Source organism: Oryctolagus cuniculus, chromosome 9, assembly GCF_051225735.1.
Source record: "Oryctolagus cuniculus isolate XC-2025 breed Fujian yellow rabbit chromosome 9, ASM5122573v1, whole genome shotgun sequence".
Classification (NCBI taxonomy): Eukaryota; Metazoa; Chordata; class Mammalia; order Lagomorpha; family Leporidae; genus Oryctolagus; species Oryctolagus cuniculus.
Genome location: NC_142875.1, coordinates 72278682 through 72350770, shown reverse-complemented (window position 1 = coordinate 72350770; position 72089 = coordinate 72278682). Strand labels below are relative to the sequence as shown.

General features: G+C 42.0%; 1 protein-coding gene across 6 annotated transcripts; it reads right to left on the bottom strand.

Moving 5' to 3' along the window:
* Window positions 1-40792: 40792 nt before the first annotated feature.
* Window positions 40793-66210, bottom strand: LOC149124618 (uncharacterized). Of its 6 annotated transcripts, none has more exons than XM_089304213.1 (4): window positions 65614-66210; window positions 54975-55124; window positions 53792-53925; window positions 40793-42453 (listed from the first exon to the last, which is right to left on the bottom strand). In XM_089304213.1, exon 4 carries the CDS (start codon window positions 42271-42273, stop codon window positions 41740-41742), a length of 534 nt encoding a protein of 177 aa, XP_089160339.1. In that variant the 5' UTR covers window positions 42274-42453; window positions 53792-53925; window positions 54975-55124; window positions 65614-66210; the 3' UTR covers window positions 40793-41739. The 6 variants fall into 6 exon arrangements, with proteins under 6 accessions (XP_089160339.1, XP_089160342.1, XP_089160340.1 ...); XM_089304216.1 differs by lacking the exon at window positions 65614-66210 and adding an exon at window positions 55779-56374; XM_089304214.1 differs by lacking the exon at window positions 65614-66210 and adding an exon at window positions 55467-55630.
* Window positions 66211-72089: the final 5879 nt, after the last annotated feature.

The following is a 72089-nucleotide window of genomic DNA, read 5'->3' as shown; positions in this document are numbered from 1 at the left end:
TGTGGAAGTGTGTCTGGCATGGATTATGGGTATCTTGAGGCTTTGGGACATTCCTAGGGTCTGTTAGTTTTATTTTTCTGTGCTTAGGGCTCCTCTTCTCTGTGCTCAATTTTACCTTCTCCTTAGTGCAAACAGGATTCCTCCTCAATTCCTTTTTGTTATAGAATGAATATTGTCCCCCGAATTTGATTGTTTCTATCCTTAGCCTGGTAACTCACAATGTGAGCTGATGTGCTAATAGGCTCACTCCTTTTTGTCCAAAGTAAAAAAGTTTTATATGGTGGAAATTAAGTTCTTAGGCCTATAAAGTAAATATTCATGCCTCAAGACTTTTTGAAAATTTTATTAACTGTAACAATTTCATTATCTATGGGTTTAATGATATTAAAACACATGTACACAGCATACACTGACCAAATCAGGGTAATTAGCATTTTCATCTCATTATTCTTTCATTATGTTTGGAGATGCTGAGGTTCTCTCTTCCAGTTCTTTGTGAACTATGTAATAGGCTATCGTCACCCCACTGTGCTGTGGAACTCTAGGACTTTCTCCTTCTAACTTTCTTTCGATACCCATTGTGCAGCCACTCTCTGTAACTACCTCCTAGACCTCTTCAAGTTCTAAGTACCTATACCTCTTGTCCCATCTGATTTCCTGCTTTAACAGCCTCCCTCTCACCATCTCCTTGATTAAACCCATCATGGTTGCCTTTCCTGCTCCATAGATAGGGTTGACTCACTGCAGGCTAGAAGCAAGAGTTCCACCCAGTGTGATGGTGGGTTTGGGCTGAGTGGATTAGCCTCACGTGGTGGCAGTGCCCTGGAGCATGAGGGATTAATCCTGGGAAGATTAGCTCCTTTCTTTGCACTGAGGCCTCCTGTGCTCCCTGCCTACATCTACCAAGTGCTTGCTTCCAAAATGGGTTCTCTTCTCCCTTGTGTCACTGTGCATCTCACACACAGGTATTCTGATAGTTGCCTGGGTTCTGAATTGTGATAGGCTCAGGTTTCTGGTTTCTGAGGTACACAAACATATCATGAGTACATATTTTCTGACCTGGCTCACTTTTTTACATCTAGGTAGAAAACACAAACAGGTTACACGCAGACACTGACAGGCTGTAAATTAACTGTGTGTTGTCATAACGACTCCAAAATGGTTTCCCATGCAGATAACAGAAAACAAACTCACCTATTATTGACATTCTGGTTAGGGACAACCAAAATGTCTGTCAACGGATTATCATCCCTGTGAAAACAAACGGAAAAAAAAAAAAAACCATCAGACAATTTGGATGAAATGATGCTCTTTCCAGACAGGAGTTTCAGGGAACAAAGAATAAGTCATACATGCGAAAGCCTAGAGACACATGATGGGAACTAAAGCCACAGTTTAGGATCATGGCAGCGAGACCTGTAAGCCTGCCTCAAAATACGCTTGTGTGTGTATGTGAGGGGGCGTGTGTCCTTGTGAATGTAATTATTTACTAGAAATAGAAGGAAGCAAGGGGAAGCACCAATGTGATGGTTAAGATTCCTTCCCCACATTCTGTTCTCTGTCTCGTTCTGGTCAATGTCAGAGAACTTTGGGAAGTGAGAGGGAAATGACAGTGTAGGGATGGGGAAATCCATCTGGATAAAAGTGGACGTAAGGTTACAAATAAAGGGGTGGGGAAAATGCTGGAACAATGACAGTTGAATGGCAAAAATTAGTCCCTGGTGGCCATTTGGTTAGCCTGAAGCCAGTAATGTAGGTCAGCATCTACCTAAACTATAAGATTGTATAAACTGAAGAGAGAGCATGAGATCAGAATGATTATTTTTCTTTGTACTTTGTTTCTAGTATACCTTATTTTTTAGAGAAAATTTATTTGTGGAAAAATTAAAGTACTGAAAGTTTCCATATACTGATTATACTCATTCTGTCTCAGACAGTTTCTTCTATTCCTAACACCTTATATTCTTGTGGTACACTTGCTAATATACCAAATAAAACCCATAGTTGAGGTCCATTCATTGTATTGCACAGTTCTATGTGTTTTGCTAAATGCATGGTGTCATGGTCCATCATTACAGCATAAATTTCCCTGCCCTAAAACTTCCCTGTCTCCTACCTATTCATTCCTCTACTCATCCACCAGTGCCTGACAACTACTGCTCATTTTTCCTGTCTCTATACCTTTCTAGAATGTCATATAGCTAGAATCATATAGTAAGTAGCCTTGTCATATTGGCTTCTTTAACTTAACCATATGCATTCAAGGTTTCAGCAAGCTTTGTCATGGCTACATGGTTCAAATATTTTTAGTGCTGACAAATATGCCATTTTATGTACATGCTGGTTTGTTTATACACTCCTCTATCGAAGGATATGTTGGTTGCTTCCAATTCTTAATAATTATGAATAAAGCTGCTAGAAATATCTGTATGTCAGTTTCCATGTGGACATAACTTTCAAGCCAATTGAGTAAATACTTAAGGGTGCATTTTCTGGGTTGTATAGTGAGACTATGTTTGGCTTTGCAAGAAACTGTCAAACTGTTTTGGAAGGTGGCTGCATTATCTTGCATTCCCACCAGCAATGAATGAGGGTTCCCACTGCTCCACATCCTTGCCAGTATTTGGTATTTTCAGTATATTGGTATATTTCAGTATTTTGGCATATTTCAGGGATTTTAGCCCTTCTAATAGACATTTTTTTAGTATCTTATCGTGTTAATATGCAATTCTCTACCACTGTATGACTGTGAGCATGTTTTGATATGCTTAAGGACTGTCTGTATATCTTCAGGGTGAGGTGTCTGGTCAAAGGATTGTTATGTTTTCCCACAAAAATCATTCCTTTATCATTACTTAATGGCCCTTGTTACAAATGACAATTTCCTTACTTTGAACTCTGCCTTTTCTGAAATTAATACAGCCATTCTTGCTTTTTCAAAATTAGTGTTAGCACGAAATGGCTTCCTCTATTCTCTCATTTTTATTCCACTTGTGTCTTTATATGTAAAGTAGGTTTCTTGCAAACACTATTTGGTTGGATATTATTTGTGATCGTTTCTATCTGACCCTATCCTTTAGTAATGTTGTATTAGGTTAGTTACATTTAAAGTGACTTTAATACAGTGATATTAATCGGTGACTTTTTCATACTTCTCTGAGTTCACTGTATAAAAGTCCTTTAACCCCTTTACCCACATGGGAGACCTAGAAGAAGCTCCTGGCTCCTAGCTTCAGCCTTGCCCAACCCTGGTCCTTGGGCCCATTTGGGGAGATGGCCAGGGGATGGAAGCACTCTCTATTTCTCTTCTCTGTAAAATAAACAAAGAAATCAGCCGGCACCGTGGCTCACTAGGCTAATCCTCCGCCTGTGGCGCCGGCACCCAGGTTCTAGTCCCGGTTGGCATGCCGGTTCTGTACCGGTTGCTCCTCTTCCAGTCCAGCTCTCAGGAAGGCAGTGTAGGATGGCCCAAGTCCTTGGGCCCTGCACCCACATGGGAGACCAGGAACTTTGGGGGACATCGCTGTGGTGTAGCGGGTAAACCCCAGTCTGCAGTGCCAGGCCTCTCACATGGGTGCTGGTCGTGGCTTAGCTGCTGCACTTCTGATCCAGCTTTCTGCTGGTGCACCTAAGAGGGCAGCAGAGGACTCCTGCACCCACATGGGAAACCTAGAGGGAGCTCCTGGCTCTTTAGTTCATACTGGCCCAGTTCCAGCCATTGCAGCCATTTGGGAAGTGGACCAGCATTTGCAAGGCCTCTCTTTCTCTGTCTCTGTCTCTCTAACTCTGCCTGTCAAAAAATAAAGAAATCTTTAAAGCAAATACAGATTTTGTAATACTTTATAATATTCTCTTTTGGTTTTTGAGCATTATGAAATCATGACAATAATTGAGAAAATAATACTTCTCGAGTGAGCATTTTAATACCATAACTTAATTTGTATTAATTCAATTATCTGACACTTCAAAGGTATCTATAAATAGACTTTAGATATAGTTTTTGGTCTGCCTGGTGATAATGTAATTGTTTGGAGATCCATATTAGCATCATTTTCATATTTCTGGGTTTTCACCCTTTTCTGCATTGAAAATTTAGGGTATGCAGATATGGCTGAAGAGCCCATGAGATTATATTAGGCATGGAAAGCCAAGACACTCTCAACAAAAAGAAAAAAGAAGAGCTAAATGAAAGATCTCTGCTAGTGAGATGCCAGTGGAAAGAACAGGGCCATCAAAGAAGGAGGTGCCTTTCTCTGAAGGGAGGAGAGAACTTCCACTTTGACTATGACCCTGTGGGAATAAGATCAAAGTCAGCAAACTCAAAAGGCTTCCATAGCCTTGGCAACTCATGACTAGAGCCTAGGGAGATTATTGATGCCATAAACGAGTGTCAACAACAGGAGTCACTGAGTATTTACTTCTCATGTGGGATCTGTCCTTAGTGTGTTGTCCAATGTGAAGTAATGCTATAACTAGTACTGACACAGTATTTTACACTTTATGTTTCTGTGTGGGTGCAAACTGATGAAATCTTTACTTAATATATACTAAATCGATCTTCTGTATATAGTGATAATTTAAAATGAATCTTGATGTGAATGGAATGGGAGAGGGAGCAGGAGATGGGAGGGGTGTGAGTGGGAGGGAAATTATGGGGGGGGAAGCCATTGTAATCCATAAACTGTACTTTGGAAATTTATATTTACTAAATAATAAAAAAAGAAATAAAAAAAGAAAATTTTTCTTCAGATTAACTTTCAGACATCACATGTGCCTCACAAATTTCAAAAATGAAATTAATGGTTCTTAAATTTCACAAGAAAAAAAAATTTCACAAGAAATTCCTTTGGCAAAACCTGTCTCAAATGAACACATCAGCATCTACTCTTCTGATTATCCTTCAGACATATTCAGTTTGATTAAGCCAGCATCTCTGAAAGGTTTCTAATGGAACAGTAGTCTGAAATTATTAATACAAAATAAAAGCACTTATATTTCAGGTGCTATTGAAATACTTTACATATAATAATTCCTTAATTCTCATAATAATCTTATGAAGTTTACAGGATTATCCCAATTTGATAGATGAAAGCAATTAGCCTCAGAGAGGGTGACTAACTTGCCTAGTATCACCAAGTAGAAAGTAGCAGACATGAGATTGAAAGTCTCTTATCCTTAATACTTACCTGACTTTTCAAATGTTTATTCAAGTTTGGGAAATTGATTGCACACATTTTGCTTGTTTTTAAGGATTTATTTATTTCAAAGGCAGAGTTATGGAGAGAGAGGCAGAGAGAGAAAGAGAGAGAGAGAGAGAAAATCTTACCTGTGCTGGTTCACTCCTCAAATGGCTCCAACAGCCAGACTTGGGCCAGGCTGAAGCCAGGAGTCAGGAGCTTCATTCCTGGGCCCAAGTACTTGGACCATCTTCTGCTCCTTTTCCAGGCACATTAGCAAAAATGTTGGATCAGAAGAGGGGCAGCTGGGACATCCCATATGGAATGCTAGTGCTGCAGTTGGTGGGCTTACACCACTGTGCAGCAGCGCCACCCCAGCATATTTCTTTTATAAATACCATGGATCTCTAAAAGCTGACCAGAATATGCTGCAGTTCCTGACTTATTTGAACACAAACCTCATACTGCCAAAAGTATAAGAAACACATTACAGAAAGAGTATGTTAAATGCTATTTAATTGTCCCTTTAGCAAACCAATTTTGTACTCAGCAATAGATCAAAACTCTAAGAACAGACAGATATAATTATTATATTATTCCTCAAATATTTAGAAAGAAGACTATAGTCTAGATGTTCCAATAATTTTTGCCTGGGCTGAGGGTCCTTGAATGTAGTCGTTCAAGTATTATGCTGGTCTTCTGATATCCTTGAAGCATATCTGATAGGTATCTGCTATCTCTCAACAGGAAGATCAACAGGAATGTGTTGGGGATATAGCAATAAATCACCTTAAGGGAAAATGTTCAGACTGCCAAAAGGGGGAATATGAGTTTTTTGATGCAGGTAGCCTCATTGAATGATTATCAGGTTTTCCTGATGGGTTCTACTGAGGAAGAGAGCTGGTCAATATTCAAATTACTCCTCAGATCCAGCTGACAGACTAGGACAGCTAATCATATTTCTTGGGGCACCAATCTATCTGGGAATGAGACATCCATACAATAAATGGGATATAGTTCCAATATTCAGGAGGCAAAAACTCTTAAACCAATGGCTGCAGATAGGACCACCTAGCGGACAAGTCTCTGGTATACACTTACAGATATCATTCAGATTCTTAAATTGTGCTTATCCAAGGGGGAACTATCTGTATAATCATTTATCTGATTCACAGATTTTAATTTTCATACAGTTTTAGCATTTTCATGCTAAGTTGTAAGCCCCAGTGTCACTAATAAAAACACATTTGTAGCCTTTATTTTGGTAATTAACAACAATTCAGGTGTTTATCAAGACAAAACAACTGAAGCCCTTGTGGTGGCCTCTATGTGGAATGGTTTCCTGAGTTGGACCTAGCTTATCATTCCAGAACACATCATCCTCTGGTAGGGCAACCAGATTTCCCATAGGAAAAGCATAAAGTGATGGGCACATGCATATTATCACACCATCCAAACTAGTGTTTTTAAGGACATTTCAGGCATAGATTAACAAGATCTTTATTCTGTGAGCTTGACAAATTTCATCTCTATACAGTTTATATTTAGCCAGAATGAATGCACAGATTGCCTATCAGATTAACTAAAGTTGAAAGTTATGTTTAAAATTCAGTACATTAGAATAATATCACTTACATATCAGTATTTTTCTTTTTAGAGAACCAGCGATACTGACGATTCTTTTTGAATCTCTTCATATCGCCATGCGGTTAAATTCGATCCATAATCTAAGAAAAGTAAAAGCACTTGTGAATTTTATATTCCATGTGTTTAGACACCTATCATATCCTTCAAAGGAGAAAGACAAAGACTCACATAGAACTTATTAGGTATGGATCAGCATTTCTAAGGTCCTGAATCTGTAAATGAAGGAAATCTACAGTATCATGTAATTTGATAACTTATGTGGAACATACATTCTTTATTTGCCCTTGGTAAAAAGTAGAAGAAAACATTCCAAAAGTAGAAGAAAACATTTTTTGAAGATTCAACGATATTTACATTTACCTGCAGTACATTTTTTAAAAGCTTCTTTGCTGTTAAAATATTATTTATTATTTGGATTACAGAATTATAGAGACAGAGATACAGAGTGAGAGAGAGCAAAATCATCTATCTGATGCTTCACTCCCCAAATGTCCACAATGGCTGGAGCTCTGCTAATCTGAAGCCAGGAGCCAAGAACGTCTTCTGGATCACCCACATGGATTCAGGAGCCCAAGCACTTGGGCCATCCTTGGCAGCTTTGTTGAGCCATTAGGGGAGCTGGATTGGAAGTGGAGCAGCTGGGACTCGAACTGCACCCAAATGGGATGTTGGCACTGCAGGCATTAGCTTTACCTACTATGCCAGAGCAGCAGCCTTACCCACTACACCACAGCACTGGCCCCAGAATAGACATTTAAGATCATCCAATTGCTACCCAGAACCAGAAAATGAAACAGAATCTGTTTCAACTCAATAGCTGTATCATCATAGTGACTTATGATATTTCCATCCTGAAACATTCTGTAGAATAAATCAAAGAAACGTGAGAAAAAGAGATGTGTCCCTCAACATTACACCCAGTAGCTTTGTGTCATGTAAGAAAATTGGAAGTCACAGGAAAATAAGACATTGCCAATCACATTGCCAGGGAAAAACAACATGATGACTACATTTAGGCAGTCAGAACTGTACCATAAGTCCCTAAACTCTTGGCAAAGAGAGAAAAATAATTTAATATAAAAATAATTATTTTTAAAAATAAATCGTCCAATTTTGGGCATAAATGTTGATTTTGAGTTTTGGACCCATGCCACAGCCATCTGTAAATTTCATACATTTGAAAGGATACCAACTCATTGGCAGAAGGGGTAGAAATTCCCAAGCTCCCAGTCTACCATCTAGTGCTCCAGAGATGTGCTAGAGGCACATCTTTAGATGTGAACCAGGGTGACCCAAGGCAAAGTGGGATTTCTAGGAATATTTTTTCTCTTACTATTCCTCAGAAGAGGCTAGAAACAACAGGATACAGTAGCTCTCAGTATTGTGCACTCCTGTAGTTTTCTCTAAAAGGGAGGTAACTTTTTTAAGATCTTGATTCAAGTTTCCTCTCCTACTATCCTTCAGAATAATGGTTTTCCCTTTTTTCATAGTTTCTTGTGTGTGTGTGTGTGTGTGCATTTATACATATATACATATATATATATATATATTCCTTTTCTTATTTTTAATTGCCCCAAATCAGAATTTGTTAAGTCAAATCTTCACTCAATTCCTTGCCAGCAACAAGGTCACTGCTACTTAACCAATATTGACTTAGTTGTTCACTGGTCCCAGAGGGTAAGGGAGATTTGGGAGGTCCCCCAGAGGGGAGAGGAATGTTTATCAGTGCTCTTCTCACCATTGGGCTCAAGGCTATCTTCCCATCTATGAGCCCTAAAGACTCTCAGCCCATCCCCACTCCCTTCCCTCCTTTTTCTCCAGCTATACACCTCCATTCTTTTCATGAGAATGAGAGGGCAGGGGATAGGATAGGGGGACCTTGCTCTGAGACCCTTACCACCATGTCCTACGCCTTTGGCTGCGAACATGCCAATGAAAGAATAAGAGTTCCATGTCCATGGCAACCACAGATTCTGGTGGTCTTGAGATCATTGTGAGGAAAGAATGGAATGAATTTGGTCCCAGACTGCAAAGATTTTTTTTAAAGACACATGCTGTTTGTTTGAAAGATGGGTGACAGAGTACACCAACATCAAATACTCCAGAAGAATAATCTCAAAGCAGAGATTGTTTTATCTGTTATTTTTTCTTTTGTGTATAATGGAGGGGCTTCTTACACACACAGATATTTCAAAAACTAGCTTTATTTTCTTTGTGGGTTGGAAGACTCAATACTGTTAGGATGTCAGTTCTCCGACAAAATGGAGTACAAATTCAATGCAATCTCAACCAAAAATTTCAGTCAGCTTTAAGAAAATTTTGGTAGAAATTGGGAGTTGTTTCTAAAATTCATGTGGAAATATAAAGGAATTCCAAAATCCAAACAACTTTGATACAAGAACAAAGTTGAAGGGCAAACATGAGTTGATGTCAAGACTTTTTAGGACAGACATAAGTAAAAATAAATCAATAAAACAATCAAAAGAATAACAAAGAATCAAGAATCAAAGTATATACCCACACAAATAGACAACAAAGATAGAAAGGGAAATCAGCCACGCAGGATAGTATTTTCAAAAAATGGTGGTTGATTGATTGAAAAATTAACCTCAGTATGTAAGTCTCATCATATCAAAAACCAGAGAAATAAATGCAAAACTCAAAATCAATAAAATTTCAGGAGAATACTCTATGTCCTGTATTAAAGTTTTCTAGATACAACACCAAAAACATGATCCACAAAATAAAAACTGACCAATTGGTCTTCATCAAAATTTAAAACTTCTCTCCAAAAGACAGTTAAGAGAATGAGAAGGGATTACACAGTCTGGGAGAAAATCATTCCAAAGCATATATTTTAAAGAGACATCCAAGAGATACCAAGGTGGCAGAATGGAAAGATAACTGCTATAGTCAAAGGGAAGACAGTTAAAAAACATGGAGAGAGTGCAATCTCAGGGAGCAGTTAGGAAGAAAACTGCAGTGGAAACTCCACAGGAGTTAGAAGGACACTGTAGATCTAAGTGGAGGGTGTGGACATGCAGCATGAACACAGACACAACACAGGCCCCCAGCAGCCAAGAGCCTCAGCAACACCTTTGGAGGGGAATGAGGTGAGAATAAACTACGGCAGCCTAAGCCACCAGCCATAAAGCTGTGTGTAGACATGAGTCTGGCTTGGAGCCCTGTGGGGGACAGTGTACCTGCCAACTTAAAGGAAAACAAAGGAGGCTGTTTCTCTCTCCTCCTGACCACCAAACCATGGTGTCCTGTAATTAGCTGAGAGGGTGGGTGTCATTTGATCATAGGTAACAGCTGCATCAGCTTGTGTCTGTACACCCAGCAACCACCCAAGAGGAGATGCCTGTGTCTAGCTGGGAGAATTGACAGGTGACTGGACACCCATGACTGTGGGAGCCTTGTGTGCAAGGACTGTGAAAAAAACTGTGTCAGTGTGGGAGGGTGCAGGGTGTGGCTGGGTCTCTGGGGAGTTGCAGTGGGCAGGTCCACACACTCCAGGCTCATTGATTGCTTTGGGAAGGCCATTACTGAGGGATCTGTGCTTACATTAAAGACTGCATGGATCCTTTTTCTGTTTCATGTGGCAGCATGGATGAATATTGCACCCATTGGGGATAGCACCTGCATTTTTACCTTGGAGGAGAGGAGGTGAGCATGAAACTATGCCAACAGAGCTCATCAAACTCTCAACACTAATAAAAAAAAAAGATTGACATTTGCCACATTCATCTTGGGTGTCACTCTGGACATTCCCCTCACTCTGGAGCACTGAATGGAGCTTTCTGGCAACACCCAGCACAGACCTCTGAAAGAGCAGACACTACACTGTGCCACAGAGGCATAGTCCAAAGATAAAAGCCACCAAGAGAAACAAGCACCAGCAACAAATATCTCCACAAATGCTTAAAATAAACAAAGAAAATCTAGAATCAAATAGGGAAGACTACATGACACCCCCAAAGGAACACAATACTTCAATACTAGAATGTGAAGATGGAAAGTCTGATGAAATGCCAGTAACCAGTTTCATAAAACTGATTGTAGGATTATTTAGAAGTAATGAGGGGCAAATTCATGAATTCAAGCAATCTATATGTGACATGAATTAAAATGTTTCCCATGAAATTGAAATATTAAAGAGAAATCAAAATAAAATATTACAAATTACAAATGAAGAATTCAATAGATCAAATAAAAAATGGGGTAGGAAGCTTTAACAACAGACTCAGTGAGGCAGAAGAAAGAATATCTGAGTTAGAAGATAAGTCTCTGGAAATTTTACAGTCAGATCAAAAATAAAGAAATTAGAAAACTTAAAAACAATGTTGAAGATTCATGGGATACTCAAAGGACCCAACATACGGGTCTTTTCCTACTCCTCTTTCTTCAAATGGAAATCTCTCCTTCTTCAGCCCACTCTAGCAGAGACCCACAAATGGGAAACCTGAGTTTCCTAAGGGATTGTTTGCCCCCAACTAAAAATGACAAAAATACTTACTGGAAGAGCCATGCCTTTCATGACTTCTGCTTCTGTTACCCAATTTAACCTAAGAAAGACAAAAAGTTCTCGACAGATACTATAGTGTTCTCAAGGACAGTAAATTTCACAAAAATCAACTGTTTTCTTTCATTGTATTATGTTTCTGCGTGTGTGGTGTTGATAGAAATATCTAGGTGTGTATGAGAGCAATTAAAAAGGTTCATGAAAATGGATTTGAACAATAAGTTTATATTGATGCAAACATTCTGAAATACCGGCATACATAACTCATATTTCCATTCACTCTTCCTTTTAAAAAAGATTTAATTGGAAGGTGGAGTGACAGAGCGTGGAAGAGAGTGAGTGAGAATGAGAATGAGAGAAAGAGATAGCTACCCTTTACTGGGTCACTCCCTAAATGTGGGGAGCAACTGGGAGCAACTCGGACTAGACTAAGTTACTGGAATTAAGACTTATTCTATGCATCTGCTTTCCCACAATATGGCGCTGAGAAGGGAAACAGCTTCTACACAGCTGCCTCCAGTTCAACCAATAAACTGTGGGACCTGCTCCTGATTGGAGGAGAGCAGCGTACTCGGTGTGTGGGTAGCAGAGTTGGGATTGGTGGAAGAGGACTATAAAGGAGGAGAGAGACGGCATGCACAGGGAACATCTAAGGGGAACATCTAGCTGAAGGAACACCTGTGCAGCCCCCCGAGAAAGCCGGCCGGCGGTGTGCCGCTCCCCTGCGGAAGTGGGGAATGCGGCCAGGGGGAACTGCCCTTCCACGGAGGTGGAAGGGATAGTAGCCAACCCGGGAAGAACCAGCAGCAAACCCGGGGAGGGCCGAGCAGACGAAAGAACAGCGCAGGGTCCTGTGTTACTCCTCCACGAACAGGGGGAGCGACACCTAAATGGCCTCAAAGACTAGGGCTGGATCAGGCCAATGTCAGGAGACAGAAACTCCATCTCATTTTTGCATGTGAGTGACCAGGCTCAACTTTGGGCCATCAGCCGTGTCCTTCATAGATGTATTAACATGAAGTTGGATTGGAAGGGGAGCATCCAGAACTCTTTTAGCTGGGATGAGTTAAAAGACAGAGACAGACTCAATGGATTAAAAAAGAGAACCCATCAATGGATTAAAAAAGAAAACTCATCTATTTGCTGCCTACACTGTCAAAGAGGCACACAGACTGAAAGTGAAAGGAGGGAAAATGATATTCCATGTGCTTTTTGATGATTATTCATGCACACACCCATACATATGCACACATAACACATAAACACACACAAATAAATATATGTAATCTGACAAAAATGCAACCCTAAAAGACTAGGGATTAAAGTATTCGTTCACTCTGGATATACTTCTGTTTTAAGAGTCCTGAGATAGTCATTATTGTCACATGGAGCATCATTTTTAAATTTTTAAAAATACCTACCACATTCAAATTAATGATATGCACACGTGTATTTATATATCAATCAGTTCACAAGTAGTAGTTTAATTTTAAGGATTGTATATAGTTACCTGTGTCTTTCAGGGGGTTCATGTATACATATACACATATTGCATTTGTTTTTCATTCATTTATCATTGCTGGATTCCATATAACTAATGATGTTGATTCATTTGGGTGTGAGCTAAGGGAATATAAAGATATATAGTCAGAAATCACACAAGATTTTATCTTATTATTTTATACTTTAAGCTCTCAAAATTACAAAACAAAGAATATTAAAAACTGCAAGAGAAAAGTATCAAGTTAACTTTAAGAGCAATCCTATTAGAATTGTAACAGATTTTTCAACAGAAACAATACAAGCCAGGAGAGAATAGAATGATATATTCCAAGTTCTGGAAACAAAAAGTCTAGCAGAATGCTTTAACCAGCTTAGCTATATTTCATAAGTGAAGAGAAATATAATTCTAAGACACACAAAAATTGAAGAAATTTGCCTCTATCAGATCAGCTTTATAAACAATGCTTAAAGAAGTCCTATAAATAGAACCAAAGAAAGATAACTATCATGATGGAAATACATGAAATTATTGAATTTCTGACATTGACTTGCTTGCTGAAAGTGGCAGAAGATGCTGGTTTATTCCTCAAATGGACACGATAGCCAGGGTGAGTACAGGCCGAAACTAGGAGCCAGGAAGTCCATTCTGGTCTCCCACATGGGTGGGAGGGGCCCAAGTCCTTGAGACATCTTCCCACTGCTAGCTTTAATACTGAGCTGGATTGGAAGCACAGCATCAGGGAATTGAATGGTCACTCTGAGACAGGATGACATTACAAGTGGCAAGTAAACCTCTGCTCCACAACACTGGTTCCCTTCCTCAAACTTTTTGAAATGTCTTTATTCATTGATTTGGACCTTACATTTCACTGATGGGTCTTCATAGATTCCTGATGTCAATTCAGTCAAGTAAGATCAAAAGGATTAAAGAATAGTACATAGGCATAAATCATATGTGAATATGACTTACTTTTTCAGTCAAGTGATCACATGTATCCTAAAGCTTGATTTTTTCTTTTTACAGGCAGAATTAGACAGTGAGAGAGAGAAACAGAGAGAAAGGTCTTCCTTTTCCCTTGGTTCACCTCCCCCCCAAATGGCCGCTATGGCCAGCATGCTGCACCGATCTGAAGCCAGGAGCCAGGTGCCTCCTCCTGGTCTCCCATGCGGGTGCAGGGCCCAAGGGCCTGGGCCATCCTCCACTGCACTCCCGGGCCACAGCAGAGAGCTGGACTGGAAGAGGGGCAACTGGGACAGAATCCGGCGCCCCAACCGGGACTAGAACCTGGGGTGCCGGTGCCGCAGGAGGAGGATTAGCCTAGTGAGCTGTGGCGCTGGCCTAAACTTGATGTTTTAATATGCATCTGCATGTTACTACTTTGAGTCTGGTGTTTTAAAATTAGGAATGAGTTTATATGGTGGTAATGATTACCTTAGGCTGGTAAAAATAGTACTATGTCCAGTTTTATGTTGTTATCATCTTAACACCGATATGTGAAAGGCTTTTGTGGTAGAATTTATTTCAAATTCAACTTCACTTTCTGATTACACATTGCTCTTACTAAATCAAATGCCATTACTTCTTAGGTACACCTATCACCTCCTTACTTTCATTCCAAATGACTGTTTTTCCTGCCCCTCAGAAACATTCAAGTAAATTTATGTGTGAGTGGCTCCATCTTGTGTGTTGGAGAGTTTGGTGTCAGGGATAAAGCTCATATGCTGGCAGAGACCTGAAGGATGAGGAACACACCCTGGTTCCATTAGCTCCATTCTCTGCTGCAGGCTCCACTTCTTCCTATCCACTGGCACCTCCTGGCTTCCAATAAGGCTCTTTCCTTTCATCCATCAGTACAGTAAAGTCTAACACACAGGCATTCTGAAAATTTCCTTAGAGCTTTTCTAGGGGTTACTAGATTTGAATACTAGCAGGAGGAAGAAGTATTCCTCTTATGACATGTTCTTCTTTTACCCAAATTCATGCAAAAACAGGAAAATGACCTACATATGCTTCTGTGAAAATATATGAAAAGAGTCTCCAACACTCCCTTCTGCCATGCTCCTCTCAGGAATTTTGCCAAATCTCAATCATCATGATTTTCTGTGTATATTTGTGTGAGTATTCACATTTGTATGTGTACATGTAATTAGCATATATATCTATATCTATCTGACAAAGTGTATTCATCCATATATCTTTTTTAAAATATAATTTTACTTATTTGAAAGAGTTTCAGAGAGAGAGGTAGAGACAGAGAAAGAGGTCTTCCACCTGCTGGTTCACTCCCCAAATGGCTGCAACAGCCAGAGCTGATCCAAAGTCAGGAGTCCAGAGCCTCCTCCGGGTCTCCCATGTGGGTGCAGGAGCCCAGGGACTTATTTCACCCATCACTGTCTTTTCTGTCTATGAGATAGGGTAGAACAGCTGCAGGCCTGTGCAGAGGCATCTGCCAAAATAATATTGGGTCTGTGGCACCAGCCTCATATGGTGGCAGAGCTTGGAAGGAGAGGCACACATCCAGGTTCCAGTTGATCTTATCATTTCTGGGAGGGCTCTGCTGCTCCCTTTATACTACTTCCTGTTCTTGGCTACAAATAAAAATCTTTTCTTTACTAGAGGAGTCAAGTGGAGACTAGTATATGGGACACCTGACAATTTTCTAAGGGATTGACTGCAACAAAGGGGAATAAGCGAACTGACTGGAAGAGGCATGCCTTCCATGACCAGTCTCTCTTATGTACAACTTGAACCCAGAAAAAAGAAAGTTTGCTACAGACCACACCATCAGAATATTTAGAAAGTGGCAAAGGCATATTGCATTGCAAGGATATTGCCAAGAACAAATTTTACAAATGTCAACAGCTTTCATTCTGTGATGTGTTGGTGGGTGTTGACAGAAATATCTAGGTGCATGTATAAGTATATATATAAATATACATTTACATGGTCACATACTTATCTTCTCAAGTTATTTGTGCTCATACTTGGTAACACCTTGACCATACATAACTGACTCCAATTTATTTGGGTGTGGGCTCAGATATAAAAGTACATAGTCAGAAAGGTATAATTTTAACTTTTTTCTATCAAATAGCTACAGTTGCTCCAGATAAAAACTATTTGGTGTTTATCTGTGTGTATGAGAGTCCTTTAGAAAATTTATAGAAGTGAAATGCAAAGGTAAGTTTTTTAGTGCAAAATAATTTTTAAATCAATGCATCATAATTTTCTTCAAGCATTTACCTTAAACTTTGAAGATGCCTTTTATACATGGATTTTAATAACTTTAAATACATGTCCATAACTTTTGAAAGTTCTTTGGTATATCACTGCTTGAATGTGATGTGTTATTTATTACTAGAAATGATTACAACATGTCGTGGTGAGGATCTCTTTTGGTCATGTTTACTAGGGGTTCTATGAGCTTCCTGTACTAGGATGTCTCTGTCCTTCTCCAAACCCTGGAAGTTCTCTGCAAGCATCTCACTAAAAAGGCCTTCTAATCCTTTCTCTCTCTCCATGCCTTCAAGAACTCCTAGAACCCGAATGTTGGTTTTTTTAATAGTATCCTGTAGATTCCCAACAATATTTTTTTAGATTTATAATTTCCTCTTCTTTTCTTTGGTTTGACTGTAAACTTTCCTGTGCTCTGTCTTCTAAGTCCAATATTCTCTCTTCTGTTTCACTGACTCTGTTTTTAAGGCTCTCTAATGTGTTTGTCATTTGATCTATTGACTTCTTCATTTCATTTTGATTTCTCTTCACTATCACACTTTCCTGTTCTACTAGTTTCTGCGTTTCATTTTGATTCCTCCTTAAGATTTCATTTTCTCAAAGGAGATTTTCTATCCTGTCCAGTAAGGAATTCCATAGCTCAAGCATTTGTTTTTGAAAACTTCTAATTGTTCTTATCATAAATTTTTTGAAATCTGTATCCCTCTCATCATCTTCATAATCTTGGCCTGGGGTGTCTTGTTCATTTGGCGGTGTCATAATGTCTTCCTTGTTCTTGTTTCCTCAGTTTTTGCATTTGTTGCTTGGCATTGTGGAGATATTCTTTGGATTCTTCTTCCCTCGCTGTGGTGTTTTTTCTTGTTAAACTATGACTGTATTAAGTGGACTGTCTGCTTTTAATGGAGCCTTAGAGGCTTGAGATGGGTGTGGCCTGAGAGTTCTGTTTGGTTCCTCAGGGTTAAGGGTGTGCCAAAGGTGACACTCACAGGTTAGGTATGATAAATCTCTCTTTCTTTTTTTGATTCAAAAGGGAAGTAATTCCACACAGCTGAGCAGAACTAGAGGTAGTTAGCAGGCAAATGATATACCCACAGGAGCCAGAGATTGGAAGCTCTTTCCCAAGGACCACACAGGGAATCTGTACTGCCCTCAGTGTGGGCTCAAATTCTCCTGCAGTCTCCCACTGGGTTGCCAAGGTTACCAAATTGTAGCATCTCTGGAGAGTACTCATGTGAATTCCGTGAGTTCTCTCCCCCACCATCTCTTTTTTCACAGTCTCAGTTCAGTAGCACCACACATTCACTAGGTCCTAATCTCCTGCTATTTCACCGCCCCCAGAGTCAGGTTTTTCTGCTTGGCTGAGGGTGGGTGCAGACCTGAGGTCACCCCTCTTATGACGTATGTCCAAGATGGCACCTGCTCTTTGTTTTGCTCACCTTTGAGAGGTGAGCAGAGAGAGAGAAACTCGTGTCCGTATCAGTCACTTTTTTTTTCCCTCTCTCTACTAGATAACCTGGTGAACTTTTCCCCATGGGGTCATTCCCTCTAGTCTCCTCTTTCTGCTTGCCCACCAGTGTCTCGGGCTATTGAGGTTCAGCTCACCTCACATTCCAGTGCTTGTGCGTTGATTCTGCTGCTGGTGTCCCAAACTGTGGACTCCCACGCTCTCCACGCAGGTCCACTGTGAATCACTAGTTCCAGAAGGGTTTCCTCTGCTGTTTCTTCCCCTACTCTTCCTTGAACCTGCAGTATCTCCACTTTTATTAAACTGTCTCTGAAGGGAGCACACTGATAGTCCTGGAAGAATTTATTTTCAAATTCAACTTTAGTTAATAGGTGCATGTCACTCTCATTCCACATAAATTCCTGATTCTCATGTCCCTCCATTTACTCACTACTTTCATTCATCATTGCCTTTTCTGTCCATGAGATATGGTAGAACAGCTGTGGGCCTGAGCAGGGGCTTCCTCCAAAATGATGTTGGGTTTTGGGGCACTGCCCTCACATGGTGTCAGAAATTAGAAGCTGAGGCACACATCAAGGTTCCAGTAGATCTTATCATTTCTGGGATGAACCCACTGTTTCCTGTCTACTAGCTCATCAAACTTTGCTCCAAATAGGATTCGCTTCCTCAATGGGCTATTCTAGTGGATACTAACGAATGAGACAGCTGACAATTTCCTAAGGAATTGTCTGCTACTAAGAGTGACAAGTCTACTGACTGGAACAGATGTGCCTTTCACAACCAGTGTACCTCATGCATAATTTGATCTCAGGAAAACAGAAAGCTCTCCACAGATCCTACAGTAAGAAGACTTAGAAAGTATCAAGACACCCTGTGTTTCTAAGGATACTCCCAAAGGTGAATTTTACTAATCCCAACCTCTTTCCTTCTTTCATTGCATTATTTTGGCAGATGTTGACAGAAATATTTATCTGTGATTTTATATATATATATATATGTTATATATAATGTTATATATATGACAGATACATATAAATACATATATATACTTGTGTATATGTATATCTTTTAAAATTTATTTGAATTCACCTTTCATTGAAGTTGTCCAAATCGTTAATGACTCCAATTCACCTTGGTATGGCTAAGAGATTATAAAATAAAAGTACACAGACAGGAAGGATGCATGATTTTAACAAGTTTTTTGCATCAAATCACTGTTATTCTAGATACAAACAGATCTTTATTCATATGTTTGAGGGTCCTTCAAATAGTTTGTGGAAATGAAATGGAAAGATATTTTACTAGTGCAGAATAATTTTGAAATCCATAAATTTCCTTAATTGCAATTGCTATCTAACTTTTGAAGACCTCTTTTATGTATGAATTTCAAATATTTAAATACCATTTTCCTCAAATCTTTGGAAGTTCTTGGTATATCACTGTTTGTGATGTGCTACTGAAATGAGGCCTTCTACACCAATAATGAATATCTTCATCCTGAGAAAATCTACTTCCAGAATTATGTAAAACTATTATTACCTTAGTCCCAGTGAGTGACTTTTTTTTAGTGACAGATTTTACTTAAAATTTATTTTAAAATTCTACCTTAGTTTACAGGCATACATCACTCTCACTCCACTTAAATTCCTGGGTTTCAAATGCTCCCTCTTCTCGCTGCTTTTACCTATCACTGTCTTTTTCTGCCCATGGGATATGGTAGAGCTGCTGCAGCTTTCCCTCAAATGATTTTATGTTTGGGGCACCACCCTCACATGGTGGCAGAGCTTGGAGGGTGAGACACACATCCAGGTTCCAGTAGAACATCTCAAATCTCCATCTCTCTGTGTATATATGTGATTGTGTGTCTGTGTCCATTTACATATATATCTGTTTACATATACAAATATATTTATATAGAGCTCACCTTTCATCAGTGCCTTCATCACTAGTTATTGTTAAGTCACTTAAAGAGATGCTGGAGGATTAATAAATTATACAATAAGATACAACATAATTTTCTAGATTTTATTTTAGTTCAAATTAGTTACAAATGTTCTTTAACTTAAAAACCGATCGACCTTTAAAAAAACTTTTGAAAAAGTTAAAATTGAGACATGTTAACAAGTTAACAACTCCAGATTTTAGTTCTTTACTACTGAACCTAACCACAATGAGTAACAGTATTTATTTCAGAATTCGCCCTGAGTTTGCAGATACCTATTCTCTTGCCCCATCCAATTTCATGATTCTCAAGAATATTCACCATGTCAGTCTTCATGAATCATAATGTCTCTACAGCCCCTCAGGTAAGGTCAAACAGACCAGAGGTAGCAACTCCTTTAACGTGATGATATGTTTGTGGTTGGCACCAGCCTCACATGGTGGCACAGCTCTGGAGAGTAAAGGGTACATCCAGGATACACTGGCTTTATGCTTTTATGTGGAGGGCACCTCAGCTACTGTCACTGCCACTATTCCATCCTGATGGCTTTCTCTGCAGCTTTGGCCTACTCTAGTAGAGTGTCATACAGACATTCTGATACTTTCCTAAAGGTTTTAGCTGCTACAAACTAAGGGTGAAGTAAGGAGTAACAAGAGAAGTGCAAGGAGTAGGAGTAAGACAACTCCATTTTCAAACTATTCTTCTTCTTTCTATGATGATTCAAAGGACAAAGAATATTACATACCGAAGCTTCCCATGAAAGGAACATTACAAATGGCGTGGTAGAAATTCTGTATTCCCATAGATGCTCTTGACAGTGAACATCCAAAATCTCAGTCTCTCTTTCTCTCTGTATTACCCCCCTGCCACACACACACACACACACACACACACACACAAATTCATTTGTATCTTATTACCTTGTATTGGTGGTAGACTGGACAGTACTAGAGGATTAAAAAGGTACATAGTAAGATGCCATGTGACTTGCTAAATTTGCTATTTTATTTCAAAATGGTTACAATTACTCAATTTATACACTGGTTGACCATTTAAAAATTCTTATGTAAATCAGTTATTTGGTACAGAATATGCCATAGTCCTTAAAAATGATGTTTTATATCATTGTAGTAAACTTTAGTCCTGTCAAAAATATAATGGTTCAGTATTTAAGTATAATTTCTTTTTTTAAAAGATTTATTTGTTTATTTGAAAGAGTTACACAGAGAGAGGTCTTCCATCTTCTGATTCACTCCCCAGTTGGCTGCAACAGCCAGAGCTGTGCCAATCTGAAGACAGGAACCAGGAACTTCTGGTCTCCCACGCAGGTGCAGGGGCCGAAGGACTTGGGCCATTTTCTATTGCTTTCTCAGGCCATAGCAGAGAGCTGGATTGGAATTGGAGCAGCTGGGTCTCAAACCAGTGCCCATATGGGATGCCAGCACTTCATGCCAGGGCATTAAACCACTGCACCACAGTGCCAACCCCTAAGTATAATTTCTTACTACTGAACCTGAAGCAATGTGTAAAAATCTTTGTGATGGAATTTATTTGAAATTCAACTTTAGTACACTTATTTCACCTAAAGCCCTGCTTCCTAAGTCACTGGCCAGGGTGATTTAATCTCTCTACAACTTAATTTCCTCATTATCATCAGGGTGATTCTGCTTCCCTTCAGAGAGCATCTAGTCTAGTAGTTGGAGGCCTGTGTCAGGGTTCCTGCCACTATCATGTTATTTTTAGCTTTGGAGTACCAGCCTTACCAGGTGGGAGAGGATGAGGGACACATCCAGGCTCCATTAACTCCTCCCCTTTCTGATGAAGATTTGTCTACTCCCTGTCCATTCTTTCCTCCCACTTCCTCTTGCAAAAAAATCATTCCTTTAATCATTACTTAATGGCCCTGTTAAAATTGACAATTTAATTCCTTCGAACTCTACATTTTCTGAAATTAATACTGCCATTCTTGCTTTTTCAAAGTTAGTGTAACATGAAATATCTTCCTCCATTCATTTATTTTTATTCCACTCATGTATTTTTACTTAAAGTAGGTTTCTTGTAGACAGTAATTGGTTGGACATTGTTTTCTTACCAATTCTGTCTGACCCAGTCCTTTAATTGGTGTCCTTTAATTGATCATTCATATTTAAAGTGACTATTAATTAAATTATAGTAATAGATAACATTTTATACTTCTCTGAGTTCACTGTGTAGCAGCATTTTGATATATTAATGAAAATCAAGCCTTCTCACCATCCAAGTCACTGGTCAGGGTGATTTAATCTCTCTACAACTTAATTTCCTCATCATTTAGTAAAACACACTTTGCATTTGTCAACTTCATAAAATCATCTTGAATATGCATAAGTTCCCAAATCTTGCTTTTAGACAATCTTCCCACTTCACCAAATATTATACAGTAAAAAGCAATAGATGACAATGATATAAATGGATATATGTTTTCATTTTTAAATACACAAATATCTTCATCAAAGTAATATGCTCCATTTCCATGATGCCCTGGGAAATCATGGATCCCTATCAAGATGACAAACAGTGCAGTATGCTGTATCATCCTCCCAAAACTAAGAAGGGATGTGGATGTATGGATTCCAATAAGAAGAAGACTTCGGGGGCTGGCACTGTGGCACAGTAGGTTAATCCTCTGCCTGCAGCACTGGCATCCTATATGGGTGCTGGTTCTAGTCCTGGCTGCTGCTCTTCCATCCAGCTCTCTGCTATGGCCTGGGAAGGCAATGAAGGATGGCCCAAGTCCTTGGGCCCCTGCACCCACATGGGAGACCCAGAGGAAGCTCCTGGCTCCTGGCTTTGGATCAGCACAGCTCTGGCCATTGTGGCCATTTGGAGAGTGGATGGAAGACCTTTCTCTCTGTCTCTCCCTCTCACAATCTGTAACTCTACCTCTCAGATAAATAAATAACACCCTTAAAGAAGATTTGGAGAAACCAGAGCAGTGAAAACTGTCCTTTAATACCAAGGAACACTGAAGAGAAGGGCTGGAAGGGGCAGTAAGGAGTAAGTCAGAGGAATGCACTCCAGTTCTGTTTTGGCTCTTCTCCTGAGTTGGCTGGGAACACTCACTGACTTTCTCAATAGAAGCCAGCAACAATTCCTCACATGTACTTTGGGTAGAATAAAGGTAGCACTAGACTACCTGTTATCGCTTTCTCTGCCTCTTACATATATTTCTTTTATTTTTAAAATATCAAGAGGTGCCAAGGTGGCAGAATAGCAACAAGGTGGTCTGATTTATATGGGCAAAATTAATATTAAAAAAAGTGGAGAAAGTACACTCTCAGAGTAAAGCTGCAGGGGAAACTGCAGTGGGACATCCAGGGAAAGCAGTAAAAAGGGGCCAAATCTGTGCAGAAGCTGCAGACTCACAGCTGGGTGGCACACAATGATGGAAGATCCAGCAGCTTGGATCCAGGAAGGGGGGCACCTGCCCACCCACCCTGGAAAACCACATGAGATCAGACTGCAGGGCCCACACCACTGTTGAGACAGCAAGAGGGAAAGCTTGATGAACTGTGCCTTTTAGAGTTCAGCTGGGATCTCTCAGAACAGCAGGGCAAACACTCACCCAGAGCAGAGGAAGAAAGGAGAAAAGGCAGAATGCCCCCCCTTCTCCCTCCTGCAACAGTGGCCTGCAGCCAATGTTGTGAGGGCTGTTGCCTTTTTTGGACTTAGGCACACAGAGGCCACCCCACATTGTATGTATGCACCCATCAATTCTTGGGGTTGCCGTCTTCCCAGATGGTGGGGGCACATACAGCAGTGCAGGAACAACCAATGGAGGTGGTCTCCAGCACACCAGCTGCACCCACTGGGCAATGAGAGGGGAGGGGGAGCCATTCATACAGAAGAGTACCATGGCCTGCAAGACTCTCCTAAGCACCCAGCACAACCAGGAAGTGAGCAGGGCTGTGGCTGATGGGTATCATGCACACCTGTGACCCAGAGATCTTAGCAGAGAGAAAAACCCATGTACCCCACTGGCATTGAATCCATTACGGAAGTTTTCTGTAATCATTTCACTAAATAGACCTTCTATTCCTTTTTCTGTTTCCACTCCTTCAACATCCCTAAGACCCGTATGTTGGGTCACTTGATGGCATCCCATAGATCTCCAATGCTGTTTTTAAGTTTTCTAATTTCTTCCTCTGGTTTGTCATTTGAGCCCATCCCACATGGGTGCTGGTTAGAGCCCCAGCTGCTCCACTTCTGATCCAGCTCTCTGTTATTGCCTGGGAAAGCAGTGGAAGATAGCCCAAGTCCTTGGGCCCCCGCACCCATGTGGAAGCTCCTGGTTCTTTGCTTTGTATCGGCACAGCTCCAGCTGTCACAGCCAATTGAGGAGTGAACCAGTGGATGGAAGACCTTTCTCTCTCTCTCTGCTTCTCCTTCTCTCTGTGTGTAACTCTTTCAAATAAATAGATTCAGAAAAAAAAAAAGAAATAAAGAAAATCTCCCAGTAGAAGGACAAAAGAAACCCAAAGTAAACAATAGGAATATTCATGGAAAAATGCCAGGACCAAGTAGTTACCTTGAATATAAATGGCCTCAAAACTTCAGTTAAAAGATACAAACTGATGGAATGGATTAACAAATAAGACCCATCTATGTACTGCTTATAAAAAATACACCTCACCAACAAAGATACATGCAGACTGAAAGTGAAAGGATGGAAAAAGATATTCCATCCTAATGGGAAAAAAAGGTCAGGTGTAGCCCTCTTAATATCAGACAAAATAGTAACAGGGAACTTCAACACTTTGCTTTCATCAATGGATAGATCAACAAGACAGAAAATCAACAAAGAAACAGCAGAGCTATTCAACACTATGGAACAAAATGATAACTACACAACTGATATGACCTAACTAAGAAGTACACAACTTTTCACCCCACAATTGCAGAATACACCTTCTTCTTAGCAGTGCACAGAACTTGCTCCAGGATAGACCATATACTAGGCCATAAAGCAAGTCTCAGTAAATTCAAAAAAATTAAACACATACAATTACAATGATATGAAGCTCAAAACCAACAACTCAAGAATCTCAAGAACATATGCAAACAAATGGAAACTAAACAATATGCTCCTAAATGAACAGTGGATTATAAAGAAATCAAAAGAGAAATTTAGTCCCACTAAACAAGAGAACACAGATGACATTTCAACCTATTCCAAGACTTTATGCCACCACCCTCAAATGCCAGGCCTCAATGATCAGGTATTATTTTTTTGTCTTTTGTCATTTAAACTAAAACCAAAAATACATGGTTATTCCCTAATAGCAACCTTAGAAGAATTTGCTACTTTGAATCAATTTTTTGTATCAAATAGAGAAAAAATTGGTTTCATTGAAGAGAAGAAAATTTCAGTCATTATTTCAATCTCTAAAGAAATGCAAGTTGTTATTAAGTGTGTAAGACATATAATGCAAGCTACCAAAAACTGAAATCTTAAGTCTTCAAAAGGAATTCTAATGAATGATACTATAACGAATGATTTATATAGATATCTAAAAACCCACATGAACAATTTATAAAATATTAACAAACTAAAAAAGACAAGTTCTTTTTTTTCTAATTTGAGAGGCAGAGAAAGAGAGTTTGCAATCACTGGTTGGCTCCTAAAAAGCCTGCCATGCCTGGGGTAGGCCAGTTCAAAATCAGGAGGCAGAAATTCAATCCAAGTCTCCCATGTAGGCAGCAGAGACCCAACTACCTCTGATATTACCACTATCTCCCATGATCTGCATTTACAGGAAGCTGGAGTTGTCTAAACTTTTGGAATGAGGTTAAAAGCCAAGCATCTTTTTCTGTTTTATAATATTACATTATGTTTCTGTACTATTTCAAGAGCCACTTTATTTTATTTCTTTCAGGCAAAAAGAAAGCATCTATAATAATAAATGTCATTACTTTCATGTAACGTATGAAAACTTTTCTCAGAATATCATCTTCAAATAGGTAATTGTGTGTTTAAGGGTACACTCATCGACATTTAGAATATCCCAGCGCCTACTGTTGCTGTACATGTGTCCTTGCATATGAGTGGAGGATGGGTCTAACTCTGGACATTAGTCACCCAGGGAATAGGCTGAACAATTACAAGACTTTGATTAATACTACTAATGCTTTAATGGCCCATTTTATATCCTGAACACTGGGGAAAATATGTTCTCTTCTGTAAAGACTGGTTCTTATGATTCACTTAGCAAAGAGAGCAAAAAGCATGGAAGATCACTTTGCTCACAGGAAGAAATGGGTGGCTGTATAATGCCAGTTGCATATATTACTGAACTGTTACAGAGGAGAGGAAATTACCCAGTCAGAATAGATATGTCTCTGTAGTCTTGTATCCTCATTCTAATAGCCACAGAGTTTATCTTAGTCTGAATGGAGCTCTAAGTTATTAATTGTTTTAATGATTTCATTGATTTCTGTTAATCTAGGTAATGTGCCTTACTAAACTCGGTAGTTTATTTTGCTTTTCAATTAACCTTTTACTTTTGTTATATCATTTTTTATTAAAAACAAAGGTTTTATCTGCATTTTAATGCTGTCTATCTTAGCATATTATGAATTATATTTAACTATGTGTACAGCATTTTTCCTGAATACTTCAGGGTGATGGCAAACCATAATGGCTCAGTATTTTTATTAGTACTTATTACTGATAGAATTTTTTTCAAAATCATTTGAATAAATCATATAATTATTTATAATAAAAACATTTTAAATGTTGTAAAGGATACAAGTAAGGAAGAAATGTAATGTTTTAACTTACACCTTAATCCCCAAATGGGGAATGAGGCTATTATTTTGATTCAATTATAACTTGTTATAATTTCATTTGATTAATAGATACAAAAATATTCTATAAACACCTTAAGAAATAAAACTGTTTAAAGTAGAAAATCACAAAAGAAACCATACTGTATCTGCACTGTTACTATATTAGTATTTCACTAGTAACAGATTATTTAATATTCAGATACTTTCTGCATAAATAAAGTCTTTATTTACTTTAAAATATAAAAAAAAAGAGAAATTTAAAAATTTCTGGAAATGAATGAAGATAACAATACCTCATATCAAAACTTGTGGGATACAGCAAGAGCAGTGTTAGGAGGGAAATTTATAACAATTAATGCCTACATCAAGAAATTGGAAAGTCACCAAATAAATGAGCTGTCAGTGCATCCCACAGATCTAGAAAGAACATAACAAACCAAACCTACCTCACACCTTACACAAAAATCCACTCAAAATGGATGAAAGTCCTAAATCTACAACTCTATACCATCAAATTATTGGGGAAACCCTGAAAGATATTGGCATAGGCAAAGACTTCTTGGAAAAGACCCCAGAAGCACAGGCAATCAATGCCAATATTGACAAATAGATTACATCAAATTGAGAAACTTTTGCACTACAAAAGAAACACTCAGCGAAGTGAAGCAACCAACAGAATGGGAGAAATTATTTGCAAACTATTCAACTGATAAGGGATTAATATCCAGAATCTATAAAGAGCTCTAGAAACTCCACAAAAAGAAACAACCCAGTTAATAAAAGGGCAAAGCACTTGAAGGGGCATTTTTCAATAAAGGAATTCCAAATGGCCAACAGACACATGAAAAAATGCTCAGGATCACTAGCCATCAGGGAAATGCAAATCTAAACCACAGTAAAGTTTCACCTCACCCCAGTTAGAATGGTTTTCATACAGAAATCAACAAACAACAAATGCTGGCAAGAGCTAGACAGTGAGAGAGATAGAGACAGAGAGAAAGGTCTTCCGTTGGTTCACCCCCAAATGGCTGCTATGGCCAGCGCTCTGTGCTGATCCGAAGCCAGCAGCCAGGTGCTTCCTCCTGGTCTCCTGTGTGGGTGCAGGACCCAAGCACTTGGGCCATCCTCCACTGCATTCCCGGGCCACAGCAGAGAGCTGGACTGGAAGAGGAGCAACTGGGACAGAATCCAGCACCCCAACCGGGACTAGAACCTGGGGTACCAGTGCTGCAGGTGGAGGATTAGCCTAGTGAGCCATGGCACCAGCCAGTAGCTCAATTTTTAAATGGACAAAATATTTAAACAGATGCTATACCAATAAACATTCACAACTGAGTGAAGGCTAAAAAGTTAAATAATAAGGGGTCAGCACTGTTGCATAGTGAATAAAGTCACTGCCTGCAATGGCAGCATCTCATATGGTCACCAGTTCAAGTCCTGGATGCTCCACTTCCTATTCAACTCTTTGCCATGGCCTGGGAAAGCAGTAGAAGATGGCCCAATCCTTAGGCCCCTGTACCCACGTGAAAGTCTCAGAAGAAGCTCCAGTCTCCTGGCTTCAGATCAGCCCAGCTACCGCCATTGTGGCCATTTGGTGGTAAACCAGTGGATGTAAGGCCTCTCTGTCACTCTGTCTCTCTGCCTCTGCCTCTGCTTCTCTGTAACTCTTCAAATAAATAAATAAATAAATCTGTTTTTTAAAAAGTTAAATAACAAGCAGGATTTAACATAGCAGTTAGGACACTTGGATGATCATATGCCTTGGAGTACCTATTTCTAATCCTGGTAACACCTTCAACTCCAACTTCCTGCTAATGTATACCTTGGAAGGCAACAGGTGGTACCTCAAGTAGTTGGGTTCCTGCCACCTTCATGGGGGACCTGGATTAAGTTCCCAGCTCCTGGCTTCAGCCTGGTTTAGCCTTGATTGTTGCAGGCATTTGGGACAGGGACCAGTGGACGGGAGATCGACTGATCTATCTGTCCATATATATATTGCTATCTTTATCTCCATTGCTCTTTCTTTTTTGACAGAGTTAGACAGAGAGAGAGACAGAGAGAAAGGTCTTTTCTGTTGGGTTACCCCCAAAATGGCCACTATGGCTGGCGCGCTGTACCTATATGAAGCCAGGAGCCAGGCGCTTCCTCCTGGTTTCCCATGTGGGTGCAGAGCCCAAGCACTTGGGCCATCTTCCACTGCCCTCCCGGGCCACAGCAGAGAGCTGGACTGGAAGAGGAGCAACTGGTACAGAATCCGGCGACCCAACCAGGACTAGAACTCAGGGTGCCTGCACCACAGGTGGAGGATTAACCAAGTGAGCCGCAGTGCTGGCCCTCCATTTCTATCTTTATCTCTTTCCAAACAAATGAAAAAAATTTCTTAAAAAGTTAAATAAATCTGTTCCCCACTCCAACATGTTAAGAACTTGGAGTCATCACTTCCAATCCTTGCAACAAGAAAAAGATGATCAAACCAAAATATAAACAACTCTTCCAGTCACCAGAGAAGAGAAATCAAGAAGGATACACCACCACCCCCAAAACTAGAGAGATGGGTAACTACTGAGAATCACAGTGTATCCAGTAGCATAAGGAACTGGAGCCATTAATTGACAGGAACACCGAAACGGTAATTGATACACTGCTGATGGCTGAGTGTGGATTACCTTGAGAGTTCAAAACTTGAGTGGCTCCAGTCTTCTAGAACCTCCCGTACTTTTATGAGTTTTACCTCTAGGGACCCCACCAGATTCTCATGGTGAAGGCTGAAAAAAATTCCCCCAGCCTTTTGAGGAAAGAGAAGGTAAAAAAAAAACCATTTCAAAATATGCCCTAGTTAAGGGGTGGGGAGAGTGGATGGGTGCTGTAATAATTCTGAAATAATGGCCACAGCATATTTCATATTCTATTTGCTACAAGAAAGGTCTGTCCTAAAGAGAAACTGCATCCTTAGACAACCTAGAAGAAAGGCAATGTGATGACCTAAGCCACCTCTAGCCTTCTTGCCACATAGTAAAAACACTAAGAAACAAATCTCCAGGTCTTAACCCAGCAACTCAGGAGCGGGAGATGGGATGGTTGCAGGTGGGAGGGAGGTTATGGGGGGAAAAAGCCAGTGTAATCCAAAAGCTGTACTTTGAAAATTTATATTTATTAAATAAAAGTTAAAAGAAACTGAGATTTAATCATAAGAATATACCATACTAATATTTTACCATCAGCTCAACAGGACTCCTGTGGATTACAATTGAGTGTTAAGACACAGAATCTGTTTAAGAAGTTTCTAAGGAAATCCATCTATAAAAATGGGTGGTCAAAATCAAGCACACTAGAGGATATTGAAGTATCAACAGCTAATGCCACAGCAAGCATTAGATATGGCCTAATTCTTAGCCAAAACCTTGGCCTTTGATTAGTAATGGTTTCTTAACATCACACTTCAAACTACTGCGACCAAAGCAAAAAAATAAACTAGGCTTCATCAAAACTAAAAACTTTTGTGCTTCAAAAATATCAAAAGAGTGAAGACACCCCACAGACTTCCAGTTTCCATACATAAAGAACTTGAAAGCCATCTTACCTTCACAAGAAGGAAAAAAAGCTGAACTGAAAATCAAAAACTTTCCCTCACGTGTAAAGAACTGACATCACAGGCCAAACCTCCATCCTGAAAACTGGAGAAGCAGGGAATACAGAGACAACAGACCAGCTTATTTGAAGCAGAAGTCTTTGGAGCCTCATAGGAACATTTTTAATGCAACCTTGGTGAGTTGCTGTGAAACTATTCTAGCTTAAGAACTAAAATTTGTGGAGTACCCAGTCTAATGGATGCTTCCATACCTTCACAGTTTCCTAGGTTTTACCTCTGAGTCTTACTAGGTTCTCATGGCAGTCATAGGACAAAAATACTCTCTTACTTGCCAGGGAGTGGGGAAAAGAAAACAGTTTTTAAAAAGCCAGAACATTCTCCATAACAAAGGCCTAACCAGCAAAGCAAGACTAAATTTTCCTTAGATTTATCCACTTTAGAAGAGGGGCTATATCCAACTCCAGCCCTCTTTAACCTTCCTGTCTCTAACCATTTTTTTTTCACCTAAAAAGAGGAAATAATAGTACTTGTGATAGTCACACCCCAGGCACTGTACCTATGTTTTCAACTAAGAGCTTTATAGTTGTAGAACTAATATTTAGATGTTTCATTCATTTTGGTTATTTTTCTGTATGGTGTGAGGAAGATGGCCAACTTCACTCATTTGCAAATGGATATCCAGTTGTCCCAGCACCAATTGTAGAAGAGTCTATTCTATCCCACTGAACAATGTTGACACCCTTGTGGAAAATCAGTTGACCTTAGATGTATGGCTTATTTTTGCATTCTCAATTATATTACATTGATCTACATGCTTATCCTTATTCCAGTAGTACATATTTTTTTAAAGATTTATTTTATGTATTTGAAAGACAGAGTTACAGAGAAAGGTAGAGACAGAGAGAGATATTCTAACCCCTGGTTCACTCTCCAAATGGCCACAACAGCCATAGCTGAGCCAATTTGAAGCCAGGAGCCCCTTCCAGATCTTCCACATGGATGCAGGGGCCAAAGCACATAGACCATCCTCCACTGCTTTTCCAGGCACATTAACAGGCAGCTGGAATGGATGTGAAGAAGCCAGGATTCAAACCAGAGCCCATCTGGGATGCCAGCACTATAGGCTGGGGCTTTAACCTGCTGCACCACAGTGCCGGCCCTAGTACATAATTTTTACAACAGTAGATTTTTAGTAAGATTTGAAATCAGGAAGCATGAATACTGCAACTTTATTCAAGACTATATTTGTTGTTCAGGGGCCCTTGCATTTTCATATGAATTTTAATATCAGCAAATAAATTTCTGAAAAAAAAAGGAAGCTGGGATTTTAATAGTAAATGAATAGACCAATTCTGGAATACTGTCATCTCAACAGTATTGACTTCCACACAATGAATAGGTTGTATAGCCATTTATTTGGGTCATATTTCATTTCTTTCAAGAGTGTTTAAGAGTCTTACATTTCTGTTTTGAATTTTTATTCCTAAGTATTTTGGATTTTTTTAAACTTTTATTTAATGAATATAAATTTCCAAAGTACAGCTTATGGATTACAATGGCTTCCCCCCATAATGTCCCTCCCACCCGCAACCCTCCCCTTTCCCACTCCCTCTCCCCTTCCATTCACATCATGATTCATTTTCGATTCTCTTTATATACAGAAGATCAGTTTAGCATACATTAAGTAAAGATTTCAACAGTTTGCTCCCACACAGAAACATAAAGTGAAAAATACTGTTTGAGTACTAGTTATAGCATTAAATCTCAATGTACAGCACACTAAGGACAAAGATCCTACATGAGGAGTAAGTGCACAGTGACTCCTGTTGTTGACTTAACAAATTGACACTCTTGTTTATGGCACCCTAGGCTCTTGTCATGAGCTGCCAAGGCTTTGGAAGCCCCTTGAGTTCACCGACTCTGATCATATTTAGACAAGGCCATGGTCAAAGTGGAAGTTCTCTCCTCCCTTCAGAGAAAGGTACCTCCTTCTTTGATGACCCATTCTTTCCACTGGGATCTCACTCGCAGAGATCTTTCATTTAGGTTTTTTTTTTTCTTTTTTCCCAGAGTGTCTTGGCTTTCCATGCCTGAAATACTCTCATGGGCATTTCAGGTGGATCCGCATGCCTTAAGGGCTGATTCTGAGGCCAGAGTGCTGTTTAGGACATCTGCCATTCTATGGGTCTGCTGTGTATCTCACTTCCCATGTTGGATCATTCTCTCCCTTTTTTATTCTATCAGCTAGTATTTGCAGACACTATTCTTGTTTATGTAATCCCTTTGGTTCTTAGTCCTATCATTACGATCAATTGTGAAAAGAAATCGATCACTGGGACTAGTGAGATGGCATTGGTACATGCAAATGCCATTATAAATGAAATTGTTTTCATAATTTCATTTTCAGATTTCTCACTGCTGGTATATAGAAATGCAGCTGAATTTTGTATATTGATATTGTATCTTTCATGAACTCTTTTCTTAGCCCTGATACATCTTCATTTTGTGTGTGTATGTGTGTGTGAATTCCTTAGCTCTTTCTACATCTAAGGTCATTCATCTACAAATGGAGACACTTTTACTTTTCCCTTTCCAGTACAGATGCATTTTCTTTCTTTCTTACTTCATTAGCCAGACTAGAACTTCCAGTACAATGTTGAATAAAAGAGGCAAGATCAGACATTCTTGTTTAATTTCTTATCTTAGTGGGAAATCTTTCAGACATTCACTATTAAGTTTAATGTTCACTATTGGTTATTCTTAGATAGCATTTAGCAGCCTAAAGAAGTTCCTTAATAGTTGAGTATTTTTACCATGAAAGGGTACTGGATTTTGTCAAATGACTTTTCTGCATCTATTGAACTGATCGGATGTTTTTTTTCTCCTTTACTTTATTAATATGGTATGCTATATTTGAATTTTTTGTATACTGAACAACCCTTGCATTTTTTAGATAAATCCCACTTGTCCTGGATGTATAATCCTTTTATATGTGGCTAGATTAGGTGTGCTAGCAGTTTTCAATGACTTTGGGAGTTGCATTCACAAGAGATATTATTCTAAACTTATAGTTTTCTGGTAATGTCTTTGGTTTAGGTATCAGGGTAATACTAAATCATCAAATAAATCAGGGTTTCCTCTTTTATTTTATGGAAGAGTTTGTGAAGGGAAAGAATTCTCTCAGATTTCTTTATCATGGAATGTCTAAATTTCTTCTTCAAATTTTTTCATTTATTTGAAAGGCAGAGAGAGAGAGAGAGAGAGAGAGAGATCCCCATCCACTGGTTCACTCCCCAGATGGCCACAACAGCCAGGGCTGGGCCAGGAGCCAGGAGCTTCAGGAGCCTCATCCAGGTCTCTCACATAGATGCAGGGGCCCAAGAACTTGGGCCAGCTTCTACTGCTTTCACTTTTCCAGGTGCATTAGCAGAGAACTGAATCAGAAGTGGAGCAGCTGGGACTCAAACTGGCACCCAAATGGGATGTCAGCATTGCAGTCAGCAATTAACCTGTTTCGCCACAATGCTGACCCATGTTCTTCAAATTTGAAGGATATTTTTGCTAGATATTGGATTCTTGGTTGTTCTCTTTGAAGACATCATTCCTCTGCCTTTTGTTCTTCATTATTTCTTATGAGAAGTAGCTGTTCATCTTATGGAGAATCCCTGTATAAGATGAATTGCTTCTTTTGCTGCTTTCAACACTTTTGTCTTTTAACAGTTTGATTGTGATGTGTCTTGGTGCAGCTCTCTTTGAGCTTACTTTACTTGAAGTTCATTGAGCTTCTGAGATACAGGGATTAGTGTCAGATTTTAGAAGTTTTCTGCCATTATTTTTTCATTCTTTTTTTTTTTTGAAGACTTATTTATTTGTTTGAAAGTCAGATTTACAAAGAGAGAGAAGAAGAGGGGAGGGAGAGGGAGAGGGAGAGAGAGAGAGAGAGAGAGAATATCTTCCATCCACTGGTTTATTCCACAAATGGGTGCAATGACCAGAACTGGACCAAGCCAAAGCCAGGAGCCAGAAGCTGCTTCTGGGTCTCTCATGTGGGTTCAGCGGCACAAGGACCTGAGCCATCCTCTGCTCAGGCTATTAGCAGGGAGCTGGATTGCAAGTGGAGCAACCAGGACTCAAACTGGTGCCTATATGGGATGCTGGCACTGCAGATGGTGGCTTAACCTGCTATACCACAGCTCCATCCCCTATTTCTTCATTTGTTTTGCCTCTTTCTCTCTTTCCTCTTCTCCTGGTACCACCATTATGTACATGTTGATGTGTTTGATGGTGTTCCACAAGTCTCTGAAGTTATGTTCCTTTGTTTGCTTTCTTTTATCTTTCTGTTCCTCAGCCTAAATATCAATTGACTTATTTTCAAGTAAGATAATTCTTTCTTCTGTCTACTCAAATATGATATGTATATATCAACAACATATTTTAAATGTGCTATAAGTGTATGCTATAAATATGTAAATTTTAATTTCAGGTAATGTGGGGATTTTTTACTAAAGAGCTAATCATTTATTTGAAAGGCAGTTACATAGAGAAATCTTCCAACTGCTAGTTCACTCCCCTAATGGGCACAATAGTCAGGGCTGGGCCAGGCCAAAGCCAGGAGCCTGGAAATCCATGTGAGTCCCCCGCCTGAGTGGTAGGGTCACAAATACTTGCACCATCTTCTATTACTTTCCCAAGACCTCCATTAGGGAAGCTGGATCAGAAATGGAGCAGCTGGGACTCAACAAATATTCATATGGGATGCCAACCTTACAGGTAGTGCCTTAAATGGTATACAACAACACTGACTACATTTTTGAACTGTACTTGTTTTATCTTGTTCTTTTTTTTTTTTTTAATAATTTCTACCCTCTATCTCTGTCGCTCTCCCTCTTCATGGAGGAACAACACAGGACCCTGCGCTGTTCTTTTGTCTGCTCAGCCCTCCCCGGGTTTGCTGCTGGTTCTTCCCGGGTTGGCTACCGTCCCTTCCACCTCCGTGGAAGGGCGGTTCCCCCTAGCCACTTCCCCCACTTCCGCGGGGGAGCGGCACACCGCCGGCCGGCTCTCTCGGGGGCTGCACAGGTGTTCCTCTTAGATGTTCCTGGTGCATGTTGTCTCTCTCCTCCTTTATAGTCCTCTTCACCAATCCCAACTCTGCTACCCACACGCCGAGTACGCTGCTCTCCTCCAATCAGGAGCAGGTCCTGCAGCTTGTCAAGTTGGTGAGAGGCAGCTGGGTAGAAGCTGTTTCCTCCTCTCCCAGCACCATATTGTGGGAGAGCAGATGCATAGAATAAGTCTTAATTCCAGTAACTTAGTCTAGTCCAAGTTGCTCCCAGTTGCTCCCCACAATCTCTTTCTTAATACTCAATGTATAGGGGCCAGTGCTATGGTGAAACAGGTTAAAGCCCTGGCCTGAAGTGCTGGCTGCTCCTCTTCTAATCCAGCTCTCTGCTATGGCCTGGGATAGCAGTGGAAGATGGCCCAAGTCTTTGGGCCCCTGCATCCACATGGGAGACCTGGAAGAAGCTCCTGGCTCCTGGCTTTGGATTGGCGCAGCTCTGGCCGTTGCAGCCATTTGGGGAGGGAACCAGTGGATGGAAGACCTCTCTCTGTGTCTCTACCTCTCTCTGTAACTCTGTCTTTCAAATAAATAAAATAAATCTTTTAAAAAAAGAAGTTGGCTCAAGTCCTTGGGCCCCTGCACTCATGTGGAAGACCTGGAAGAAGCTCCTGGCCCCTGGCTTCGGATTGGCACAGCCAATTGGGGAGTGAATCAGCAGATGGAAGACCTCTCTCTCTCTGCCTCTCCTTCTCTGTAACTCTGACTTTCAAATAAATAAATATTTTTAAAAATATATGTATTTAGAAAACCTTGAAACTTGACACACACCTTATAACTTAAACAGTCATTCAAAATGTCCCATATACTTATATTTAAAATGTGAACCTGCCTCTGCATCTCTGTAACTCTGCCTTTCAAATAAATAAATCTTTTAAAAAAAACACTCACTATATGAAGAGACATTGTTCTCACACTATTCTTTTTTTTAAAAAGACTTATTTATTTATTTGAGAGGCAGAGTTACAGACAAAAAGAGGGAGAGGCAGTGATATATAAAGAGAGGTCTTCCATCCATTCGTTCACTCCCTAAATGGCCGCAACGAATGGAACTGGACTGATCCAAAAGCCAGGAGCCAAGAGCTTCTTCTAGGTCTCCCACACTCACACTATTCCTTAACACTTTAGATATCCTTTCTTTTTGTTCTTTGCACTCATTTAAAATAACTGATTAAAGTCTGTCTAAGGGCCAGCATTATGGCATAGTGGGTTAAGCTACTGCCTGAAACACCAGCATCCTATATGGATGCCAGTTCAACTCCCTGCCACTCTATTTCTTATCCAGTTCCCTGCTAATGTGTCTTGGAAAGCAGAAGATGATGGCCCAGGTGCCTGAGTCCCTGCCATCTATGTGGGAGGCTGGGATAAAGCTCCTGGTTTCAACCTGAAACAGCCCTGGCCATTGTGGCTATTCGGAGAGTGAACCAGCAAATGGAAAATAGTAAGTGTGTGTGTGTGTGTGTGTGTGTGTGTGTCCCTCTCTCTATAACACTGCCTTTCAAATAAATAAATCTTTTTTGAAACTTTTTTAAAAGTTAAAACAAATTTTAAAAGTCCTTGCCTTGGCAGTTGCAGGTTGTCATCTCAAATCTCATCAAGCGCATGCAGGGTACAAATCTGCTGGTGTTTGTCATTCCCCCAGTTCATTCACAGAACCTGCAATGAGATCAACAACAAAATATTCTGTCACCATCATCAAGGGCATAGTCTAAGGTTTTAAGCAAGTGTAACTCACTTCCAGCATCATACTCAAGAAGAAGGGCATATGGGTACTGGTTCATGTTCCGACTGCTCCACTTCTTTTTCAGCTCCCTGCTAATGGCCCAGGAAAAGCAGCAGATGACCCAAGTGTTTGGGCCCCTGCCACCTATATGGGAGACTCAGATGAAGCTCTTGGCTCCTGGCTTCAGGCTTCAGTCTGGCCCAGCGCTTGCTATTGTTGTCATCTAGGGAGTGAACCAGATGATGGAATCTCTCAATCTCTCTGTCTCTCCCTCTCCACAGTAACTCTGACTTTCAAAACAAATAAATAAATCTTTTTAAAACACAAAAGGACATTGACATTAGTATGTTGATGAGTGCCAACACTGCCAGCAAAGTGGCTACAGAGTTCTGTGAAACCACTATCAGCAGCTAAGTGACAGAGAATGGCCTTTTTTTCAAAGAACTTTTGCAGACTCCAATTCTTTAATGACTGTGGTTGCTGATGCAAACACTGTTGGACTTTGTGGTACTCTTAAAAACATCATGGCCTTAGGAACTGGGTTCTGTGACTACCTCTGCTGTGGTGACAACATTAAAGCTGCCATCATCCACATGTGCCTCATGGAAATATTTGCTTTTTCCAGGATCTCTGCTAGGGTCAGGAGTCCACAGTCACTGTCCTAGAGAGCTGCCAGGTGGCTAACCTGATTGTCACCTGCTACACAGGGTGGAACCACAGGTGACCAAGGCATTTGCCAGAACTAGGAAGACCACTGAAGAATTGGAGGAGATGCTGAATGGGTAGAAGTCTCAAGGACCTCAGACTTCTGAAGTGTATCACATCCTCAAACAGAAAGAACCAGCTGACAAGTTTCCATCTGCAGTATATCAGATCTGTGAAGGCAGACTCTTCCTAGAGATGTCGTCTCCAGAGCCATCAGAGTATATCTGAAGTTAGCCATGCAACACATTGGAGAATGTTTTATCTTTCTAATCAATCTTCTGTTTTCACATGGAACTATGTGACTTGGCAACAACATGTTTGCTTGAAGGTAATCCTAGTTTGGATAGTTATATATTTTTATAGTTTAACTTTTTAATTGTGAGAGACAATTCATTGGCTAAGATGTACTGGGCAGTAACTATATACACATGTAAACATGTAATTGTGTACTGTTTCTCATTCTGTGAGACCAAAATTTTATGTCCATTTTAAAAATTGCTTTTGAAACTTTCCTACTGTGATAGTTTATAAGATTATGACTGGGGCTGGCACTGTGGCAAAGAAGGTTAAACTGGGGCCAGCATGGTGGCAGAGAAGGCTAAGCCTCCATCTGCAATGCTGTCATCCCATATAAGCACTGACTCAAGTCACGGCTATTCCATTTCTGATCCAGCTCCTGATAATGTACCAGAGAATGCAGCAGAGGATGGCCAAGTCCTTGGGCCACTGCACACACATGGGAGACCTGGATGAAGCTCATGGCTCCTGGCGTCAGCCTGGCCCAGTCCCAGCTGCTATGGCCATATGGGGAGTGAACCAACAGATGAAAGATTTCTCTATCTCTCCCTCTCTCTCTGTAACTCTGCCTTTCAAATAAATATATAAATAAATAAAATATTTTAAAAAAACATTGGGAAGGAGGACCCTTCTCTTCATCTCTCTCTCTCTCTCTCTCTCACTGTAACTCCACCTACTATTTCAAAAGACAGCTGTTTCATGCAGTAGGGTCTAGGTGTATTCACAGCTGAGTGGGAATTGAGATAAAGGACTCTGAGATGTGAAGGTCTATTAAGTACTAGTGTAGGTTATTGGGTGTTGGGATATCTGAGAATTTTTCATTCTGTTCAAGATCTCTGTCCTGGCATGCATTCTGCCCCTTTCCCCCTCCCAGGACCTCCACAGAATATACATTCACATTTCTATCTAAACTTGAGAGCTGGAAGGAGCAATATAATGGCTCTGGGACAGAAGACAGGTGAAAGGCAGTAAGCAAAGGATGTAGTAGATGTCTGCTTTGTTTTTATTTTGACATGCAGCCTTCACTCTCACTTCTGGAAATGTATCTCTGTTGCCTTCTTTTTTGGCTGGCGCTGCGGCTCACTAGGCTAATCCTCCGCCTTGCGGCACCGGCACACCGGGTTCTAGTCCTGGTTGGGGCGCCGGATTCTGTCCCAGTTGCCCCTCTTCCAGGCCAGCTCTCTGCTGTGGCCAGGGAGTGCAGTGGAGGATGGCCCAAGTGCTTGGGCCCTGCACTCCATGGGAGACCAGGAGAAGCTCCTGGCTCCTGCCTTCGGATCAGCGTGGTGCGCCAGCCATGGCAGCCATTGGAGGGTGAACCAACGGCAAAGGAAGACCTTTCTCTCTGTCTCTCTCTCACTGTCCACTCTGCCTGTCATAAAAAAAGGCAAGTTTTACTAATAATGGATGATCAGATAAATTCACCAAAAATATATTGATAATTCATTTGATTATAAATGAAGAAAACACACTTGAGTTATAAAATACACATACCCATTTGAGAATTTGAAAAACACAGACAAAAGAAAAAGATATATTCCTTAATTATTGAAAAAAGGAATTATGTAATTTGAATTACTGGTTCAAATATGTTTCAAATTTGAATTACTATATTTAGTGAAGAATCCTTGTACTCATTCAATATTCCAATTGTCTTTTATAGTGATCATTTCCAAAACATGGTATGCACCACCCCATTTAATTTTTTCTTCAGTTTTTTCTTCATACTACTTGTTGAATTCCTTACTTAGTGGAGAGTTAATCTTGTGAGTATAAATTAAGCTGAAAATACATCTTCGTAAAAATCAAGAGTGGGAATAGGAGAGGGTGGAGAAAGCAGTGTGGGAGCATGGGTGGGAGGGAGGGTAGAGTGGGAAGTAGCACTATATTCCTGAATCTATATATATGAAATACATGAAATTTGTATATTTTAAAAAAATTTTAAAAAAACCAAGAAAATTCTGTCTTTATCAAGATATACTAAATAGACATTGCTAAGATCTTCCGTCTTCCCTAGCAGAGCAGGATAGCTATTTTAAAACAGAATGCCAAATGATAAAAGGAAAGAGTGAAGCTATAAATATGTCACATTTCAAATAGCTAAGGAGCATCCACAGTCAGATGCTTTTTAAGCCGGGAAGATTTATCTCAGAGGCATCCTAAGTAAGACTGTCCAAAAAGACCATCTTTTCTCTCTCTCTCTTTTTTTTTTTTTTTTGGACAGGCAGAGTGGACAGTGAGAGAGAGAGACAAAGAGAAAGGTCTTCCTTTGCCATTGGTTCACCCTCAAATGGCTGCCGCGGCCGGCGCACCGCGGCCGGCGCGCTGCGGCCGGTGCACCGCGCTGATCCGAAGGCAGGAGCCAGGTGCTTCTCCTGGTCTCCCATGGGGTGCAGGGCCCAAGCACTTGGGCCATCCTCCATTGCACTCCCTGGCCACAGCAGAGAGCTGGCCTGGAAGAGGGGCAACAGGGACAGAATCTGGCGCCCCGACCAGGACTAGAACCCGGTGTGCCAGTGCCGCAAGGCAGAGGATTAGCCTATTGAGCCGCAGCGCCGGCCAGAGACTATCTTTTCTCAAGATCTCATTGCTCAGAAAAGGTAGAGTTCAAGTTCAATTGCAAACATGTTTTGGTCTGAATTTACCAAGAATTTTTTTTTTTACTTTTTTTTTCTATAGATTTATTTGTTTGAAAGAGTTACACAGAGAAAGGAGAGGCAGAGGGCGGGGAGGGAAAGGGAGAGGGAGAGAGAGGTCTTCCATCTGCTGGTTTGCAGAGCTGGGCCAATCTGAAGCCAAGACCCAGGAGCTTCCTCCAGGTCTCCCACGTGGGTCCAGGGGTCCAAGGACTTGGGCCATCTTCCACAGCCTTTCCAGACCATAGCAGAAACCTGGATCGGAAGTGGAGCAGCCAGGACTGGAACCGGCGCCCACATGGGCTGCGGGCACTGCAGGCAGGGGCTTTACCCGCTGTGCCACAGCACCCGTCCCTTTCCATCTAAAGCATTCCTGAACTCTAATTTTTATTTCCTTAAAGGCAGAGCTACAAGGAGAGGATGACGGGTGACAGAGAAAGATCTTCTAAACGCTGTTCACTCCCCAGAGGCTGACACCAGGAGCCTGGAACTCGATCCGGGTCTCCCCCATGGATGGCAGGGCCACATGGTTGGGCCGTCTGCCACCACCTTCCCAGGCCCACCAGCAGGGAGCTGGATCGGAAGTGGAGCAGCGGGGACCTGAACTGGTTGCCATGAGGGTTGCTGGCGTGTAGCAAGGCTGCCAGAGACCAGGGCATCACCGGCCCGCAGGCCCGGACACCTGGGACAGGGTAGGGGTGGGGCCAGCAGCAGGAGCTCACGGTGGTGCTGAGTGGACGGCCGGGGCTGCTGGACCTAGGCTGGCCAGCGGGCTCAGGTAGGCACAGAGCAGCTGGGGGCAGGGGGTGGGCAAGGTGCAGGGAGCCCAGCCTCTGTGGGGGGACCGTGGGAGGGCACTGCATTTTTAAAAGGAAGATTTACTTGGGGACAGGCTTAAGCCACAGCCCACATGGAGTCCCGAATGATGGCCTGGAACGCAGTGGAAGACCGCCCAAGTGCCAGGGCCCGCGCCCACCTGGGAGCCCCCATGGAGTTCCTGGCTTCAGCGCAGCCCAGCCCTGGGGGTTACAGTCCCCTGGGGAGTGAAGCCGCGTGCAGACGACCTCTCTCTTTCTCTGCCCAGATCACCTGCTGGCTCACCCCAGGTGCCCGCAGTGGCCTGGCAGGCACAGGGCAAGGCCAGAAGCTCCAGCCTGGTCTCCCACAGGGGGGCGGGGCCCGAGCACTGAGGCGCTTTAGCAAGGAGCTGAGATGTGGGGCCTGCATGCTGACCAGCTGCTGGGACGGTGTTTCCACAATTCTCCGCGGCAGGCAGGCCGGGCACGGGCGGGGCAGGGCTAGGGGTGACATCCCGCCCGGGGGCCTGGCCGTGGCTGGGGGCTCCGCTTTACTCAGCTGCCCTCCCGCCCATGCGACCGCCACGCAGCCACCTTGGAGTCAGAGCACAGCCCCCTGGGGGGAGACCAGGGCACAGCCCCCAGCACCCGCCGGGCTGCTCTGGCCGTCGGGGGGCGCCCCAGCTGTCGGGGGCCCTGTCTCTAACCCAGCCCGAGACACCCGGGGCACCAGGCGGGTCGCCCAGCACGGGCACAGAGCCCAGGACAGGGGCCCGAGGGAAGCGACAGGGGTCTGGAAGTGTCTCGGAGGCGGAGGCGCAGGTCACAGCCAGAGGAGCCAGGCTGTGGGAGCCCGCGCCCCGCCCGCCCACCCGCGCAGGGCCCAGATGAAGTCCCCGGGAGGGCCCATGGCCCCCTTCCCCGGCACCAGGCCCTATGGGGCCCGGCAGCCACCACCTACCTGTCCGCCAGCTGCTGGGCGCCAGGCCCACGCCGCCGCCACTCGCTCCGCGCCGAGGACTCGGGTCAGACGCCGCGGCTGCCAAGCTCCTGAATTTACCAAGAATATTGATCCACTCGTTCATGTTTCATACAAACTTATGACATTTTAAATGTAATCCTTCCTCTCCACATATAGATTAAACGGCAAATTAGAAACGATTTTACCTGATCTTCACTAAGTAACACTCCCCACTGTCTGCTGATCCTTCTCATGAGATCCCCTCCATCACAATATTCCATGACAATAAACAGCCGACATTTTTCTGTAAGAAAAGGCATCATTTGGCGCTGGAGGGGTTCAGATATTTAACAACCATTTGCTTCCCAAGTTCCAAAAAGTTCCAAAAGGTGGAGAATGTAACAGAAAATAATACTGTATACAATAGATCACAACTCTGGCTGTGGAGTCAAAACAGACTGGGTTCTACGCCCACTTAACCACCGAATGTTTCTTAGCTCTGTAACTCTGGGCAAGTCACTTTCTTTGTGTCTCAGTACCTCATCTGTAAAATGCAAATAATTCAGAAACATCCTACTAGGATGGCTGGAAAGATCAAATGAGTTCATCCATGTCAGATGCATAGAATATTGCCTACACATGAGAATGTGGTGAGAGCTATTATGATTAATACATTACTATAAGGATTAGAAATCTGCTGGAAAAGTAGCAGCTGTGAATCTCTCCCAGTACCCCAAGATTAAGAGCCCCTTCTTATGTTGGGGTATGAACATGTGTATTTATTCAAACATGTTGTTGAGTACAATAGCAACTGTTCTTTCTGGTGGACTTCTCCTAACCTACTCAGTAGATTCCTGGACGCTCTCCTATAGTGTTGCCCGCTCAAGGTCATCACTAGTGGCTTCTGGGCTCTCCATTTTTCTACACATTTCTGTTCCCACCAATCACACTGATGCTTACCGAGACCCTTGTGTTTTCCCCAAATCTTCTTATGCCACTTATGTTTGTCATTGTAACTATTATATAGACTGATATAGTAGGAATAGAAAAAGAAAGAGGATTATATCTGTAGAAGACCACATTGAATGTTTTGGAGGACTCAGAAAAATTGACTAAAGAAAAAAATTTCATTTACCTAAATGTTGGATGAGACAAGTAAAATATAGTTAGAAAAGCTCTAAGAGGATTGTGAATACAGATTATTCAGAAATTCTTATTCTACACTAAAGAAAGGAAACAAAATTCTAAATAAGAGGCAGAGCTTGTGGGTGGGAGGGACGTTTGTGGGGGGGAAGCCATTGTAATCCATAAGCTGTACTTTGGAAATTTATATTCATTAAATAAAAGTTTAAAAATAAATAAATAAAATAAAATAAAATACAAAAAAAAATAAGAGGCAGAGCTTACATAAGAAAGAATATTCAGAACTCTAGTCCATGAACTCAATGCCTTGGTCCTGCATCAAAAGTTTGATAATATGTTGTGTTTTTATCTGTTAAATTTGTTTGCATGTATGGGGACAGGAGTTCTGGCATAGCAGATTAAGTCATTGCTTGTGACATGAGCATCTCATTGGGGTGCCCCGTTACATCCTGACTATTCTGCTTCCAAACAGCTTCCTGTAATACACCAGGGATGCAGCAGATAGTGGCACATGTACTTGAGATCTCTGCCATCCACCGGGGAGACCAGGGAGATTCAGATGTGGTCCTGGCTCTTGGCTTCAACCAGGGGCAGCTCTGTGTGTTATGGGCATTTGGGGAATGAACCAGTGGATAAAAGATCTCTCTGTGTCTGTCTCTGTGCATCTCTCTTTGTGTCACTCTTTCAAATATGTAAAAAAATTTTTAAAAATTTAAACACTCATATTATTCCTATGGGTGTCCCAGGCAGCTGCTTAATTGCTGTGCCAAATGCCTGCCCCCCTCATCTCCCTTCTTAAGGAGTAATCCATTTATTCAACAACACACTTTTATCAAGGACATGTGATCAGTAAGAAATGCTGTTAGGGATATGCAGCAAATAAGCTGTCCTCCTGCTCTGTCTAGTTGGGGAGTCATTCCACATTGTGTGACCAGTGCTGGATTGGATGTCTGTGGGCTTCAGGGTGTAGAGAGCAGAAAGTGACAGGGGGCTGGTGTTGTGGTTCAGTGGGTTAAGCTGCTGCCAGTGATGCATGCACTCATATGGGTGCTGGTTTGTTCTGGCTGCTCCATTTCCAACCTTTGCTCCACATTAATGTGCCTGGGAAAGCAATGGAAGATGGCCCAAGTGCTTGGGTACCTGCTACCCACATGGGAGACCCAGAAGATGCTCCTGGTTTGGGCCTGGCCCAACCCTGACCATTGTGGCAATTTGGGTAACAAAACAGCAGATGGAAGATCACTCTCTGTCTCCCCCTCTCTCTGTAACTCTGCCTTTCAAATAAATAGGTGAAAGAAAGAGAGAGAGGGGGAGAGAGAGAGAGAGGGAGGGAGGGAGGGAAGGAGGAAAGAAGGAAGGAAGGAAGGAAGGAAGGAAGGAAGGAAGGAAGGAAGGAAGGGTGAGTGATAAGTCTGACTGGAGATCTAAGAAGGCTCCTAAGAAGATGCTCCCCAATATATACCCTCACATCTGGAGATCAGTTATCCTCAGCACCATACTACTTGATTTTTGTTGTAACTCAGTCATTGAAAGAACTACGAAGGCAAGGAAGGGATGGCAACTTCAAAATGAGAGGGGAATCAGAATAAGGAAACTGAGGGGTCCACTTCATTTCCTTTCCACTAACCTCCATTGGACTCAGCCTTACACTACACTGGCTTTTGGTGAAAGAAACGGACAGGTTCAGGATTATCATGGTTGAACCATCTCAGACTATTCAGGCAAATGAGCATTAATTGGCTCTAATATAAGCATATCCTTTTTCCCCATTAATCAGTGTTATCAGTGTTAATTGCCTTTTTTGTTGTTTAATATTTATTTGAAAGAGTGACAGGGAAATAAAGAGTTTCTAGACTTATAAAGCTCATGGATCATAGACCTTGCAAAAACAATTAAGGGGCAATAATATTAGGGTTGTGGGGTTGGGGCTGTGGCATAGCAGGTAAAGCGGCTGCCTGCAGTGCTGCCATCCTATATGGGTGCCAGTTCAAGTCCATTTCCAATCCAGCTCTCTGCTGTGGCCTGGGAAAGCAGTAGAAGATGGCCCAAGTCCTTGGGTCCCTGCACCTGTGTGGGAGACCCAGAAGAATCTCCTGGCTCCTGGCTTCAGATCAGCACAGCAACAGCAGCCATTTGGGCAGTGAACTAGCAAATAGAAGACTTCTCTCCCTTTCTGCCTCTGCCTCTCTGTAACTCTGCCTTTCAAATAAATCTTTAAAAAATATATTAGGGCTGCAATCTTTATTAGCCAAGTCCCAACATACCTTAACTGTTGCTATAATTATCAACTCTAAAACACACTCTTGAAAAATCAAGTTTGTGTCTTACAGACGTTAGAATCTTCTTATCAATTGCTGTAGGGCCAGCAGTCTTAATGTTTTCACTGTGTGCATAATTTTTAAAAACTTCCTAAAAATTTTAAAAAAATATTTGAGAGACAAAGACAGACAAAGGAAGAAAGATTCCATCCCTTGGTTCACTCCTTAAATACCCACAGAAGTCAGGAGCTGGACACTCAGTCCAGATCTCCTGCATAGCCTTCTGCTCTCCAGGACAGGCACTGGCAAGAAGTTGGAGTAGGGAACTGGAGGTGGGTATTGAATCTAGGCGCTCTGATATCTGCTGTGGGTGCCTGAGCCAACATGTTAACTGCTAGGCCAAATGCTTGCTCCTGCATAATTTTTAGAATACATTAAAAAATACATTAGCCAATTTTATTCACTTACATTTTCTTGTTTCTATATGCACAATAGTAATATGAAACTATGTTTAAGTAAATCTAAAAAGAGGTCTGTCTATGCATATAAAAATCATAAATGAGGAGAAAGCACTGTGTCAGCATCTGTAAGAATTTTTTCTTTTGCATTAGCATGCAATGATGCCTATTTCAATCGTTTGATGAAATATCATCTACTATCACTATCATTCCACAAAATAAAGGCATTTTAATACCAAAAATCTGGGAAGTACATACTATCAGAATAAAGAATAAAAAACAAATCTCCTATTTTCTTCTTGATCATTATGCTCTACTCACAATGACATCAGGGAAGGTTCTATGAAGAATCTGAGATTCTACCCTACTAACTGGCTGCTTTCTACTTCACAAATGCTGGCAGAAGTCATGAGACTCCCAGGTAAGAAACAAAGGATGTTATTGTGTCTGGCAAAAGCAGTAGCCAGAGCTTCATATTAACACTGGTTCTCTATGTCACTGAAATCCCACAGAACCAACACAGGTGGGTCTGGATGGACACTGGTACATGGGGGTGGGCTTCATCACACTGAGGGCAGGGAAGCTACTGCTTTCACAGCGAGAAGGAAGCAAGGCTGCTGTCTTCAGGGAGATGTCACCTCATCTTTAAAAGTTGCTCTCAGCAAACACAGTCCTGAGAAACAGCCCAGGTAGACAGTGGACAGGACCTTGCATTCTTGGGATACCCAGCAGTGGATGCTGAAGGCCCCCGGTGAGCTGTTCTCCCAACAGCTCTGGCTGGTCCTTTAGCACATCAGGCCTGCTCTTGCCTCATGCCTTTGCAGTGTTCATTCCCTTAGCCTAGAAGGTTCTTCCTGAGACATCAGCAGGACTCTTTCCTTACCTCCTCCAAATCTTTGCTCCAATGTCACCTTCATAAGTCCTTCCAGACCACTCTATTTAAAACTGCACCCTCCCACCCCCCATCTCATTCCATTCTATTTTCTGACAGCACTTGTCACCTTGCTATATAAAGTAAGCTCATGAATTACATTTACATTTGTCCTCTGCCTCTCCCTACTCCCTAGCTCCAAGAAGGTTAAGTCCTATAGTTGCATTAGGATGTATGATGGCCCTGGTGAACAAACCACAGATGACTCTAACCCCTGAGTGAGGGTGGAACCACTCTTCCCGGGACTGTTATGTCACATTACAAGGGGACTTTGCTGATGTAAAGGCACTGATCAGCTGACTCAGGGTCAATGGAAAGGCAGATTACCCAGGTGGAAGTGACCTAACTACATGATCCATTTTAATCTGTATCTAGAGGTCAGAAACAAAGGAAGAGAAGGATCTCCACACTCTGTTAAGGAGGCCAAATGGCAAGGTACAGAGGCCCACTTCTTGAAGCCGACAGCAGAGGCCCCGTTAACAGGTTAGTTGCCAGCTGCTGAACAGCCAGCAAGAAAGTAGGGGCTTATGTCTTAAAATTGCAGGGAAATGAACATGAACAGGCCAAACAGCAACCTGAGTAGGCTCAGAAAAGGACCATGAGCTGCAATCCCAGCTGACACCCTCATTTCAACTGCATGAGACCCTGAGCAGACTCTCCAGCTAAGCCAAGCCCCACCTTCTGAGCTGCAGGATTTAAGAGCTCATAAATGGTAGCTGTTTTAACCAACTAGATTGTGGTCATTTGCTAGGCAGCAATAGAAACCAAATGCAGCAGTGCAGAGATTTTTGCCTCTTTTGATCACTGGTGTATCTTGGAGTCCTAGAACATACCTAGCACATGACAGACAGTATTTATTGATAGAACTTATGTGGTATTAATTTAGCCTTAGGAAAATATCAAGACATCCTCCTTATTTTTCTTATGCTGCTTCAAACTGGGAAAACTTCACAATTTCCATAGACAAACAGTGGAGCCTGGTGTGTTCAGGGATGAGCTGTTGGAGGGCAAACAAAGCCTTTATCAGGTGCTACAAAGACCTTTCCAGATAAGCTTGGGGTTTCAGGTACCAACAAGCTACCAAGCAAAGGCAAATGCATCACAGCATCTCCAGTGTTTGTAAACACAGGGTGATTTACTTAGAAAAATAAAAGCAGTCATCAGAAAATGTAAACTTACAATATAAACAAACAAAGCACAGGTTTTCATACTTAGAAGTGACCTGAGTTTTGTAACAGTATCCAGTATAAACTGTCCTTTAAAGCTGATCTTGCATGATATAAAGACATACTACACTCTGTTAAGCCACTCCATTCCATTCATTCATTCAGCAAACATACATTAAGCAGCTCCTATGTGCTAGATGCTAAGGATCAAGAACTGAGCAGGGGCCTGTGCTGTGGCTAACTAGGTTAACCCTCCACCTGTGGTGCCGGCATCCCATATGGGTGCTGGTTCTAGTCCCGACTGCTCCTCTTCCCATCAGGCTCTCTGCTATGGCCTGGGAAAGCAGTAGAGGATGGTCCAGGTGCTTGAGCCCCTACACCTGTGTGGGAGATCTGGAAGAAGCACTTAGCTCCTGGTGCAGCTCCGGTTGTTACAGCCATGTGGGGAGTGAGCCAACGGAGGGAAGACCTTTCTGTCTCTGCCTCTCACTGTCTGTAACTCTCTCTCTCAAATAGATAAATAAAATCTTTAAAAAAAAAAAAAAAGAACTGAGCAAAAGGGAGATTCCTTTCACCAAAGGTCATTTGGATATTTATAACATCATGCGTGGGCCATACAAATTACCAAGTTAAAATTAGCCTGCTAAGGAGTTATTGAATTATGGAGTCCCATCTGTGGCTGCCATGGCAGGGCCAGACCCAGTGACTCCTGAAGATGAATATAAAATGTACAAATTCATAATTATGATGTAGGGATTCAGTATGATGTGACCAAAGCCATTTTGGACACATCTGTCCTCTTCCCCTTGCGGTAGCCCCGAGGGTCATTCCAAACCTTGTGAGATAAAGGAAGTCATTAAGATCTGCCAGACCTGCAGGTGGAATGTCCCCTGTCTAATCCTTGGAACAGTACTGTTGCTTGAGATGGTCCAGGTGCTGTTAGGTTAGCTGGGGACCCCCTTCCCATTGACTGAGGTTGTGTGGATCCATTGTGTCATGTACACCACCACAGCCTACACTTCTGTGCTCTCAATAAATCACTTTCTATCTAATCTTGGATTTTTCTTCTTTGGTCTCTCAGCCCCTTTTCCCTGTGGCAGCTGGTTCTCATACACAGGGTTTTTCCTGAAACATAGGCATACTTGTAGACACACAGGATATATAGACCCAAATACAAAAATTGCAGAGATCAGTAAAGAGGTTAGACTGAGGGGGAGCAGGAGTAGGAGTTAGCCATACACAGTCACAACAGCATCCCAGCAAGTGAGGTGGTAGCATTTTTTGCCCCAGAAACCTTTGATTTAAAGTATATACACTTCATGCATTTCATAAATACAAATTTAGGAACATAGTGATTCTTCCCACCCTATCTGCTCTCCCACTCACACTCATTTATGGCATAGCTGGATATCAATAGACAGGAATGAGGTCACTTCATTTAGGGGCTCCCCTTGGAAGTTGTTCAATACAGTTCCATCAGCTGGCCATGTGCATTGCTCTATTCCCAAGAACACATCCCAAGGGTCCCAAGAGCTCTTTTAAATTCTCAGTTAAAGAACAGCTGTAACACAGTAAACTCATAGACTGATAATCACTTTAAATAGCACTGTGACCTCAGATTCAGCTCTTATGGCTTTCTGGTCTGGCTGAAAAGCCCATGATAGCATTTCAGGCATGGAAATCCAAGACACTATGGCAAAAAAAATGTCCTACAAGAAGGATCTCTGTGAAAGAGACCCAAGAGGAAAGAAGTGTCCATCAAAGAAGGATGTACTTTTTCTGAAGGGAGGAGAGAACCTCCACTTTGCTTATGGCCTTATCTAAACACTGACAGAGTTTGTATTCACAAAAGGCTTCCATACCTTTGGTATCTCATGTCAAGACCCTTGGGTGATCACTGATGTCATACATAAGAGTGTTAATTGTTAAATCAACAACAGGAGTCACTATGCACTAATTCCCCATGCAGGACTTCTGTCCTCAATGAGTTGTATTATGAGAATTAACTGTAAAACCTGTTCTCAAACAGTTTGTGTGTGTGTGTGTGTGTGTGTGCGTGTGTGTGCAAATTGTTGAAATCTTTACTTAGTATAGAGTTGGCCTTCTCTGTATAAAGTTAATTGAAAATGAATATTTGGGGGACCGGCGCTGTGTCTCAGTAGGTTAATCCTCCGCCTGCATTACTGGCATCCCATATGGGCACCAGTTCAAGTCTTGGCTGCTCTGCTTATTATCCAGCTCTCTGCTGTGGCCTGGGAATGCAGTGGAGGATGGCCTGAGTGCTTGGGCCCCTGCACCTGTGTGGGAAACCTGGAAGAAGATCCTGGTTCCTGGTTCGGATCAGCCTGGTTCTGTCCATTGTAACCATTTGGGGAGTGAACCAGAGGATGGAAGATCTTTCCCTGTCTTTCCCTCTCTTTGTCTATAACTCTACCTCTCAAATAAATAAAAAAATATTTTTTAAAAAGACATTTGCAACAAAATGAATACAACTGGAAACCATTACACATAGTGAAATAAGCCAGTCACAAAAAGACAAATACCATATTGTCTCTCTGATCTGTGGTAACTAATGGAGTACTCAAAAGGTAATCTATAGGAGTGAAACTGACACCTTGAGATGCGATGATTTTTAACAGCTCTTGACTGTCAAGGAACAATGTTATTCTTGTTTGTTTGTTTCTGTTCTTTTTTGTTCATACTATTGAGGGAATTCTCTACTTAATGTAGGGTTAATTTTACGAATAAAAAAGTAACTGAAAACTGACCTTTGTAAAAAAAAAAGAAAATAATGGGAAAGGGAGAGTGAGGAGGAAGAAGGAGGGGAGTATGGGCAGGAGGGAGGTAGGGGAGAAGAATCATCATGTTCCCAAATTTGTATATATTTAATACATGAAGTTTGTATTCCTTAAATAAAATTTTTAAAAAAAATTAAAAAGAAATATTTTTAAAGACCAGTTCTTTAACAGGAAAATAACTCACAATAAAAAACTTTGAAATATAATAATCTATATTAAATCATTAAAATTAATCTATATTAAAGCATTAAACTTTCATTGGAAGTTGGATAACAGTGAATTCTTTTTCCTTTGAGCCTTTTCTCCCTAAGTCTTCTCATTGAACAGGGGAAAATGTAGTGAGCTGAAGGGCACTCCCATGCTTTAAAAAAAAAGCTTATTTATTGTTTATTTGAAAAGCAGAGCAAGATAGAGAAAGGGAAAGAGGGAGAAGGAAAGAGAAAGATTTTTCATCTGCTGGTATGCTCCCTAAATGGCCACAACAGGGAGGCAGGGTCAGGCCAAAGCCAGGAGTCTGAAACTCCATCTGGGTCTCCCATGTGGGTGACAGGGGCCCAGCTATTTGAGTCATCCTCTGCTGCCTTCCCAGGTGCATCAGCAGGAAGCTGGACTGGAAGCAGAGGAGACAGGACTCAAACCAGTACTCTGATATGGGATGACAGCATCACAACCACCACACCACACACTCGGTCCTACGCGCATGCTTGTTTGTTTTGTAAGATTTATTTATTTATTGGAAAGGCAGAATTACTGAAAGAGAAAGACAGAGGAAAGAGATCTTCCATCCACTGTTTTACTCCACAAATGGCCTCAATGGTAGGGGCTGTGCCAGACCAAAGCCAGGAACCAGGAACTCCATACTTGTCTCCCATGTGGCTGGCAGGGGGCCAAGTACTTGAGCCACTTGCTGTTGCTTTGCCAGGCAGGGAGCCAGATCAGAAGTGGAGCAGCTGGGACTCAAACCTGTGCTCATATGAGACGCTGGCATTGTAGGCAGTTGCTTCACCTGCTGTGCCACAATGCTTGTCCCACACATATTTTTAAGTTTCTAGGGGGTGGGTGTTTGGTGCAGTGGTTAAGATCCTGCTTGGGATGCCCACATTCCATATCAGAGTGCTGGTCTGAGTCTTGGCTCCTCTGCTTCTGATTCAGCCTTCTGCTAGTGTACACCCTGGGAGACAGAAGGTGATGACCCAAATATGAGGGTCCCTGCCTCCCATGCGGGAGACCCAGACTGAGTTCTTGGTTCCGGGCTTCAGACTGGCCTTGCTCCAACTATGGTGGGCATTTGAAGAGTGAACCCATAGATGGAAGATCTTTCCTGTTTATCTGTCTCTCTCTTTTTCAAATCAAACAAAAATACATAATTTTATAAAAAAAATTTTCCAGATAGTGATTACTTTTGAGTTTTCACTTAAACAAAAAAACTCTAATGTAAAAATGTGAATTAAATCTTAATAAAAACCATTTCAAGATAGAGCTAGGACAGATTTTTTAAATTATGATTTTCTTATAATGACAAGGACTTCATCATTTGAGCAGATACAAAATCCAGGACTATAATTTCTAAATCAAAATTGCAGCCATTAATCTTCCTGAGACCTTTCTCCCAGGTATTGGCCCTCCTCAGGCTCCCACATTCCATGTTTAGCCCTATTGGAATGTGCACACGGTACAGCGCTGGTTTCCCTGGCAATAAATGCCTTCAGTCTTCAAAGCAGAAACAGTGTTTTACTGGTTTATTTTAAATCTTAATCTGTTAGTAAATCAATAAATATTGCCAAAACAGACCTCAATCTGCTACAATAAATAAAGTTCAGACTTACTATATACCACTATAGGCTCTTGGTATAACTTGTCTCCAATTTTAACCTAGGAAGGTGGCTCAGGAATTGAATTATCAAAATTATACACATGCACGCACCCTTCATGCAGGCCTTTGGCCTGGATCCCTAGGGTTAGAAGTATAAAAGGTTATTTTGTACAAGTTTACTAAAAATGTCTATAGAAAAACTTTAAAAATCAAATCCTGCTTGATCATCCCTTTTAAGTTCTATTCAATATAACTGAATTCAAGGACACAGCAAAAGAAATCTTGGGGCTGTCACAAAAGTAATGTCCAACACTTGCATGGTAAAAATGGGCTACTCTTAAAAAAAAGTAGTAGCATGATTATTAAAATAAGCAAACAAATGGGCAAATAGCTCAATGAAGCTCTAGGGAATGCACTGTGGCACAGTGGGTTGGTTAAGCTACTACTTGAGATGCCAGCATCCCATATTGAAGTGCTGGCTCAAGAACGGGCTGCTCAGCTTCCAATCTAGCTCCCGTTAACAAACTTGGGAAAGCAGTGGATGATGGCCCAAGTGCTTGGCCCACTGCCACCCATGTCAGAGAGCAGGACAGAGTTCTTAGCTCCCAGCTTTGGCCTGGCTCAGCCCAGTCTGTTGTAGCCATCTGGGGAGTGATCCAGTGGTGGGAGATCGATCTCTCTCTCCCTCACTGCCTTTCAAATAAATAAGTCAATCTTTTTTTTAAACAATGTGAGTAAAGTAGCCACATGGAAAATTTTAATTGCAGCTTAAGACAGGCTAGAACAGATTTCAGGGACCTCTAAAAATACAATGCTAAGACGTACTTCACAATTTTACAGCTGCAGGGTTTCTAGGAAGGGAGAATGGGGAATTACTATTAAATGGGTCTAGAGTCTCAGTGTTGGAAGGTGAGAAAAACTTGGTGGTGGGATAGTGGCGATGTCAGTACAAAGGGAACACTCTGTACCTGGCTGAATGGCATTAAAATGGTCAAGGTGGTGTATTCTATGTTATATATATATCTCATACTTTTTTAAAAATTGAAGAGTTTCCACAATTACAGGCACCAATTACCATTCTATAAAGTGTGTAGGTCTGAAACGCCAGGCTGAGATCAGCATTCTGAAGGATGTTCAACAAGGTGTCAGGGGTCTCTTTGAGCCACTGCTTGCAGGCGTTATTTTCACTGTATTTGATTACAGAACCACCTAGAGGGAAAAGATAAAAATTAGCACCAAATAAAAAAAAGATGTTCGGCATCTGTCTCCCAGATCACATTTCAGGCTGTCGCTCCCCCTCTTCGTGGAGGAACGACACAGGACCCTGTGCTGTTCTTTTGTCTGCTCGGCCCTCCCCGGGTTTGCTGCTGGTTCTTCCCGGGTTGGCTACCATCCCTTCCACCTCCGTGGAAGGGCGGTTCCCCCTGCCACATTCCCCACTTCTGCGGGGGAGCGGCACACCACCGGCCGGCTCTCTCGGGGGCTGCACAGGTGTTCCTTCAGATAGATGTTCCCCTTAGATGTTCCTGGTGCATGTTGTCTCTCTCCTCCTTTATAGTCCTCTTCCGCCAATCCCAACTCTGCTACCCACACGCCGAGTACGCTGCTCTCCTCCAATCAGGAGCAGCTCCTGCAGCTTGTCAAGTTTGTGAGAGGCAGCTGGGAAGAAGCTGTTTTCTCCTCTCCCAGCGCCATATTGTGGGAGAGCAGATGTATAGAATAAGTCTTAATTCCAGTAACTTAGTCTAGTCCGAGTTGCTCCCAGTTGCTCCCCACACAGGCAAAGTTAGTTATATTTGATTCTCAACTACAATGTTTTTCACTTTTTGTATGAGTAGTGCTCTGATGTGTGACACCTGGTATCTTGCACAGAGTGACATTAAAGAGAGAAAGAAATCCCAGCACATCATAACCATGAGCAAATGTCCTATAATAAAATAACTGCATTTGATCTGACACAGTCAGCCCTCCGCACCGTGTGCTCCACCACCTGTGTATCAGAAACACTGTTTTTAAAAAACTGTGTCTGTACTGAATGATTACACTTTTCCCCTTGTCATTATTCCCTAAATAACCCAGTATAACAACTATTTATGTCACTTGCACTGTCTTACTAAGTAATCTAGGGATTTTTTTTAAAGTACATAGGAGGATACTTTAAATTTGATATAAGGGACTTGAGCCATCTTCAGATTTTGTTATCTTCAGAGGGTCCGGGAACCAACCCCCCAGGGATGCTATGGGCCGACTGTACTCACCTTTGTCATCCTCTGCTGTTACACTGGAAGTGAGGATGGACGCGTTTTCCAAAGCTGTCAAAGCTGTACCAGGTACATTTTTCTCCCACTGCCGCCTATGAGGGCCTGGTGAGCCGGCTTGCCTCAGATGCACTGACTTACTGCCTGGTTCTGAAATGTAAAGAGGAATGCCAAGCATGTCATTTTATTTATTCCTCTATAGCTACAAAAGTACCCTAAGGATTCAGAAGTATTTATTTTCTCTTTCAAACTCAGATTTAGCAACAGTGTTCTTTCAAATCTAAGTAGCAAAGGAAACAAACAAACAAAAAAGGTAAAATAAATCATTAAAGTGACTGAGTTTGGAGGGCTGGTGTTGTGGTATAGCAGATAGAGCCACTGCCTACCATGCCAGCATCCTATATGGGCACAGGTTTGAGTCCTGGCTACTCTACTTTCTGTTCACCTCCCTCAAAATGTGCCTGGGGAAGTACTGGAGGATGGCCCAAGTACCTGGGCCTCTGCACCCATGTGGGAGATCTGGATGAAACTCCTGGCTCTTGGCTTCAGCCTGGCCCAGTCCTGGCTGTTACAGCCATTTGGGGAGTGAACCAGCAAATGGAAGATCTTGATCTCTCAGTCTCTCTCTCCTCCTCTCCCTCTCTTTATCTGTAACTCTTTCTAAATAAATAAATTAATTAAATATATATATATATATTTATTTATTTGAAAGTCAGAGTTATACAGAGAGAATAAGAGACAGAGAGGGATGTGGGCAATCCCAGCAGTTAGCCTGAGCCCAAGCACATTTCTCCCCACTCCCACCTTCTGCCAATCAGGTGAACTGCTCCCAGGTGTGGCCAAGGCCCATTAGGCCCACCTGGAAAGCTACTTGACCTTCCAGCTGATTGGAGAGGCATATTGGCATCCGTATCGGTTCTGTCCTGTAGTCAGTGTTCCCTTGAGTTAGTTACGCCCCTTCTCCCTGCTCTTTAAAAAGCCTACGTGGCTGTTAATAAAGGGACATGTTCATGGAAGCCTGTCCCCAGTGTTTCTTTATGGGAAAGGACACCTCTGCCCTGCTCTTCCCCGATGGTGTGGCTTTGCAGGACCAAGCCAGAGAGGAAGAAAGAGATCTTCCATCCACTGGTTCACTACCCAAATGGCCTTAAAGGCCAGGGCTGGGCCAGGCTGAAGCCAGGAACCAGGAGCTTCTCCTGGACCTCCAACATGGGTGCAGGAGCCCAGGTACTTGAGCCATCTTCTGCTGCTTTCCCAGGCACATTAGCAGGGAACTGGATGGGAAGTGGAGCAGCCAGGGCTCAAACCAGTGCCCATATGGGATGCTAGCTCCACAGGTGTTCATTTTAAAAGCTATGCCACAATGCCCATCCTAAATAAATAAACCTTTAAAAAAATAAAAGCAACTGAATTTTTAAGAAATAGTATATATGTAGTTATAAAGTATATGATGTACAAGGAAGAAGCTCCAGGAGGATTTTCATATCCACAGTAGCCTATGCTTTCTATGGTAGATAACAAATGCTACATTTCTTAATGGCTCTTAACAAGAAATCATATTCTCTTTTTTTAATGTGTATATACCTCTTTAAAAAGTTTTTGTTGACTGATTTGTTTGAAAGGCAGAATGAGAGACAGAGTGTGCGAGCAAACAGGGTTGGGGGAAGAGGGGAAGAGCTATCTCCCAATTGCTGGTTCACTCTCCAAATGCCCACAGCAGCTGGGTTGAGCCAAGCCAAAGCTAGGAGCCAGTGAACTCCATCTGGGTCTCCCACATGGGTGGCAGGGACTCATGGACTTGAGCCATGTCTGCTGCCTCCCATGGTGTGCATTAGCAGGAAGCTGTCCTGGAAGTGAAGGAGGGAGGACTCAAACCAAGCACTCAACATGGGATGCAGGCATCCCAAGTGTCTTTTTTTTTTTTAATTTATTTGGCAGGTAGAGCTACAGACAGTGAGGGAGACAGAGAGAAGGGTCTTCCATCCGCTGCTTCACTCCCCAAATGGCCACAATGGCTGAGCTGGGCCAATCTGAAGCCAGTAGCCAGGAGCTTCTTCTGGGTCTCCAACATGGATGCAGGGGCCCAAGCATTTGGGCCATATTCTACTGCTTTCTCAGGTCATAGCAGAGAACGGGATCAAAAGTAGAGTAGTTAGAACTTGGACTGGTACCCATATGGGATGCCAGCACTACAGGCGGCAGCTTTCCCTGCTATGCCACAGTGCTGGCCCCAGTAATAAGAATTTTCAATGAGGTTTGTTGTAATGGGCTTTTCATGCTATGATCTTTTTTCTTTTTTAAGATTTAAAAATTTCACAAGAGACCTCGAATAGCTAAAGCAATCTTGTACAACAAAAACAAAGCTGGAGGCATCACAATACCAGATTTCAGGACATACTACAGGGCAGTTGTAATCAAAACAGCATGGTACTGGTACAGAAACAGATGGATAGACCAATGGAACAGAATTGAAACACCAGAAATCAACCCAAACATCTACAGCCAACTTATTTTTGATCAAGGATCTAAAACCAATTCCTGGAGCAAGGACAGTCTATTCAATAAATGGTGCTGGGAAAACTGGATTTCCACGTGCAGAAGCACGAAGCAAGACCCCTACCTTACACCTTACACAAAAATCCACTCAACATGGATTAAAGACCTAAATCTACGACCTGACACCATCAAGTTACTAGAGAACATTGGAGAAACCCTTCAAGATATTGGCACAGGCAAAGAGTTTCTGGAAAAGACCTGGGAGGCACAGATAGTCAAAGCCAAAATCAACTATTGGGATTGCATCAAATTGAGAAGTTTCTGTACTGCAAAAGAAACAGTCAGGAGAGTGAAGAGACAACCGACAGAATGGGAAAAAATATTTGCAAACTATGCAACAGATAAAGGGTTAATAACCAGAATCTACAAAGAGATCAAGAAACTCCACAAACACAAAACCAACAACCCAATTAAGAGATGGGCCAAGAACCTCAATAGACATTTTTCAAAAGAGGAAATCCAAATGGCCAACAGGCACATGAAAAAATGTTCAAGATCATTAGCAATCAGGGAAATGCAAATCAAAACCACAATGAGGTTTCACCTCACCCCGGTTAGAATGGCTCACATATAGAAATCTACCAACAAAAGATGCTGGCGAGGATGTGGGGAAAAAGGGACACTAACCCACTGTTGGTGGGAATGCAAACTGGTCAAGCCACTATGGAAGTCAGTCTGGAGATTCCTCAGAAACCTGAAGATAACCCTACCGTTCGACCCAGCCATCCCACTCCTTGGAATTTACCCAAAGGAATTTAAATTGGCAAACAAAAAAGCGGTCTGCACCCTAATGTTTATTGCAGCTCAATTCACAATAGCTAAGACCTGGAACCAACCTAAATGCCCATCAACGGTAGACTGGATAAAGAAATAATGGGATATGTACTCTTTAGAATACTATACCGCAGTAAGAAACAACGAAATCCAGTCATTTGCAACAAAATGGAGGAATCTGGAACACATCATGCTGAGTGAAATAAGCCAGTCCCAAAGGGACAAATACCATATGTTCTCCCTGATCGGTGACAACTGACTGAACACCAAAAAGGAAACCTGTTGAAGTGAAATGGACACTATGGGAAACGGTGACTTGATCAGCATAGCCCTGACTGTTAATGAACAACTTAATACATTATCCCTCTTAGTATTTTTTTTGTCTGTTCTACTTAATATGACTGGTTTAACTCTGTAATTAATACACAGTTATTCTTAAGTGTTGAAATTTAACTGAAACGTGATCCCTGTTAAACATCAGAGTGGGAATAAGAGAGGGAAGAGATGTATAATTTGGGACATGCTCAAGCTGACTTGCCCCAAATGGTAGAGTTAGAAACATACCAGGGGATTCCAATTCAATCCCATCAAGGTGGCATGTACCAATGCCATCTCACTATTCCAAGATATCAATTTCAGTTCACAACCGATCATAATGAAAGGACTAAGAGTCAAAGGGAGCACATAAACAAGTCTAGTACCTGCTAACACTAACCGATAGAATAAATAAAGGGGAGAGTGATCCAACATGGGAAGTGAGATACTCAGCAGACTCATAGAATGGCAGATGTCCTAAATAGCACTCTGGCCTCAGAATCAGCCTTAAAGGCATTCGGATCTGGCTGAAAAGCCCATGAGAGTATTTCAGGCATGGAAAGCCAAGACACTCTGGCAAAAGATCTCTGTGAGTGAGATCCCAGTGGAAAGAACCGGTCTTCAAAGAAGGAGGTACCCTTCTCTGAAGGGAGGAGAGAACCTCCACTTTGACTATGACCTTGTCTAAACAAGATAAGAGTCGGTGAACTCAAAAGGCTGCCATAGCCTTGGAAACTCATGACTGGAGCATAGGGAGATTACTGATGCCATAGACAGGAGTGTCAATTGGTAAAGTCAACAACAGGAGTCACTGTGCACTTACTCCTCATGTAGGATCTCTGTCCTTAATGTGCTGTGTATTGAGATTTAATGCTATAACGAGTACTCAAACAATATATTTCACTTTGTGTTTCTATGGGGGTGCAAACTGTTGAAATCTTTACTTAATGTATACTAAACTGATCCTCTGTAAAAAAAAAAAAAAAGAAAAGAAAGAAATTATCAACTCCCAACTTGACTCTCACTGGGATTAAACATGACAATAGGTCTGATCTGATTTCATCATCATTTAAAAAAAATCATCTATTATTTTTCACTTTATGTTTCTGTGTGGGAGCAAACTGTTGAAATCCTTACTTAATGTATACTAAGCTGATCTTCTGTATATTAAGATAATTGAGAATGAATCTTGATGTGAATGGAAGGGGAGAGGGAGTGGGAAAGGGGAGGGTTGTGGGTGGGAGGGACAGTATGGGGGGGAAGCCATTGTAATCCATAAATCGTACTTTGGAAATTTATATTCATTAAATAAAAGTTAAAAAAATAAAATAAAATAAAACTATTTTATATCTTTGTCAAAAAAAAAAAAGATTTAAAAATTTATTTGAAAAGCATCAGACAGAGAGAAGGAGAGACAGAATCAAGGAGGGAGCTGTTCTATCCAGCCATTCCCTAAACGGCCACAACACCCAGGGCTGGGCCAGGCAGAAGCCAGAAGCCTGCAGCTCCATCCTGGTTTCCCATAAGGGTACAGGAGCCTAAGCACTTCTGCTGCTTTCCCAGGTGCATTAGCAGGGAGCTGGGTCAAAGGTGAAGCAGCAGGGACTCATTTGGGATGCCAGCACTGCAGGTGGCAGCTTAACCTGCTGTACAATGCAGGTCCCCATGCTGTAATCTCAAATCAAGACATTTTATAAGGCTGCTATTATTGTGGCTCATAACACGGTACTCCCAAGTATGGCACTTTGATATGCTGAGTGCTTTGAACTAAAGGACATTACAAGCCCTCAGAAGCAGCCTCAGAATCAAGATCTCTGGGACCTTCTCCTGCCCTCCTGTCCCCAACTCTCATTCTCCCCCAAAGTGAGTCACAGAAACCAGAATTCCTCTTCCCCAATGTGGACTATAGAAACTAGAACCTGGGGCCGGTGCTGTGGCATAGCAGGTATAGCCGCTGCCTGCAGTGCCGACATCCCATGTGGAAGCTGGTTCGAATCTTGGCTGCTCCACTTCTGATCCAGCTCTCTGCTATGGCCTGAAAAAGCAGTAGAAGATGGCCCAAGTCCTTGGGGCCCTGCACCCATGTGGGAAGATGTGGAGGAAGCTCCCGGCTTCAGATCAGCACAGCTCCCACCCTTGCAGCCAACTGGAGAGTAAACCAGCAGATGGAAGACCTCTCTCCCTGCCTCTCCTTCTCTGTGTGTGTGACTCTTTCAAATAAATAAATAAATAAATAGATCTTTAAAAAAAGAAAAGAAACTAGAACCCTCTTTCTAATGTAAGCTGTAATCCTAAACCTATCACACTAGCCCTCTCCCACCTTTGTGCCTCAGACTGGCCATCAAGAAATTCTCTGATACACCCTTGTCATCAGGCCATCATTCCAGGGAAGAAGTCCTGTCCCATACCTGGGAGGAAGAAGTGCTGTACTGAGAGCCGGAGAAGAAAGCTGAACAGGCAGGGCTTGCTGGATTTCCCCTCTCAGTCTATTACCACTAAGCCATATCCTTTGTCTAATCACATGTCTGCACACCCATCCACGTATTATCATACCTAAGCATAAGAATGACACTTTTTCTGGGTCTTTGTGTCTTCCTTATGAAGGCTTCTGTGACATGTAATATGTTGATTAAATCTTTTTTCTCTCTCTTTTTAAAGATTGATTTTATTTATTTGAAAGGCAGAGTTACAGAGAGGGAGAGACAGAGAGAAAGAGACCTTCCATCCACTGGTTCACTCCCCAAATGGCCACAATGGCTGGAGCTGGGCCACACAGAAAGCAGGAGCCAGGAGCTTCTTCCAGCTCTCCCACATAGGTGCAGGGGCCCAAGCACTTGGGCCTTCACCTGTGGCTTTCCCAGGCACATTAACAGGGAGCTGGATCAGAAGTGAAGCAGCCAGGACTCAAACTGGCACCCATAGGGATGCTGGTATTGCAGGTGGCAGCTTAACCCATTCTGCCACAATGCCGGCCCCTCTCCTGTTAACCTGTCTTTGTTATAGGGTATTGACCATGTCCTTTTTGATGAGTGCAGAAAGGTATCATTCCTTTCTGTCCCTACACTAGACGAGAGTCCTCACCGGCACTTACTAGGATCACTTCTGTGCCATTGCTGGGTTAGCTGGGGTCAAGACATGTAGACAGGCATATGAATTTAGAGTCAGTCTAGTGTGATAGCCCAGCTCCTGCTGAGGATGTGGACATCCTCCAATTAAGAAGAAAAGGAAACCCGCTTGTGGGCAGCACACTGCACAAAGGTACAACTGCAAAGGGCATTTCCTGCTGGCACCATCGCAGATGGCGGGCCGAGGGAGTTTTAGCAAAGACTCTGTACAGAAAATGAATTCATCTCTGAATACCGTGGAGGGGGAATTTCTCAAGATGAAGTAGACTGGAGAGGGAAAGTAGAAGATAAATAACATGTGCAGCTTTTTGTTCAACTTGAACAATGATTCTGTAGTGGATGCAACCAGCAAGGGTAACAAAATTCATTTTGCAAATCATTCAAGGAATCTCAACAGATGCAACCAGTATCTGTAATCTGAAGTCTGTGGGGACTGAAAAAGAAATGGAAATCCCTTGACCTCTGCTAGTTCCTTCCTCCCCTTCCTGTCTGAAATAGCTGCCCGAGCTTCCGGAACCTCAGGTACCACGGGCAATTTAGAAAACGAAAATGCAGTTTGAAATTTTGAGTTTGCAAAGTACTGTCAGAATGACTTACAGTACTGAGTTTTAAAGTCAACTTTTTTTTTTTTTGGACAGGCAGAGTGGGCAGTGAGAGAGAGAGAGAGAGAGAGAGAGAAAGGTCTTCCTTTTCCATTGGTTCGCCCTCCAATGGCTGCTGCGGCCTGGCGCACCGCGCTGATCCGAAGCCAGGAGCCAGGTGCTTCTCCTGGTCTCCCATGTGGTTGCAGGGCCCAAGCCCTTGGGCCATCCTCCACTGCACTCCTGGGCCACAACAGAGAGCTGGACTGGAAGAGGAGCAACCAGGACAGAATCCGGCGCCCTGACCAGGACTAGCATCTGGAGTACCAGTGCAGTAGGCGGAGGATTAGCCTAGTGAGCCAAGGCGCTGGCCATTAAAGTCAACATTTTATTGCTTTCTCACTCGCTGCAAAAGTGTTTTGTGCCAGTGAATTTTTTTTTTGCAATAATGCAGAAAAGTACATTTTTCACCTTTGAATAAAGAATACTTAAATTAAAAAAAAATTAGTGATCGGGGCCAGTGCTCTGGTGTAATAGGCTAAGCCTCTGCCTCTGGCACTGGAATCCCATATGGGTGCCAGTACATATCCTGGCTGCTCCTTTTCTGATCTAGCTCTCTGCTGATGGCCTGGGAAAGCAATGGAAGATAGCCCAAGTGCTTAGGCCCCTGCACCCATGTGAGAGACATGGAAGATGCTCCTGGCTCCTGGCTTAGGATTGGGTCAGCTCCAGCCATTGCGGCCACCTGGGAAGTGAACCAGCAGATGGAAGATCTCTCTCTCTGTCTCTTCCTCTCTGTAACTCTCTCAAATAAATAAAATCTTTTTTAAAAATAGTGATCTAAAATCACTTATCAGTGAAAAGGAATGAATTTACACAGATGAAACCTGAAAACATTACATAAGTTAAAGAAGCCAGACCCAGTAGGACAAATCTTGTGACATTCTGATTAGGAAATATAAAGACAAGCAAACTCATAGAGACCAAAACAAACCTGAGGTCACCAAGGATTGGGTTGGGGCTGGGGGCAGGTAAATGCAGGTTTATTGTTTTTTTTTTAACTTTTATTTAGTAAATATAAATGTCCAAAGTACAGCTTATGGATTACAATGGCTTTTTCCTCTCCATAACTTCCCTCCCACCCGCAAACCTCCCAATTCCCACTCCCTCTCCCATTTCATTCACTTCAAGATTCATTTTTAATTCTCTTTATATACAGAAGATCAATTTAGTATATATTAAGTAAAGATTTCAACAGTTTGCACCCACACAGAACATAAAGTGTAAAATACTGTTTGAGTACTAATTCTAGCATTAATTCACATTGAGCAACACATTAAGGACAGAGATCCTACATGAGGAGTAAGTGCACAGTGACTCCTGTTGTTGACTTAACAAATTGACACTCTTGTTTATGGCATCAGTAATCTCCCTAGGCTCTTGTCATGAGTTGCCAAGGCTATGGAAGCCTTTTGAGTTTGAGGACATTGATCTGATTTAGGTCATAGTCAAACTGGAAGTTCTAGTTCTCTCCTCCCTTCAGAGAAAGGTATCTCCAACTTTGATGGCCTGTTCTTTCTACTGGGATCTCACTTGCAGAGATCTGTCATTTAGGTGTTTTTTTTTTTTCCAGACTGCCTTGGCTTTCCATGCCTAATGCCTAAAATACTCTTATGGGCTCTTCAGCCAGATCTGAATGCCTTAAGGGCTGATTCTGAGGCCAGAGTGCTGTTTATGACATCTGCCATTCTATGAGTCTGCTGTGTATCCCACTTCCCATGTTGGATCGTTCTCTCCCTTTTTTATTCTATCGGTTAGTATTTTCAGACACTAGTCTTGTTTATGTGATCCCTTTGACTCTTAGACCTATCAGTATGATCAACTGTGAACTGAAATTGATCACTTTGACTAGTGAGATGGCATTGGTATATGCCACCTTGATGGGACTGAATTGGAATCCCCAGGCACATTTCTAACTCTACCATTTGAGGCAAGTCAGCTTGAGCATGTCCCAAATTGTATATCTCTTCCCTCTCTTATTCCCACTCTTATGTTTAACAAAGATCACTTTTCAGTTTAATTTAAACACCTAAGAATAATTGTGTGTTAATTACAGAGTTCAACCAATGGTATTATGGTATTAAGTAGAACAAAAAAAAAATACTAAAAGGGATAAAGTATTAAGTTGTACATCAACAGTCAGGACAAGGGTTGATCAAGTCAGTTTCTCATAGTGTCCTTTTCACTTCAACAGGTTCCCTTTTTGGTGCTTGGTTAGTTGTCACCGATCAGGGAGAACATATGATATTTGTCCCTCTGGGACTGGCTGTTTAATAGGTTCAGAGTTTCCATCTAGGGCAATGAAAAGTTGGCTTTTTTAAGTTTTTATTTTATTTATTTGAGTGGTAGGGTTACAGACAGAGGGAGAGAAGGAGAGAAAGGTTTCCCATCCACTGTTTCACTCCCCAAATGGCTGTAAAGGTTGGAGCTGAGTAATCTGAAGCTAGGAGCTTCTTCTGGCTTTTCCATGTGGCTGCAGGGGCCCAAGGACTTGGGCTGTCTTCCACTGCTTCCCCATACCATTAGCAGGGAGCTGGATAGGAAGTGCAGCAGCTGGGACTCGAACTGGCACCCACAGGTAGCAATGAAGTTTTGGAACAGTGGTGATGGCTGCACAATATTATAAGTAAAATTAATGGTGTTGAATTGTTCACTTAAAATTGCCTAAAATGGTAATTTTTGGCTATATATATTTTATTGCAATAAAAAACAAAAAGCCATGATTGAAAATATGAATAATTCTCTTACATGTGCTTTGAGGCCATTGTCACTGATCAAGAAATCCTGTCTTTTGCAAATAAAAAATGAATGCAACTGGAGATCATTATGCTTAGTGAGATGAGCCAAACTCACAAACATCATATGTTTTCTCTGATGTATGGTAGCTTATATATAGAGTACAAAAAAAAAACACCCTAAATGTATAAGAATAAAATTGACATCTTATCATCTGATGATCATTTACAACCCTTGTCTATATTCCTGTGGAACAGTGGTCTTTCTACTTTTTACTGCTGAACACTATATTCAGTGGAGTATTAAGCCTGTGATTATAAAGTAAATCAAAAGTATGCTATGGCAAAAATTAAAAGAAAAGAAGGATGGAGGGAGGTTTCCTTAAGTTCTCGGATTGTATCTTTGAAATACATGAAATCTGTTCTTTTTTAACAATAAAAAATATATTTTAAAAGAAAAATGAAGAAACAGATCAAATAACTGGTGACTTACAGAAGCTCATCCAGCAGTGCAGGGCTCCAAGACTGATGATGTCGTCACACATCAAAGATGCAGAACTGCTTCCCCGCTGGGGCCCCACAGCCTTTCAATATCTCAGAGCACCCAAGGGCAGCCAGTGCCCCATAGATGGATGTCTCAAAAATGTCATTTTAAAGCACTTACCGTCGAGCTTGCTTCATTTCCCAAGGCAATCCTGATTCTGCTGGTGTCTGCTTAAAAAGAAAAAGGTGGGCAGAGAAACACAGGAAGAATCACCTGATGAATTCCCTAATGGGATCAGCACAAAGCTTAAGAGACAAGTGAGGGTCTTCAAGGCAAAGAACCTGGGGCCGACGCTGTGGTGTAGCAGGTTAAAGCCCTAACATATAGCACCAGCATCCCATATGGGCACTGGTTCGAGTCCCAGCTGCTCCACTTCTGATCCAGCTCTCTGCTATGGCCTGGAAAAACAGTAGAAGATGACCCAAGTCCTTGGGCTCCTGCACCCACATGGGAGACCTGGAAGAAGCTCCTGGCTTCAGCTCAGCTCTGGCTGTTGCAGTCATTTGGGGGAATGAACCAATGGAACGGAAGATCTCTCTCTCTCTCTCTCTCTCTGCCTCTCCTTCTCTGTGTAACTCTTTCAAATAAATAAAATAATTCTTTAAAAAAAAAAAACCTGAAGAGCGATTCCAGGCTTTAATCACACAATAACACACTCCACGTGTTCAAAGAAGCTATTTCTGTTGTTAAGTCCTGATGTTAAACTCTGAAAGTTTAGAGACATCTCCATTCACTTAGGTCTCTGTCTCTCTCTTCCTCCCCCTCTCCCTCTCTCTGTCACCTTGCCTTTCAAATAAACATATCTTTAAAAAAAAAACATAAAAATTCAAAATTGCTATTGTGCGGCAGGCATTTGGCCCAGCAGTTAGGACATCAGCTAGGATGCCTGCATCCCGCATCAGAATGCTTGAGTTCAATTCCTGTCTTGGGCTCCTGATTCCACTTCCTGTGAAGGTGCACCTGGGTTCCTGCCACCTAAGCAGGACACCTGGACTGTGTTCCTGGCTCCCAGCTGTGGCCTGGCCCAGACCTGGCTCTTGTGGGCATTTGGGGAGTGAACCAGCGGATGAAAGATCTGTCGGTCTCTACCTCTCTTTCTGCCTTTGAAATAAATGAAACTAAATTGAAAAAACATTTTCAGAATTGTTACCCTTTTTTCTTGGTGCATTATGCTTAGACTTTTTGGTTTCTTCTAGTATCTGTTCACCATATTCTGAGATGATCTGAAAATTAAAGTTGGGAATTTATATACATCTCTTTAGACACTGCCGTAATGTTATTTAATTATCAACAATCTTCAGCACAATAATATTTAAGTTGAAAAATAAAAAATGACATTTGAAAATACATGTAGTTAGGCAGAGATAAATATAGACATTTGTATATTATTTATATATAAAATATGTAAATTTATACATATAAATAAAGATCTGTATGATTACACAAGCCACAGCTGAGCTTACACTTGGAAACAGTATTGTGGGATGAAGAAGAAAAGGGAAGGAAGCATTAACATTCTTTATTTTACTCTACTTTTACTTTACTTTACTTTTTCTTTACCTTTTCTTTACTTTTTCTTTACTTTACTTTATTGACAAGCAGAGTTAGACAGTGAGAGAGAGAGACAGAGAGAAAGGTCTTCCTTCTGTTGCTTCACCCCGCAAATGGCCGCCATGGCCAGCGCACTGCACCAATCTGAAGCCAGGAGCCAGGTGCTTCCTCCTGGTCTCCCATGGGGGTGCAGGGGCCCAAGCACCTGGGCTATCTTCCACTGCTTTTCCAGGTGCATTAGCAAGGAGCTGGATTGCAAGTGGAGCATCTGGGACACAAACCAGTGCCCATATGGAATGCCAGCATTGTAGGTGGAGGCTTAACCTGCAACACCACAGCACCAAGCCAAAACGGCACCACAGAAGGTTTATGGAAGGGGCAGCATTGTGGTGTAGTGGTTGAGCAATTGCCTGCAGTGCTAGCATCCCATGTGAGCACCAGTTCAAGTCCTGGCTGCTCAACTTCTGATCCAATTCCCTGCTAATAGCCTGGGAAAGCAGCAGAAGATGGCCCAAATGCTTGGACCCAGCACCCATGTGAGAGAAACTCCTGGCTCCTGGATTAGGTCTTGTTCAGCCCTGTGTGTCATTTGGGAAGTGAACCAGTGCATGGAAGATCTCTTTCTCTCTCTCCCTCTCTATAACTCTGCCTTTCATTTATTTTTTTTTTATTTTTTATTTTTTGACAAGCAGAGTGGACAGTGAGAGAGAGAGACAGAGAGAAAGGTCTTCCTTTGCCATTGGTTCACCCTCCAATGGCCGCCGCGGCCAGTGCACTGCGGCCGGCGTACCGCGCTGATCCGATGGCAGGAGCCAGGTACTTACCCTGGTCTCCCATGGGGTGCAGGGCCCAAGCACTTGGGCCATCCTCCACTGCACTCCCTAGCCACAGCAGAGAGTTGGCCTGGAAGAGGGGCACCAGGACAGAACCGGCACCCCAACTGGGACTAGAACCCGGTGTGCCGGTGCCGCAAGGTGGAGGATTAGCCTAGTGAGCCGTGGCACCGGCCAACTCTGCCTTTCAAATAGATAAATCTTTTTTAAAAGTTCATGAAAAATGGAGTTATAATTAATTTAATAGAAGACACTTTTGAGTTTCATGCACAGCTTTTTCATGGCATGCATATTTTTTTTAGTTTTTTGAAGACCCTCATATACATGGATTTCACAATTTCTATGTACCTTTCTGGTATTTTTATATGAATATATGAAACTTTTAATTCCATTTCCAAAACTTTTTTTTTTTGATAGACAGAGTTAGACAGAGAGAGAGACAGAGAGAAAGGTCTTCCTTTTCTGTTGGGTCACCCCCCCGAAATGGCCACTATGGCTGGCGCACTGTACCTATCCAAAACCAGGAGCCAGGTGCTTCTCCTGGTCTCCCATGGGGTGCAGGGCCCAAGGACCTGAGCCATCCTCCACTGCCCTCCCAGGCCATAGCAGAGAGCTGGACTGCAAGAGGAACAACCGGAACAGGATCTGGTACCCCAACCAGGACTCAAACCCAGTGTGCCAGGGTCGCACTGTAGGTTAAAAGTTTAAAAGTACTCTTGCAAGTGTGTTGACAAGATAACAAGCCCTGGAAACCTGTTCACAGCTGATCCAACAGGCGTCCTACCTCAGGGGGGAAGCACTTCCCCAGGAGCGGAGCTAGGCTGCCTCTGCACAGGAGCGCCGAGGCTGAAGGGCAGTGCAGGGGATTCTTCTTAAACATCTGCTTGATTAGAAACTGCAGCTCTTAGGAGTAATGGGAAGGCAGTGGCCTGATGGACCCTCCACATATTTTGAGGATGAGACTTTTCCAACTATTGGCCTGAAACTGGAAAGTAAAAACAGAACTTGAAAAGCAGAAACAGAGAAAGAAAAAGGAAATTAGAAAATACCAACTGAATTGAATTCATATAAACTATTTTAATTTTATAAATATACGTGAGGGTAGGTCATTTTTCTTTCCAGAAGTTTCCTTAAGATATTTGTTGTGGCAAAACATGTCAAGCTGCTGCCTGCGATGTTATGAGCACTGGTTCAAGTCTCAGCTGCTCCACTTCCAATCCAGCTCTCTGCTTATGGCCTGAGAGAGGAGTGGAAGATGGCCCAAGTGCTTGTGTCCCTGCACCCATGTGGGAGACCCAGAAGAAGCTCCTGGCTCCTGGCTTTGGCCTGGCCCAGCCCAGACAATTGCAGCCATTTCGGGAGTGAACCAGTGGATAGAACACCTCTCTCTCTCTCTGTCTCTACCTCTCTCTCTTTAACTCTTATTTTAAATAAATAAAATAAATATTTCCTTAAAATAAAGGTACTATTCTATAGGGAGCAGCTGTTTAGCCTAGTGGTTAAGGCACCTGCATCCCAAACCAGAGTGCCTCAGCTGGACACCTACTCTGGTTCCTGACTCCAGTTTCCTGCTAAAGCAGACCCTGGGAGTCAGAGGTGATGGCTCAAGAAATCGGGCTCCTGCCACCCACTTGGGAGACCTGGATTGAGTTCCCAGTTCCCAGTCCTGGCCACTGCAGGCATTTGGGGAGTGAGCCAGTGGATGCAAGTTCTCTCATATAAATACATAAAACTTCTATCTCTCATATAAAGAGATAGAAAGTATATCTCTCATATAAATACATAAAACTTAAAAGATAATATGGTGGTTCAGGAGAAAGGTCAGCATGAACAATAAGAAACTTGCCTGCCTTGCATACTTTTAAAGTCAACATCAATGTTGTTACAGATATACATTTTTAACATAAACTCACAATAATACATATGACTTTTTTAAAAAAATGATATAGAAGACTCACAATATGCATAATATTCTTTTGATCCATTATTCCTCCCCAGAAACCCCAAGACTTATACTGTAACAACATGTACTTTTGGCTTTTCCAGATTTAAACTACTACTGTAAAATCCTTCTTAACATTCATGCCATTAAAGAAGCTATTGAAGTTTGACAAGTAAAAGAGTGGAGACATAAAACGACACAGTGGAATAGCATCCTAAAAGTTTTCCATGTGTAATATATTTACTGGAACCAACATTAGCCGTCAGCCTTGCTAATGCTCATATAAGAACATGTTGGCACTCTATCTTGAAAGTGTATTGCCCTATTAATAAAAAAAAGTGAAGACATGAAAAAAACCCAACCTATAACAAAGGAAACTTCAGATAATGAAAAATAAAATTGAATGTGCTTGGCCTCAGGCTTTTAAACAATTATACTGCATTTCTACATTTCCTAAAGGTTTGGGAACAACTGTTTTTAAAAATATATTTATTTATGGGGGCTAGTGCTGTGGCTTAGTAGGTTAAGCCTCTGCCTGCGGTGCTGCAATCCCATATGGGCACTAATTGGAGTCCCAGCTGTTCTGCTTCCAATCCAGCTCCCTAATTATGGTCTGGGAGAGTGGTAGAGGAGGGCCCAGGTCCTTGGGCCCCTGCACCACATGGGAAGCCGGGAAGAAGAGTGAACCAGCAGAGGGAAGACCTCTGTCTCTCCCTCTCTGTGTCTGTACATAACTCTGCCTCAAATAAATAAATATATCTCTTAAAAGTATATATTTATGGGCCAGCGCCATGGCTCACTTGGTTAATCCTCCGCCTGCACCACCAGCATCCCGTATGAGTGCCAGTTTGTGGTCCTGGTTGCTCCTCTTCCAGTGCAGCTCTCTGCTGTGGCCCAGGATGGCAGTGGAGGATGTCCCAAGTGCTTGGGCCCTGCAACTGCATGGGAGACCAGGAGATGCACCTGGATCCTGGCTTCGGATCAGCACAGCACTGGCCGTAGCAGCAATTTGGGAGGTGAACCAACAGAAGGAAGACCTTTCTCTCTCTCTCTCATTGTCTAGCTCTACCTGTCAAAAAAGGTATATATTTATTTATTATTTTTATTTATCTGAAAGGCAGAGATAGAGATCTTCCATTGCTGGTTCATTCCCCAAATGCCCATAAAAGCTGGGGCTGGGTCAGGCTGAATCTAGCAGCCTGGAACTCAAATCTGAGTCTCCCACATGGGTGGTAGGGCCCTAACCACTTGAGTTATCACCCACTGCCTCCCAGGGTGGGCATTAGCAGGGAGCTGGAAGTGGAAGTGGAACTGGGACACAAACCCAGGCATTCCAGTATGGATGTGGGTATCTCAAGCAGCATCTTAGCCACTGCAACAGTGTCTAACCCCAAAAATACAAAAACTGTGTCTTAAAGCAGAGAAGAGATGAAATACTGTGTGCCAAAGAATCTGGGCACTATAGTCCTCCCTGTGTATTCTTGCTAGGAAGAAGAAGAACAAGTATATTTATGCTTATGAAAAACATTTCTAAAATATTCATGATGTTAAAATTAAATAATTTTATTTGTATATAACAGTGTTTCTCAACGTAAGCTATACATCAGAATCACCTGTGGGTTTTTTTATGATTTCTTTAATTTGAAAGGCAGAGTTACAGAGTGAGAAAGGGGGGCAAGAGAGACAGAGAGAGAAAGGGAGGGAGACACAGAGAGAGAGAGAGAGAGAGGGACAGAGAGAGATGACTGATCTTTCATTTGTTTGTTCACTCCCCAAATGGCACAACAGCCAGGGCAGGACCAGGCTGAAAACAGGAGACAAGAGCTTTATCTGGGTCTCCCATGTGGGTGCAGGGGTCCAAGGACTTGGGCCAACTTCCAGGCTTTCCCAGGCATATTAGCAGGGAGCTGGATTGGAATTGGAGCCGCTGAGACTCAAAGAGGTGCCCACGTGTGCTGCTGGCTGGCATCATAGGCTGCGGTTTTACTCACTACACCTCAGCACCAGACCCAGAATAACTTCTTAAAAATACTAATGCCCAGGACACCTTCAGAGTTAGCATGGGCCCAGGCAGCAGCATTCTCACAGGTTCCCCACCG

Bases quoted from the DNA above. Each gene is read 5' to 3' on its own strand.
- LOC149124618 (XM_089304213.1), bottom strand. From the start codon at position 42,273: ATGAACGAGTGGATCAATATTCTTGGTAAATTCAGGAGCTTGGCAGCC.